The 72,089-nt window shown below is 27.4% G+C and overlaps 3 protein-coding genes and 1 long non-coding RNA gene across 10 annotated transcripts in view; 1 reads left to right on the forward strand and 3 right to left on the reverse strand.

Moving 5' to 3' along the window:
• Positions 1 to 18,474: 18,474 nt before the first annotated feature.
• On the reverse strand, positions 18,475 to 21,884 carry LOC135925252 (ATP-dependent lipid A-core flippase-like). The gene is made up of 3 exons (XM_065460482.1): positions 21,729 to 21,884; positions 21,165 to 21,312; positions 18,475 to 18,564 (listed from the first exon to the last, which is right to left on the reverse strand). Exons 1-3 carry the CDS (start codon positions 21,875 to 21,877, stop codon positions 18,487 to 18,489), a joined length of 375 nt encoding a protein of 124 aa, XP_065316554.1. The 5' UTR covers positions 21,878 to 21,884; the 3' UTR covers positions 18,475 to 18,486.
• An 892-nt stretch (positions 21,885 to 22,776) lies between these two features.
• On the reverse strand, positions 22,777 to 52,016 carry LOC135923088 (mitochondrial potassium channel ATP-binding subunit-like). Its single transcript, XM_065457657.1, has 10 exons — positions 52,010 to 52,016; positions 51,671 to 51,741; positions 51,062 to 51,217; positions 50,738 to 50,883; positions 44,976 to 45,192; positions 43,827 to 44,054; positions 35,475 to 35,670; positions 24,910 to 25,086; positions 23,787 to 23,920; positions 22,777 to 23,088 (listed from the first exon to the last, which is right to left on the reverse strand). Exons 1-10 carry the CDS (start codon positions 52,014 to 52,016, stop codon positions 22,777 to 22,779), a joined length of 1,644 nt encoding a protein of 547 aa, XP_065313729.1.
• A 30-nt stretch (positions 52,017 to 52,046) lies between these two features.
• LOC135925530 (uncharacterized) lies at positions 52,047 to 52,526 on the forward strand. The gene is made up of 4 exons (XR_010571663.1): positions 52,047 to 52,169; positions 52,268 to 52,360; positions 52,404 to 52,452; positions 52,493 to 52,526. It is a non-coding gene; the product is annotated as an uncharacterized LOC135925530 (long non-coding RNA).
• Positions 52,527 to 69,308: 16,782 nt separating this feature from the next.
• The window catches only part of LOC135923677 (uncharacterized), a 4,001-nt gene continuing 1,220 nt past the window's right edge, over positions 69,309 to 72,089 (reverse strand). For 4 of the 7 annotated variants that reach the window (XM_065458562.1, XM_065458558.1, XM_065458560.1 and 1 more), the window contains 7 exons: positions 72,002 to 72,061; positions 71,900 to 71,962; positions 71,785 to 71,850; positions 71,682 to 71,741; positions 71,524 to 71,631; positions 69,580 to 69,684; positions 69,309 to 69,481 (listed from right to left, as the gene is read on the reverse strand). In XM_065458562.1, coding sequence (XP_065314634.1) covers positions 69,333 to 69,481; positions 69,580 to 69,684; positions 71,524 to 71,631; positions 71,682 to 71,741; positions 71,785 to 71,850; positions 71,900 to 71,962; positions 72,002 to 72,061 — 611 coding nt within the window. In that variant the 3' untranslated portion in view covers positions 69,309 to 69,332. The remainder of the gene's footprint in view (positions 69,482 to 69,579; positions 69,685 to 71,523; positions 71,632 to 71,681; positions 71,742 to 71,784; positions 71,851 to 71,899; positions 71,963 to 72,001; positions 72,062 to 72,089) is intronic. The other 3 variants (XM_065458561.1, XM_065458559.1, XM_065458563.1) reach the window with 3 other exon arrangements.

Below are 72,089 nucleotides of genomic sequence, written 5' to 3' on the forward strand. Positions count from 1 at the left end.
TAAAATAATGGAGGGGGGGGGGAGTTAATTAAACGAAAGTTATTCAGAAGCGGTGTAATCGAGTGAGATATTATATTTAATTAACCATTAATTTTTAAATTTAGGAGATGATCATAAATGATTCGTTACATTTGCTAGTTACATATGCTAGTTACATTTGCTCGTTACATTTGCAAAAAAAGAGGAAGATATTTAAATAAGTTAGTAAATTTGAATTTAGGGAATTCTAAAATTAAAAAAAAATACAATTGCTCATAGTTAATAAATTATATACATATATATGTATGTGTGTTAGTGTCATTGTGTTTTTTTTTTCACGGTAAATGTGTTATTTTTTCGACTAGAGAGCCTTTTTTTTAAAATTTAACAATAACTGATTTTACCGGTAATACATTAAAGAAAGAAAGAAAAAAACATGTTTGGAGTACTTATCTTATGAATTATCAGGCTAATTCAACATTATAGCCAGGAAAATATATGGCCTAGGCTTCGAGATTTGGCCAATAGATGTTCAATCCTACGTGACTTCTATGAGCAGAATCTTTAGGGCTACCATAATATTTTTTCTGGATAAAATACTGAAGTTAGCCGTTTTTTAAAAAAAATAGGCTTCAAATTGAACCGTTTTTAACAACACCATGAACAATAGACATTTTGCTATTAACCCTTTGAGTCATTTATTGTTTATGTATACAAAAATTTATGGAGAATCTAATATAAATTATTTATATTAAGTTCAAAAGGTTCACGAAAAAAATTATTTGTAATTCATAAGAGTAAGGTATTGGTGACGTCACACAATTTCCGGTAAAATCAGATTTCTAAATTTTAAAAAATAACACATTTCCAGAAAAAAACACGTTGAATGAATCTCTTCTATCCGGATGAAACCCTGACAGATCTTATATGGGCTCTTATTTTTGATTCCACTAGGAAAATCCGTGCCTATAGTATATCTTGGAAAAGAAAACCGGGCTCCCCAAAAAAAATTAGAAAGAGCGATATTGTCCTAAGCATCGAGATTTCGCTAATAGATGTCCCAAAAACCTTTGTTCTTTCTACAAAACAAAAATCTTCAGGCTCGCGTAGTAATACTATTCTGCAGAGTTGTTAAAAGATACTCTTTAAATGGATCTAGATACAATATACATCGTCTAAAATAGTATCTAGATACAGATATTTTAATAAAAAAATAGATCTAGATACAGATACCACATTTTTATATCAGTATCTAGATCCTTTAACAACTCTGCTATTCTGGATGAAATATTCGAGTTAGTCAGTTTTTTAAACAATTTAACAACAACTAGAGGCGAAAATAACATAATCCTATTAAATTAAATATCTTCAACACAATTTAATCACCATAACTTAAAAATATGTTATGTATATTTTATTATTAATATTATACACATAACCTTTTTTTTCTAAATTATACTAAATATATATATTAATTTATAATTAAAAAAATTTGAAATAAATTTATAGTTCCATCTTTAACAGCTTTAATCTGTCAAAGTAAATAAGAATTTCATTAAAATAATTAAGCCTTATTTTTTAGAGTATTTTTTTTTTAAAAACTTTTTCACAATATCTTATTATTTTTTTTTAGATAATGTTTATATATTTATCAGCTTAAATATTTAATTTTTTACAAAAGCACGCATGCGTATTAAATTATTTTTTCTTTTTCCAGTTAATAGAGTAGGTTTTTGAATCATGTGAACAATCACCCCATGCTGACATCTTGACATACCACGTGCTAAATAAATCGCACAGAAATGAGTCCTTAAAGGATTTAGAAACTGATTTCGAATCCTTGAAAAAAATTTCTAAAGTAGGGATATCTAGTATCGGGAATTTAAAAATTTCTAAGAAGTGAGCTGATTTGGAGTTTAGTTCCTGTTCCAAACCTTAATTCAGTTTCTAAGAGGTTTTTAATCCTAACTACATATATAACTAGGGACCCGAACCGTTATTTATAACGGTTCAGTATGTAAAAAATAATAATGGTTACGTTTTGGTAACGGTTCTAAAGAAAATTTTTATAAAGGTTAGGTTAGGTTCAGCTAATTATAAAGGTTTGTAAAGGTTCATTACGGTTAGAAATTTTTTTTTTATTGACGCAACACTATCGTCTAATTTATTTTTATTATAAGCATCTACGAATTATATATATAAAACAAATATATATGATGTTAAAATAACTCTTTACAGAGACTTATGTTGCGGGAACCGCCAGTACTATAAGAGTAAGTTTATATAATTCTGGATATTCAAATTATTTCCATTTCTAAAATATAAAAACTGAACAGGTTTAAACCGGTTTAACTTTTTTTAAATAAAAAATTTTTTTCTTCAAAAAAATAATTATATTGGTTCGGTTACGGTTATAACGGATTATAATGGTCCAAGGAACGCGTTCATCCTTTGAGTCGCGATAATGTTAGGAATTTTGATTATCAGAAATGAGAGGAATTTTCTCACAAAATAGAACTCTATTTTTGCAGTGTAATTTATTAGAATATAAAGTTGTCGAAATAGAGAGAGTGGTGACAGGTATAGCTATATTCCGCCACGATGGATAGGATAAGCGTAAAAGTATAAAAGAAAAAATTGTATCCGATTTCGAATTAAGGTGTCTGACATCTAGGCCTCTTTAGCCGGAAGCCTTCTATAGCTCGAATTAATTTGTTGATCTTAAATTCCGAATTAACAATATTTTTGGGAGATTTTTTTATCATTTAAATTATTCAGAACAGCTGTTTAAAAAAAAATAGGGCGAGTCAGGGAAACTACTATACTAGAAAAGATATAACAATCTGCTGAGAGGTGTTAGGATCTAAACATCTTGGGAGTAAATTTACAGTAAGCCGTAATCAGTTGTTAGGCTCTGAGTAAAGATTATTGTCCGCTAAACTAATATCAAATCTAATATTCTTCACTTTGTAAACTGTTCGCGATACATTGTAAACTTCCCTAATTGCGATCAAAAAAATACCCATGTAACAGATTTACTATTAAACCCAGGAGATAATGAGACAACTTCTATCATGCCATTTCCCTCTTTCAGATAAGGATTCGCTAAAAAAAAACGCTTCTAATTTACCTCCCCTTACCCTTCATTCTCCAAAGAATAGTTTATCTTTTTATACGAGAAATATTTCAGAAAGGCTAATCTTTCCAACGATTCCTCATTAATAAATTCCTCAAAGCTGCTTTGATTTTGATTGAATTTATTATTTATTAACCAAAAATAAGCGTCAAGTCGTGTAAATTTAATTTTATCATTTTACATTTTCATGATAGATGATGGGTACATAGGTTCAGGTTTAACCCCCCCCTCCCCCCCCCCCTCACCGCTAACTCTATCTCCACAATGGGTTATAACTTATTAATCCGTCAATAACTTTCATCTTTCGAATATTAATATTAACTCCTAAATAATGGTTACTTATCAATATATCTTCGGAAACTCATCCCCCCACCACCTTTCCTATATATTTTAGAGGTGATGTCTCGAAATCATAATCATCATTATGACAATGGAATGAATAAATAATATGAGGGTTTAATAATGGGATAATTTTTTATTTTTAGATTTATTTAATTTATAGATTATAGCAAATTTTGGGTCTCATTTGTGTTTACTCAATTTGTGCGTCATGTCGCTTGGTGGAAATTTTATTTTACAAGCATATAAGTTTTATATAATAAATGAAACACGAAAAGCTAATTTTTAGGAAAAAATTAAGCCAAAGTAACTAATAAATTTTGTATTAAATGGACACAAAATTAATACTTAATTTAATATTTAATTTAATATCTAATTTTTTTTTTTTTTGAAAATATATATATATATATATATAAAGTAAATAGTATTTATGACCTTAAAGTAAAAATTAGTGGAAAAAATATAGAGGTATAATCATCATCAAATTAATGGGGGAATGATTTATTATACCCACTTATGAAAGCCATTATATATATTTTTTACGTGTGTGACTATTTTTATTTTTGTTTTGACATAAAAAATCTAAAAAAACACTAACCATTGTAAAATTATCATTTATTTATGAAGAAGTCATTTTTAATTTTGATTTCGTAATTGTGAACATAAAGGCTTTCATCGACCATTTTAAGGGAGGTGGAAGGGAGGAGTGGGCATATATTTTGGATAAATATCGTTATTTGGGTATAAATTTAGTGCGCTGATGTAAGTTAAACTGTTTAACCAAAAATAATGCGTGTGTTTCAAATCATTCTATCTTTACTCCCATAAAACGGTTTCGTCATATTTGTTGTCCCCGGAAAATTACTACTCAATTACTAAATTTTTAGATATTATGGTCGGTCTATAAAAATAAATTTTTATTATAAGGGGGTTTATTCATCGACCTACATGAAATCTCTGAGTAACATGTCGTAACTCAGCCAAGAGGACCTTTCCAAAGGCTCTTCATAGATCTTTAAGTGAAGATTTACAGAATTTTTGATGTTTACTTCATAATCCCTTGGAATTCTTAAGCGCAATAAAAAATGAAGAATTACCAAATAATTTTTCTAATAAAAGATGGTCACGAGATCACGATTCAATAGAATTTCTAAATTTATATCCACTTTGGAAAGGCATTTTCTTTTCTTCTATAAGAATAGCTAACAAGAAGATTTGAACAAGATCAGAGGGATGGATCTCTGGTTAGAGTTGGCATAAAATTTTTTATAAGCCTTTTAGAAATCTTCATTTACAATTATGGTTCCATTTCGGGAACCTAACTATGAAGAATAGGTGACCCTGATATGTTATTTTCCACTCATAGAGCTCGAAATAAAAAAAATCTTGAAAAAAAACAAATGCTAAAAACTAGAATTTTTGATGAATTATTAGCCAAACTTAAGAAATATTTTCTGTATAAAAAATTTTTTTTATGCATAAATTTTGGTTGAATCATCAAAGATTTATGCCAAATTTCTGGCGAAGAAAAAAACAAATTCCTATGCTTAACTGAAGATTTTAATCTATTTGATTAAACTCTGGAATAAGATGGAAAAACAATCTACAAAGATCAGAAAATTATAAAATTTTTCAAATATTTATAATTTTTTATTATTGAAGAATTTTTTTTTGCTGTATAAAAAATATCACAAAAAAAAAGATATTTAAGATTCGTTAGTGTGGAATTTTAGATAAAACTTGAAGCATTCTGGCGAAAATCTTTTATTTAAGTATAAATCGAAAAATATTACTATTCCTGTTTCTAAATTATATATGCCCTGACACGCAAGTAGTGTTGTTAAAAGGCCCGTTTTGAGCCGATTTTTTTAAAAAAACGACTAACCCAATATTTTAGCCAGAAAAATACTGCACTAAATTTCAAGATTAACATATGTCTAGATCTTTATTTTCCTTCTTATAAGCAAAATCTTCAGTTTTTTCTGGATGTAGTATCGAGTCAGCCGTTTTTAAAATCGGCTCAAAACTAGCCGTTAAACAACAATACATGCAAGATTCATATTTTTCAAAGTTAAACTTTATATAAAAAAGTAAACTATTATTATTATTATTATTATATAAGTTTATCATTAATTATCAAAAGAGTCTCGTAAGAATATTTAGATATAATGAATCGGCTGGGTTTCAATATATACATTAGTGATCTGCATCGGGCCTAATTTACCCGGCCCGAACTAACCCGGTCCGAACTGACCCGGTTCGAACTGGCCCGGTCCGAACCCGCGATTTATTTAAATATAAGGAATTAATTTCTTATAATTACTCAAAATAAACGATACATGTTATTTGGCGTCTAACTTTCTATAAATAAAATCAACATATTTTTTGATTTTACATAAAAAAAATTAAACATAAAATTGATAGCCGACCCGGCCGGATTTTCTTAAAAAATTATAATCCCGGTCCGGCCGGCCGGGTTCAGGCCGGGACCTACTTTTGCAGATCTTCTAATTTATTTTAAATCATGGCTCATAATTTTTCTCATTTCTTATATTATTATTTCATAAAAATAAATTTTTAATTTTCAAAATAATTGATAAATTAAAAAGAATTATAAAAACATTTATATAAATTTTATCGTTTGATATCAACTTAGCGCCATCTATTAATTAATTATATATTTAAAAAATGAATTTATACATTTTTTTAAAATATTATTATTTATCTAATCGATTTTTGAATTTAATTTATATTAAAATTTTAATTTGCTATAACAAAAATAATTTTTTGAATTTGGAAAATTCAAAAAAATTTCTAATAATTTTGACTCTTACAAAAGATTTCAACGATAAATATTTTTTTCTAAAATATTAATTTTAATCTTTTAAAGCAATACTTTAAAGAATCCTTTTGGCGATGAGCATTCTTTTCATTTGATGAAAATTGCAATGGGGAAGAAAAATAATTAACAATACTGTAAGGGTCACCATGAGAGGTTTTTAACCTCTTCAAATGAAATCTCCTTAGAAATTCCAATCTTTTTCAGCATCTCTCAGAGATCCTCGACACTATACTATTTTTTAAAAAAAAAATTTTTCTAATCATTTTTTTTCTTCTAGTTTCATTCTTTTTTTTCTTCTTAGTTCATTCTATTAATAATTTTTTTTTCTTCTTTTAAACACTATACGCAATACATTTTTCAAAAATGTATTTCAAATTTTTTTTAAGTAACTCTATTACAAATTACAAATACATTCTTATCTTTACCATTTTTAAAAAAAAAGTATTTGTATCTAATTATTTTTCGTTTCCAGTCAGAAGTTTGGATAAGAAAGACGATTTGCGAATCCTAATTTGGCGTAAATAAAAGTAAAATGGCTTTAGTTAGGAATGACTTAAATGATGCATTTTAATTTTCTGTCCTTATAATAACGACAATAAAATATTAGCAATCAAGAGATAAGGGGAGTGATTGAATAATATATATAACATAAGTATATGCACACTGATAGAGGAAGCTACGCTAAAAAAAAATACTTTCAAATGTAACGACAGAAGTAACTACCGATTTTTCGAGTTAATTTTATAACTCTAAATACTTATATATAACGTTTCCTTTACATCATCCTCTCGTAGAAAACGTGTGTGCTTAGTCGAGGAAGATCCTTGGCGGGGCGCGTATTTTAATTCTTAAGTCCAAATTTATAAATACTATTATTATTGTGATATCTTCTTTTTTTTTCCTCGTGGAAGTTAATATTAAATTTGTATTATATTATTTTTCAAGGCCCATAATTTTTATTTTTATTTAGACCTTGTATTTTCATTTAAATTACCCTTTAATTAAAATTTGCAACTCGGGGGAAATTATTTTGTATTGTAACTAGCTACTTTTGAAATGTAACGGCATTCAACCGTAGCTAATTACCCTTTTAAAGATAGACTCGTAACTTCTGAGTGCTTACTTTTCAATGGTAATGAACACTAATGTGCAAATTCTATTAGGGCTATTTACATCAAATCTTTTGTTGTTCCTTGGAAGCACAGTTTCTGATGTTTTTTGTGTCCTTTTAAATTTTTTTACAGTGTAATGGATCATATCCACTGAAATCTAGTATGTAAGGAAGCGAGACGCCATCACATCCTAAGCCTAACGAGAAGAAAATCGTTAGTCAGAAAGAATGATCAGATTTTGCGTAGAAATTACTGAAAACCCGTCATACGATTTATTGATTATAATCTAATTGTGCCATTCTTCAAGGGAATCGCTCTAAATAACAAACTGAACCATTCCAAGGGAGTGTGGGTCTGCTAAGGTCCGGTTGACAATAGCTGTCCCAGGTTTTTTGAAGAATATTTTATAAGGCAACACAAACGTCTAGGTATATAAATCCTCACAAACTTATTCTCGACTCCATTTCTGCACGAAAGTTGTGCTTGGGAGGCCAGGATTAATCCCAAAATGTTAGCACCGCTGATTTCAGTTCAAACTACCTAACCTATTCCCCATCTCAGTTATGGTTTTTCTACTATAAATATAAGCTATCTTTGATAAAAATATATGTATATATACTACATACAACACACATAGATTTATCGAAATTTTTTTATACAAAGATTATACTTTGAGATTAATTAAAAGAAAATGTTAATTTAATTATAATAAAAGTTATATTATTATAAGGTAAATATGGCAGGACAAATATAACAACTATTTTTAGAATAGTGTTTAATATATATTACAATATATTGGTATAATTTTACGATTTTCGTAAGTTATCTAATATAAAAAAATGTAATTAATTTTAAAAATTTAGGTGTGTAAGTAAAGGGTTACAAAATTTTTATCAAATTACCATATTAATTATTGTACAATTTTGATATAAATTTAATTACATTTAAAATAATATCATTGTATATACTTATATTTAGATACAAGCTTCAGGTAAATTTTGTTTCAAAAGTAGTTATATTATAACTGTAACCAGACCAGATGCATTCATAGCTGTCAGTTTCTAGGGTTTTTTAAACGGAATAATTTGATTGATGTATAATTATTCTTTTTAACCCTCCCCCTCCTTGTATTCGCCATTTTTTAAAATTTAAAATTCCTCTCATAACGAAACGCGACCCAAAGATATTTTATCTTAATTTTTATTTTCGCAAAAACGATATCCACCCTTTCCGCATTTTATCACTAACACTTATTTATGATCAGATGTTTTTTGTGTTGTTAAGGAAAAATCCAAATTTTATAAATATTTTATTTTAATAAAATCGATTTGATTTAAAAAAAATTGTCTAGTTAATAATTTCTTTTTCCTGTTCGCGATATTTACACGTCTCTGATTGGTCAGTTTAACTATTTTTTTTTTTTGTAAAAATATTTTTTTCGGGGAACTGAGAGTCATAAATTAACGACACATTACTCTTTTTTTTTTATATTTTAAGTCTCATAAATTATTTACAAAAAAAATAAGCTTTTAATTCGCTCTTTCTATTCTAGTGCGTCTTTCTAAACGCGATTCGCGTAGCGGGTAATGTGTTACGGGTGGTCCCGAGTTCAAGGTTTGGGACCGTTATAATAGTGTTGTCAAACGGCTCGGTTTGAACCGATTTTTTTAAAACGGTCAACTCGATATCTTGACCAGAAAAATATTGGCTAAGTCTCGAGATTTCGATAACATATATCCAGACTTTAGTTCCTTCTACGGGCAAAATCTTCAGGGATATTTTTCTGGAATGAAATATTGAGTCAACCGTTTTTAAAGATCGGCTCGAGAACGAGCCTTTTAACCAACACTTAAGTTAGTTATAATCTTAATAATATTATTTTTTACTTAACGAAATTTTAAAATTCGCGTTCCAGAGAGAGGGTTAAACCGTATGGTGGGGGGGGGTTTCTGGGAATATGGGTAGGATCATGTAATCCGAGAGGAGTAAAATGTTTTAGGGTGAAGTGAGGAGTATCACAAATAATAAATCGAATCTCTAACCGGAAACTGGCATAATACGTTTTAAATAAATAACTCATCTAGAATGCTAATATTTTACTGAGCAATATATATATTAGCTCCGGCAATGTGTTATTTTTTTATCCGATTTTACAGGAAATGTATTTTCCAATCATGTTTTAAGAATACCTAGGCTAGTGTTGTTAAACGAAAACTCAATATTTTAGCCAGATAAATATTGCACTAAGACTCAAGATTTCGACAATATATGTCTGGATCTTTGTTCCTTCTATGAGCAAAATCTTCAGGCAGGTCTGGGTAATATTTGTCTGGACGAAGTAGTAAGATAGTCGTTTTTAAAAATCGGCTCAAAACGAGCCGTTTAACAACACTAATACCCTTACCCTATGAACTTTAATATAATTTTATATTAAATTTTTCCCCATATATATATATATATATTTTTTAAAATATAAATTTATAAATGACTCAAAAGTTATCGGTGAAATTTATCTACAATTCGTAAGATCCGGTGAAATCAATTTTAAATTTGAAAAAAAGACGTGTTGCCGGAAATAAATATATTTGGCGCCCTAACAAGGAATCGTAGCTTTCCGGGACAATTCGTAACTCGATCTCGAATTTTTATATCCACTATAAACAAATCGGTTAGAACACATTTATCTCCCAAATTTTAGAGTGGTATTTATCGTTTAAAGCTAAATAGTCCTCGTAGTCTTGTTTTATCCTAGATTTCTGCCCATTTTATATTAGAGTCCAAAAAAAATTCCACTTTTTTTCCCATTCCTGTGGTGCCAGTTTTGATGCTTCTAGTCTTAACTCATCGCTACAATCCTCTTTCACTAAAAAATCCTTCCATTATTTTTATCGATCTCATTTCCTGACAATCACTTACGCTTCTACCTTTTCTTTCCCCTCTATTTTCCTCTCTGATCATCTTCTCCATTTCTGAACTAGAGGTCGGCTTAAACCGGCCCGTAGATTTGACCGACCGACCGACCTTTGAAATAATATTTCTTACGAGTAGTTCGATCGGGCCCATAAAATGTTTTACTTCTGCTACGTCTCAATCTCCAATCTTGATAACTTTAATTCGTTTTTCCACTTAATTCTTTCTATACCTACCATCCTTTTCATATTTTTCTAACGAATTTCGCCACCCTAACATCATCCCCATTTAAGGCGCTCCCACCTATTTCTTCCCGCGATATTTTTGCGAACACCTCAATAAAATGACCTGTATAACTTTTAATTTCACTTCGAACCACCGCCCAATATTATCGGTTATGACTGGCCCAGTCATCGTAGATTTGGTAAAATAATGACTTTTTTTTTATAAAATTAAATTAAATTTTGAAGGATGTATGATAGTATTTATAAGGGACTATGTAACGTTTTTAAGCTAAATAGTATTATCACAGGGCCACAATATAAAAATTATTCAAAAATTTTAAACCTATGACGATATTAACAATGTAAGCAAATCAATGACATCGATACTATCCTAGACTAAAGATTCGTTTGTTAAAGGTGGTGTACATAAGTTTAAGTCAGCTGTGAAACAATATCATTGGTTGTCAGTAGACGCCAAAATGCCTTTCAAATTTCGTCAAAATGCTTTTAAAATGGTTAACTTCAATATATTTGTGTTATTTTTTTTTCAACTTTAAATAATATTTTTAGCGCCATTTTTTAAAATTTTAAAAGTTTGATTTTTGCTGGATATGTTCCCTTCCATGGCTGGAATTACCTACTCTACAAAATATGAGACAAATTTCGCTAAGAATATTTGGAAAATTAATATAATTTAAATTAGTATTTTTTCATAAATTTTTTTTAAAAATATTAAAATTAAAAATTACACAAAGATTACGAGTAAAATTATCTACAATTCATAAGATAGGTTATTCTAAACATTCTGGAAATGCATTTCCGGTAAAATTCAAAATTTTAAATATTTAAAAAAAGGCGCTCAAAAAAACGATTTCCCGGAAAAAAAACACATTGTCGCTAACATGTATACCCTTTTGATGATTTATCGGATAGAAGGAAATCATTCTCATTATGTTCCATTCCATTCCATTCCATTCCATTCCATCGCATTCCATTAGATTTTGATTTCTTTTCATTTATTCATTCTCTTCTTCTCTGCTTTTTTTTTTAAAATGTTGTTTAAAGAATGTCAAATTTTTTTTTTATGTTTTAAATATACTTTCATTTTCTCTCCTTTTTTAAAAAAATGATGAATTATTTATATAAGGAAAGCATATTTTTCTTTTCTTTTTGCCAATTATTAACTTTTTTCATTTAATTTAATTTTTTTAAAAAAGAAGAGATGAGGAACTTAATAAATCGTGACAATTGACAAAATTTATTAATAATCATAATTAGAGGTATTTTAATGAAATTAAAATTTAAAAAAATAGAAAGAAAGAAAAGAAAGAAAGAATGAAAGAAAGAAAGAAAGAAAGAAAGAAAGAAAGAAAGAAAGAAAGAAAGAAAGAAAGAAAGAAAGAAAAGAAATTAAGAAAATATTTTGGAAAAATTGGGATAAAAAGTATATTTTTTTAGTTATAAAAAATTTTGTGAAAAATTCACTCATTAATATAAATAAAACTTTTCCTAATTTTGGCCTAGGCGAAGTAAAATTATTTAATTCACTGATATATTTAGCTATGGTGTTTTTATTATTATATGGTTTCCTAGATATTAGAACTAACACATAAAAAAAACGAACTGAAGCCTAGTTTATGTAAATATATTTAATCATCTCTCAAACAAGAGATTATATTGAACATCTATAACCAATAGACATCATTTTATAGTCATCATTCTACCGTAAGTTATAAATCAAGATAAAGTATTTTTTTTTATATACTATATATTTGTAAAATTGAGTTATTTTCTATGATCTTTAACAAATTTTTATTTATTTTAAGCGATTTATTAAGACGTGATTTGCCCCTAACCAATAATTTTTTTTTAGTGTTTGGATATTAGAAATTCGGGGGTTTTAAGGCAGATTTTTTTCTGAAAGAGATATCGAACAAACCGATGATATAAGGAGACCTATATCTTTATTTTATCCGCGGATAATCTATTCGCCGATTAAAATTTCTATCGAGTGGATATCGTAAAGCTAGTAAATGAAAAAATTTTTTTAAAGTTATATTTAGTGGAGTTAAAAGGTTTTTTTTTAAAACCAATTTTTGACATATCTAAAAAAGGTTCGTCTATATTTGTTTTGCTTGGTTGTCATTTAATGTACATATATTATATATCATGACATTCTCCATGCCCCCCCCCCCCAATTTCACTTTTTTAATGGAAATTTAATTAAAAAACAACCTCTATAATTGTTAATTAATCATTATTTATTTGTATATCCACTTGTATTCCATCAAATTAAAGGTATTATTTGGTTATTTTTGTTAACATAAAATAATAATAATAATAATAATAATACCTAGATTGATGGCGCGTTCATAATAATGCATTTGAAAGGAGTTCGTTGAATGCAAATCAGCTGGACTTGCCATTTTCTGATAACCTGTATAGTAATGCTTCTCATGTTTAAAAATACTATTAAAATCAAATCAACAAATATATATTATACACTAATTTTATCAGAGTTGTTGAAAGATACTTTTTAAATGGATCTAGATACAGATACATAGTCTAAAATCAATATCTAGATACAGATATTTTAATCAAAAATCTATCTAGATACAGATACCACATTTTTATAACTGGATACTTGTATCTAGATCTTTTAACAACTCTTATGATTCAGAATGATGATATTTGAAAAAATGTTAATTTTAAAAAAGAACGGGTTACAAAATGGCGTCCCCAGCTGTTTTTCGTTGATGTACACTTCTAATGAATGCATCGTCAGTCTAGGGAATTATTATATGTCAATGATCCACCCACAATATTTTGGGTGTCCCCCATAATCTTTCAAGGTCGATTCCTAATCTAGTCAAAGGATTAGGTATCAGAAGAAGCAGAAAAAAAAATGATCTCAGTAAATCTAATCAAGATCTAGGCCAGGCTTCGGATCCTGGGGCATTGTTAGAATTGGGGAGAGTCCCCTAAGAAAAAGATACATTTTTCTTATATAAGATTGGTAAAAATATTTTGGTAGATTACTAATTTTTTTTTACTAATTTTAGACAGAATTTTCTTTGTTTTAACATTTTTGATAAAAATGCTAAAAAAATGTTCCGTGTAGTTGTATACTCCGCAGCGAAATTCGCTGTAAACTATAAATTCGGGGTTTTAGTTGATGAAAGCTGACGAAAGCCAAATGTCTCGGTCTATGCCTCTAACCTTTAAGGGTTCGGCAACCATAATCATATGTTTACCAAAAAATAAATAAAATTTTAAACAAAACAAATAAGGTTGGACGCCATGTATCGTTTTGTTCGTATCATAAATCGCGTCCAAATAAGAATTTCGCGGTAAATCAGCTGATAGTCGCATCAAATACTTCTACGAAAAAAAAAACCAACAAAGTCGGATGCTATGTGCCCCGTTTCGCAATATAGTAAAAAAATCACGTGCCCAAAATATGAATTCAGGATATAGTCATCTTCTTAAATATTTTAGGGGGATGCGTAAGCGATAAATTTTAAATATGGGGGTGCCCACAAAAAATTATGCTCAATTAACAAAAGGCTAACATTTATATTAACAAACCTTCTAGAAGAACGTTTAAATAGTACTTCGTTTTAGGAAGAGATTCTGAGCACCCCCCCCCCCCCCCCCTTTGCCAGAGCCCTATCCCTCTCCCTTACACTACCAATCTAATAATGTGGAAACCAACTGTGGGGTGACCAAAATAGCAACCACTTCCACCATTCCTGAGATCGATGACGAGATTAACTTTTACCCTACCTCCACATTAGAGGGGTCATGTCTTACCCCCTTACTACCCTGACAATGGCACCACAATTTGCCCATCTAAATTAAATAAATAATAATATTTTTTTTTTTGGTTTATAAGGGAAGAGGGAAGGAAAAAAAGTATAAATTAAGAATTAAATTTGTCATAAAAAATTTCTTTTTTGTTTCGGATATTAACCCCCGCATTAACAGTTAACGCGTATTACGCGGCGATGCATAAAAAATTTCGCGGGTGAATTGTAAGAAACATTACTTCGCCGTTAATTCGCGCTAACTGTGAATGCGGGGTAAAAGCGGGGGATCTATAGCTAGCTCAGTTCTCTTAATTCTGAATGGTGCATTCTATCAAAAATAAAAAGGTGTCTAAAAACATTCTTTTTTTTTATATGTCGTCTGCGGATTCGGAATCTCTTGATCATAAATCCTTTACCCAAGGAGCGAATCAAAAAATTTTAAGATCCGACTTAACCGGAAATGTATTCTAGCATGTGTTAGAGTAATTTGCCCGATAAATTTCAGCCATTTTTGTCATGAACTTTAGTAGAACTACTTCTAATTTATATTAATTTTTAGTATAGATTAAAAAATTGAAGGTTGCGCATTTATAATGTAACTTTTAAAGTTCTTAGGACTACATTCTATTCGGACATCCATCTAGAATGCTAGAAAGAAAGATTTACAAATGCAAGTTTTAGTGTATTTTTTTCTTCTTCTTTTCTAAAATGTGATCACCTTTTCAAAAATAAATTAATTCTTAATTAATTCCGTGGAAGAAAATGACAACTTAAAAAAACTAGGTGTTTTTAATTAATATTTACGAACTTCAATGATTAATTAATGGTTGGACATTAATTTATTTATTAGATAGAGTTTTTTTTAAAAAACTATTTTTTTGTTTTTTATAATTAAATTCTGTAGTTGGTGAACAAAATTATCACGGAGGAAAAATGAATAATAAATTACAAAAAAATAAAAATTAGAATGTTGTTTTACTTTTTTTGAGGGCATAGAATATTTAATCCTTTAGCTCGGAATAGAAGGTGGGGGGGGGGGGGGTAAGGTTATGACGGTGACCCCTTAGCTCCTGGGTGACCATAAAGTATGAAATAATTAAAATGCAAAAATGGATTCTTAATAGTTCTAAAAGATTAATTTTAATCCACCAAAAAAAAATTTTGAGCAAATTTTTGAAGATTATAAAAATAGATCCTTTTTTATGAATAAAAATCAGAAATAAAAAAATAAAATTTTAGGTTGGATTTTATGAAAAACCTAACAAAATCTTCAATCAGTTTAAAATCTCTGAAGAAGATTTTTAACCCTAAGATACTGTGAGGTTACTCCCTTGAGGTTATGATGAAGCAATAGATTCGCTACCTAACTGCTACAAGACCGTAGGGTAAGGAGACATTTTGCCTCCACATAACTTGGAAGGGGGGGGGGAGGCAGGAAGTAAAAATTTCAGGTTATATCTCTCCTGTAGATGTGGGGACTGACGGGAGATTACGAAAGATATTTGCTAGTGCGTTCTGTCTCCAACAAGAATCTAAATAAAGTTGTTTTCTTCTGAAATATCAGGTCGTAGGGGGGGGGGGTAAATCTTAAACGAAACTATAATTAAAAAGGGAGTGTTTTATTGTCATCCCTAGAAATTAGGAAATAATTGACAAATTTTAATTCTGAGAGCAATGTTTAATCTTTTACGAATTCGGTGAATCGAATTAACTTTTGTGAATTACTCTGTATAGAATATTTAGTAAGGTAAAAATGACACATTGTTAGTATTTTTTATTATTTAAAAAAACCGATTCATATATTTATCGGATTAACGCCCATCTTCCTATCCAAAATGGAAGTAAAACCTCCTATGATTCCACCGGGGGAAAAGTTCCAATTAAAATTTGAATAGATACAGGGAGAGGGGGGGGGCTTTAATATAAGGATAACACTTAAAGAATTTCTTTTAACAGGAGAACTTAGACCCAAAAATGGGTTCGGTCACCCTTAAAATTTGGAAAAAAGGAATCTTCATTCCTTCGATTTAACGCGGTTTGGAAGTTCCGGTTCCCGGCCTCTGCCATCCTCCATTTTGTCTTCCATATTTGAAGTAATAAAATAATGATCCCAAAGGTGAATAATTAATCCCAAATTTGCGCATATATACATACGTACAAGATTGGTTTCTAATAATATGTAATTTTAAGATAATGATTCTTTTTTTTAAAAAAAAACGAAAAAGAATTGATCCGCGAAAAAAATAAATTAGGGAAAAGTCCCCGACCACAAAATTTTTACATATTATTTTATTTATTTTATAGGCCAGATGATTTAAGTAGTAGTGAACCAATCACGATAGCCCAGGCAGATCATCTACGATGATGAAGTTTTCACTTTGATAATTGAAGAAGGAGCATAACATCTTAATCCACCTATGGGTCCTTAGACAGGGTTCGTGGTTCAAGTCATCAGCGCCGTTATTACGCCACCGCGGAACAGATGTATTAAAAGAAAAGCATAATTCTTTCTAAATGATGAATATTGTACCTTCTTTAATTCAATCGAATATCGAAGGAAAATGAAGGTTAGGTCAATCTATATATATATCGTATGGGGATACGAAATCTATCAATTTTAAAACATTTACTAAGGGCATATTTTTAAAATCTGATTTTACAGGAATTGTATTTCGGCATGTATAGAGTACCCAAAACTGTAAATTTCAAACAATTTAGCAAAGAATTTTAGAATGACTCCTAATTAATATAAATTAAAAAAATACCAAAGTGTCTATGGCTGAAATATATAGGGTAAATACTCTAAACATGCTAGAATACATTTCCAGTTAAATCGGATTATATGTTAAGTCGCTCTCGGTAAATGATTTAAAATTGAGAGATTCAGAATCCCCAGAAGACATATATACACATATATATATACAATGCAGTATTAAGCCCGATAAATACTTCTATAGAAGATTTTCTTGGAATTTGTAGGCTTACAACCTTAGCGTAACAAAAATGTTAACGTATATATACTTTTATTGTTTATCTATAACTCACTTAAACTCTTTTAATAAATTCCGGATAGATAGCTAAAAAGGATAACAGGAAATTTTTTCCCCCTTTTTCAAGAAGTTTACTCTCTTATTTTTTTTTCTCCTTAGTTTTAAAATCTTGAATTATAAAAAACCAAACTTGGCGACTTTAAAAGGTGAGACCTTAGTTTAAAACATTCTCTGAAAGCGTTTAAATATATATCAAATTAACTCAATTTCTACCTTCACGTATTTTATTTGCTATATATATGTTAGTGTGTTATTTTTTCAACTTTAAAACAATTTTTTAGCGCATTTTTTTAAATTTAAAAAATCTGATTTTACCGGAAATATATTCTATCATGTTTGGAACACCTACCCTAAGAAATTCAGATAATTTTATTACGAGCTTAGAACCTAATATAATTTATATTATTTCTTCCATAGATTTTTCATATAAATTATAAATAACTCAAAATTCAAGGTAAAATTATCTACAATTCATAAGATGGGTATTCTAAACATGCTGGAATTTATTTCCGGTAAAATTAGATTTTTAAATTCAAAAAAACGCGCTAAAAAATTGTTTTAAAGTTGAAAAAATAACACATTGCCGCTAACACATATATATATATATATAGAAATAAATACTGTTTTGGTAAAAAAGTTAATTAAGATAATTATATTATAATTTTATATTATAATATATTCCTCCTTACATTAAATAACTAGAACATAATTTTTTCGAATTTAAAATTAAAATGAGGGAATCTATCAAAAAAATTATAAATTCTTATAAATATTTTTCCAATTTTCTTCTTCTTTTTACAAACATTTATTGGCCTTTTTTTTATAAGCCAAAAACGATTACTTTTTTAAAATTTATGAATAATTTTTATTTTTTTATTTTATAATTATTGAAGTTAATTATAACAAATATATAATGAAATTAAATACTATATTTCTCTTATAAAAACAACATAATTTAATGTGAAATTATTTTTTTACTCTTTAAAAAAATATGTAATTTATAAAATTAAATATGTAATTTATAAAATTAAATATGTAATTTTATTTTGTAATTTATTATTTCATTATTCTTCTTTTGTCATTTTTCAAATGATGACGTTAGAATTTTTGACGAACTCCCAATATGTTCCCTTTTTCTGACACAATTCTTGGTGAGTCCCTTGCTAAAAATAAATTTTTATTTTAAAAATAAAATTATAAAATTTATTTTCGTCCTTTCAATTTTTTTTCTTTCGCGATTTTTTTTCCTTTTCAGTGCCTGTAATTTCACCCCAATCGTCAATCATTTTTTTTTCTAACTAAACCATTAGATTAATGTATCTTTTTTCTTTCTTAAAAAGACCTAGATTAAGGTAAATGACTATCTATATTAAGCCATTATTCCTTAACCACCCGGTCTCTACGGTCATAACCCTAATCGTCATTAGAATCATGTATCTTTCTTAAGAAGACCTAAATAAAGGTAAGTGGCTAGCTATTAAGCCATTGTTCTTTAACCAACCGGTTTCTACGGTCATAACCCCTTACTCGGTCCAAGAGGTCGATTTCGTATGTCTATGCTGGTAAATCGAACAGAATAAAATAACGATGAGCTCAACATACATTACTTATCAAAAACATATTATATGCTTTAAAAAAGATTATAAAATCATTACAACTCATAATACCATTTGAAGAAAAAAATTACTATTAAAGACGACAGCTGAGAAAATGTTGCAGTAAATAACATTTACATCCTCTAGGTAAATAAAACAAACGTGGGGGGGGGAGAATGTCTTAAAAGATGTTATACATCGATGATGATCATCCTTTTAAAAAAGATTTTCAATGAATTATTAAAATGAGAAATAAAATTTTTATCTATTTGATCTAGATTTACTAAAAACTAATAATTAATAATAATAAAAAAAATGAAGAAATTAGAAAAATTTTCCCTATACTACCACGTGTAAAAACAAAAAAAATTATTTTTACGACTTTTTTTTTAGCTAACAACAATTTCTTTCCTTAGAATATTTTATAGATTTATCAATTATTAATGAATTATCATCATCAACAGTGTATTATATTTTATATATAATATTTCCGAATGCCTTAATATAATATTATATAATAAAAAAAAGAGTAAAACTTACAATGTATGTGTGTAATACGATATTTATTATCTAATAAATGGAGTTAGTTACATATGATTTAGAGGTTTCGTTAAATTAAAAATACTTTTTTTAAAAAAAAAATATTAATGGAAAATTAAATAATGATTAAAAAAAATTGGTTTTTTTTTATTTTGTAATTAATAATTAATTGGACACATAAAAGAAACTTCAGACAAAATAAATTTACTTTTATAATAAAAAATATTTTTACGGGAAAATTAAATTTTTTCTTTAGAATGAATGGCACAAATCCTAAAGGAACAGATTGCGAGAGCCCAACTTCCAAAGATTGGTATAGGAAGGAGAAGACGCTTCCCAAACGTGCGCTTATAAGGCGGGAACTTCACGTCCACCGCGTTCTAACTATTTCGTAGCTAGCGATTTTTTGTGATAAAAAATGTATTTTTTGTTTTTTATATATCAAGATTCAAAGAGATGCGGCCTGAATAATGAGACACTTACTGATAGATTCGTAATTTTCGAATCGAATAATTTGGTATTCGTTTTATAAGAATCGAATTATTCGTAACATCAAATAGAATCCAAACTTTCTATTTGGCAATTAATTATCGTACCCCGGGATCCAAACCAGCAGTTAAATCTTTTATCCCCTGAAAACTTACCCGGACATCTAAAGAGGTTGGCGAACCGGGTTCAACCTTTTGATACTTAGATCGTTTTAATTTTTTTTAAAATTATCAATAAATTTGATTGGTAAGTATCAAAAATCACTCTTTTCTAATAGAGTTTAGATATAATTGAACCAGAAGACAATCTCTAGAAAAACATTTCAATTTATACGGCGTCGATTGTATCAGTTTGCGCATTTAAAGTTCGCGAACCTAACTTCAACCCGCTATTTTTATCTCTGAACTCGAATCGATATTTGTTACTGTTAGGATCTCTGCTCATTCTTCTCTTTTAACAAACCTATTTGTGCTTATAATAAAAAAAAATAGACACGCAAGCGCACGAGATCTAGAAGGATCTCTCTTATTTCATTGGTCCTCGATTGCGCAAACTTGCAATTAATAACATATATCAATACAATAACAACGAATATATATTCCAAAAAGTTGATAAAAAAAATTTAAAAAAAATGGCGATCCCTATTCCCCTTTGTTGCCACCTTGTACTTATTTGTTTATGAAATTTCAAAAATAAATTTCACCGATCTGTTAAAAAATTAATTCTGCAAAAAATGACATAATGTATCTTTTTCTTAACCAATGGCTATTATAAATATTGCTCAACGAGTTCCTTTTTAAAAGTAACTAGATACCGTTACTCGTTAAATCTTTTGAAATGTAAGTTATCGGAAACTCGCACTTAAATACGCGAAACCGCGCGATAAATTTTTTTTTCCCCTTTTCTCCCCAAGCTATTTTTTTTAAAAAAAAATATCCGGTGTTTCTGCTTATGGGGGTTACATAGGGATAAAACGCGTCCCAAGGATATCATGTCTGAGAATGGGATAAGGGCGCATACGCAGTATAATTGCGGGGATTGCCGAATGCCGAACCCATAAATAGTGCCCTTATTAGACCATTTTTTTTTAAAATGGGAGTTGAGTATAAATGAATGAGAAGTAAATTTAAAAAAAAAACCTCAATAATTTGGCCTTTTGACATGACGACTATGAGATCGGCGTGGGTAATGGTGTTGAGTCTATGGGCGATGGTTATGACGGTATGACCGGGTAAAAATTTGCGTAGAGCGTCTTTGATTTTGCGTTCGGAATCCGCATCCATCGAACTTGGCGACCCGTGGTTTATTAATTTTGATATTAGTAACCGAATACTGAAGCGGAAACCTTCACGGGCCCTGGCTCAAGACCGGCAGGAAATTTTTTTTAGGCTAAGACGGAGCCCATGTTTAATGTTAGAAAAAATCGTCCGGCCCAAGCCCGCAATAAGTTTCAAAAAAGTATTTTTCCGCCAAGCCCCATATCCGAAAAATTTAATTTCAATTGTATTTTAAATGAAAATGAAACAATATTTAAAATGTGTTCAGACAACCCATGTTGTTTAACGATACTGAAATTGAATAAAAATTGCAATATTTTTTTTTAGCAAACTAATTTTAAATAAAAAATATTATAGCCCAAAAAACCCTGCAGGTCCCATGAAGGTCTCTGCCACTGAAGATATATTTCTTTTATATTTCGTTACCTAGTAGCTTCGTCCAATACAATTATGGGAGGTTTTTTGAGAATCGTCCTGGCGATATTGATCCGCTGTTTTTGGCCACCCGACAAATTTTTACCTCTTTCGCTAAGTCGATCTTTCTCGAGGATCGAATGGGAATTGTCGAAGATCATATCTCTTTTGAAAGATTATAAAAAAAATAAATAATGATAGATTTAATCTAGTTCAGATTCCTGTTTCCGGCGAGTAACACGAATTCTGCAAAGGAGAAATTGATCGAGAGCTAGCCAAAAATATTTTGGGGATTTTAATTGTTCCGCGATTTTGGGGAACTACGTCATGGATGAGAATATCATTTTATAGGTGTTTCCAAGTAAGGCTAGTTTTCTCAGTGGAATTAGTTTACTAAAACAGCTGTCCCACTTTTAGAATAACTAAGAGTACCCCTAACCATAAAAGGTGGGAGATATACCCTAATATTAGTAGAAGGGTTTAACTCTGTTAGATGGTAACCGAACCTGGTCTCGTTTGTTCTAGATTATATATTTCTAACTTAGTTATGACCTATATGAGGTTTATTTTGGTTCCTAGATATTTAAAGTCTGTCACTATTTCTAAGCCGGTAAACATTAAAGGAGAAACTTAATAGTAGATGTCGATGCATTAGAGTAAATTCATTTTGGGAAGTTTGGTATCATTATTAACGCCATCTATTCTAAGGAGGTAGTAAGCTTGACTTAGACCAGATGATCAATTTTCCAGAACTACAAATAAAATTCACTTTACCCCGGAACAAAAATAACAAAATAATGGGGGAAAAAAAATCAAATAATAAACAAATAACAAAATTATATAAACTAAATAAAATGAACAAATAATGATAATATGTTGATAATCGACAATCAACCAATGCTTAAGTAATACAAAAGATCTCCCTATTATTGAGACCAAGGACACGTGAGATTGGCATACAAACATTTCCCTTACAGAACATATGATATCGACATACAGCTGATAACTAGTGCGATTTCTCAAGTGTCAATGAATGAACGAGTAGTTTTTTTTAAAAAACTTATAATAAAAAAAACTTTTCCAAACTCGGACCAGCAGCAAAATCGAAAGCGGGATACTTAGACTCCGTTACGATCTTTTCCAGGACACCCACCATTTTAGCACGTTCCCTAAAAGCAATTTCCGCTTCCCGCTTACCTACATCGTACGGTTGAAATAGTTCAGATTCGGCATCGCGAACCAGGGAGGCTGGTTCCTGCAAGAATTCGTCGATTTTAGTGATCCCAACAGCTTCCTTTAACTCCTCTAGGGTGGCCTCCGGTTTTCCGTATTTAACGTTGTCCATTATAGACCCCGAGAATAGTATTGGGTCCTTATTATTATGAATAAAAAAGTATATAGTTCACTACAACCATTAGGGTTAATCAAACTAATTACAGAAAGTTATGCATTTTTTTTAAATGCCAGAACGGTGGCACAAGACAGAAGAAAGGGGGGCGGTCTACGAATCAATTTCATTGATATCCCAGGATCGCGTTCTCTTATCAACTCCCATATTCAATTATATATATATATATTATTGTATATTTTTGAAATGAGATGGGCCTTCTTGTCATTGGCTGACCGGGAGAGGGATATCTAAAGAACTCCGAAAAAGAATTTAAGTTGGGTTTAAGGGAATTTTAGACGGTTCTTTAAATAAATGTCAGTGGAATCTAGATAAAATTAAAAGATTTTAATTGGCTATTGAAAATGTTGCTTTTTTAAAATTATCCGTAATATGAAGGTATAGGTTCAAATCCAGGGTCTATATATATATATTTGCATAAATTAGATCAAAAGAGGTCCAACTAACCCCCCCCCCCCACCCAAACTCCCCGCAATTTATAGAAGTGGTTTTAAATATCAAGTAATTTAATGGATTTTTCCATCGGCACAATATATTCAACTTGAGTGGGAATAAACTTTCAGTTTTTATTATTATTTATTTGTTGTTGTTGGTCTTATAAAAAAAATAAATAATAATCAATAATGAATTTTGTAAGAAAGAAGAAGGAAAAAAAAACTCACTTGATCAATGATCCCAATCACGAATTTCCTGAGCCATTTGGAGTCCAAATGTCTAATGTCATAACCGTCAATCAATATTCTGCCCTCATAATTTTCGTAAAATTTCTGAAGCAAGGAAACGAGCGTTGTCTTGCCTTTTACAGCAATATTTAACGTATAAGAAAATTTAACCGCGATCCGGTATTACATTAAAGTTAGGATATAGAACAAAACAGATGAGAAAATACATATAGAAATTGACACTGTAATTCTACCTACCGAGAAGGGTTTAACTCTGTTGGCGGCTTCTCTACTTCAAAAATTTGAATCATTCAATTGGCGGGAATATTTTTGAAAAATTTAATTTTTGGCGTAATTTTATTTCAACCATTAGGTGTGTAAGACCTGTCCCTATAAAACTTCGTACAATTAATCAATTTTTTAAATTTAAACTTAAAAAAAAATTCTGGAAACCCCAAATTTTACCCTAAAAAATTGTCTAGGACTCCCGGCAGATTACTAAACACGTGATGAAATACGATTCCGGTAAAAATATAGAAAAAAAAGGGTCCTACAAATCTTCCTCTCCTTCTTTTCCGTTAAATGACCTTCCAAGTTCACCCAAGGTTGGCCAGTTTTCCCTCCGAATAATCATTAGGAAATTTTGTATAGCAAGGTTTTCACAATCGGATGCCCCCTTTAGGTGATTTTTAAGCCCCGTCGAAGAGAGACCGCGAATTCTATTTTAGACCCAGACAACGGGAAACCTTTCAGACCGATTTAATCGAAGATTTCTGTATATCCTTACACGACATAATCTCGTAACATATTTGGAAAGAGCAGCTTTTTTATGATTGGAAAAAGGGTCAAGATCATTGCATTTATCTTGCAGCTTTAAATTATCATATAAACGTGGCTAAGAGGAATTTTTATTTAAAAAAAATACTCCTTTGAATTCACTCAAGATCGTAGAATTATTGAGGAATGCGGGTGGAAAGGGAAGATGGCTGCCAAGGTAAAAGTTGGAAAAGTCGCGATTAAACGAATCGAGATAACGAGTTAAAAAGTGTCGTTATTGCTTATTTTCAAAAAAGATAGATAAATTACAACGTCAAATATTATGTATATATATATACGGTCTAACCGGATCCGTTATGGCCGCATATAGCGACAACTTGGCAGGGTCTGATGGTCAAGCTAAAACGATCGAGCACTTTTTTACCGGGGTTAGATGGGTAGGCGAAGGTGACCTCCTCGAATCTGATCTCCCCTTTGAACCTATCGACAGGTATTATTCTGCCATCGTGATATTCCTTTTCCGCTTCGAAGGAAATAATTATTTTAAAATATAAATATATTTAATCTTTCTTTCTTTCTTTCTTTCTTTCTTTCTTTCTTTCTTTCTTTCTTTCTTTCTTATCTTTCTTTCTTTCTTTCTTTCTTCCTCTCCTAAGATGGGAACGCGAATAAAGGTGTCCCGGGAATTAGGTTAAAAATATTTGAGTGTCAACCGGATCAATTCATTTTGACCGGTTCGATTACCTTTGATCTAGTTTATAATACATCCTAGAAATGAAGCCTTTAGAAAAGGCTTACTTCAGTGATGAGTGACACATCCCCAACATCATTTTGATGCACTTTCCTTCTTGTCGACCTTGGTTATTGGGGGTTGGAGACAAAACACCACACGAATATAATAATAAAGTCAATATACCTCCCTGTACAAGTTATTACAATAACAAAGGTAAATAAGGAGAAGAGCGCATCGAAGTTCACTATAACAGCTGTTGCCACTCTTAGAAGAACTAAGAGTTCCCCTAACAATAAAGGGTGGGAGATATATCCTAAATACTGTAGCGATAGGACGCCCAGAAAAATATTTCCCTTTGTTTCTAAAAGTGGTAATTATTGAAATGTTTGAATATAATAATTTGTCAAAGTTATAAAGTATACGCCATTTTTTATTTTTTTAACCAGGACCACCCAGGGAAGGGCAAATGATTCTAACAGGGTGTAACATATTACAACTCCAAATCGCTAAAAAACGGGTTAAAATTACCGATTACAGACATTATATAAGTTACAAAATATTCGTTCAGATATTTACAAGGTTGTAATGATAACGAATTTCGATGTAGTTTACAGTTACAAAAATAAATAAATAAATTATTCGATTAATAGCGGTAACAATCGGGTGGTAATCGCTAAAAAACGGGACCGATGACGTTTAATAGTAGTTTAAACAAATTTAAGTTTGCGGATAAGGTATAGGTCTGGGAAGGGTAGAAATCCATACCCTCACCATTTTTCAAGAATTAAAACACCGATTCGCCTTCCAGAGTTAGAATGAAGTTAAGAGTCAGGAGTAGTGTTGTCAAAAATCCAGATCAAGATTTTATAATAAGCCTGTAGATGTTGCTAACACGAGACTTACATAAATCCTACTTGGACTAAAAAAAATTTTTTAATCTGGTCTTTTAAGCGGTTCACTAGAACAGGAAGTATCGATTACCGGAAATACAGAAATTCGCTTCCCTTTCCACCAAATCTATCGATCGAAATTTTTTCTAGTCACTTTCCGCAAAAAATAAAAAAAAACGATATATCTCTAATGTTAAATTTTAAGAAATTTTTTTTAAAATACATCAACGGGATTCGAACCTATGACTTAACGTTCCAAAGGCAAACATTCTTCCACCTAGCCCCTTTTTCTAAATTAAATTCTGTACAATACAATCCTTTCTTATATATGAAACTATTATTTTGTTATTTTTAACATTCATATTACCTTATTGGTTTAAATATTATACTTTGTTCCAAACAATAATTTAATTAATTTAAAAAAAATTGACCTTTTGTAAGATTTACTAGCCTCAATATTTTTAAATCACCTTGATAATTTTAGTTTAAGTCTATATATTCAATCCAAGTAATATTTATTTATTAATAAAAAATAATTTTTTATAATTAAGATTCTAATGAATGAATTTGTTATATTAAAAAGAATACTAACCTCAACTCTAATCGAGATTTAAAATAGCAAATTTATTAATAAAATATATTAATTTTTCTTTTAGGTAATATTTTAACCCATATATTTATACAATATTACTAGTCCAAATTTTATATAAAAAAGCCCAAATTTTATATATAAAAATCGTTATCATGGAAAATAAAATAGTAATAACAAAAAAAATAATATGTATTTAAAAGATTACTACTATAGCACCTCAATATTTTTTTTAGCAAACTCAGATAATTTCAGCATAAAACTTATATGTTTAAATTTATTTATTTTTTTGTTATAAATAAATATATAATTAATTATAAAAAAAATTAAGCTAATTATCTTATTGATTTAAATATATTATCTTTGTTTATTGTTGCATGTGCGCTATTATTTTATCACTTATATTTAAAATGTCAGTTATATTTAAATAATTTATATTTAAAAGTTTAGTTATATATCTGATGGCAACAGAAAATATTTATAAATACATATATAAATACATATATATTTTTATTTTAATCACTTGTGTTTTTCGCATATATAATAACATATATTGTTTTTCTTTTGTAAATTAAATTAAAACGTATAAATTCTCGTTCATTAGTCTATATTACATCCTTTGCGAACATTCTACTTTAAATTAGTCTTAATTGAACTTTTCCACCATTGCTCAATAATATATTCAAAAATTATTCTAAATCAAAATTATTCTTAATTGAACTTTTCTCCCAGTTCAATATAGTGGAGGATAGGGACACCAGCTTTTTGGAAGCTGGTGCGGAGACTGAATTCAACCTATGTGCGCCTGGTATGGGTCTGAAGTTGAAAAGACGTGTTAAAGAGACTGGTTACTTCCTTTGCGTGTTAGGTATGGGTCTGAAGATGAAGAGACGGTTGTTAAAAGAATGATTCAATTTAATCGATATAAAAAAAAATTTTTTACATTCTCATAATTGCAAAAGATTTTGTAAGCACCTTTTTGTTTCACAATTAAAACTTCCGTTAATTTTTTTTTTTTTATCAATGTAAATTTAATTTTATTGTTTAATAACAAGGAATTAGTATAATAATTAAATTAAAACCAGTATTGGTTATTATTATTATATTATTCCAATTTATATAGTGTAAGTTATACCTTTCTTATAGAATCTAAGTCAAGGGTATAACTATAAAAAAAAAACTATATGCAATATCTAGGTTGGCCATCCCTATTAACCATATATAGTTTAATTTATATAAATATATAAAAAAAAAACTATTATGGATAACTACTAGCACAATTATAGTGTAAATTTATTGTTTAGCTAGTTTGACCCCTCCCCAATCCCCTCCGAATTTATTTGAATTGTTTGTATACTAATCATTGTTATTTAACTATTTCTTCCAAATATCTTCTTCTAAATTTTTGATTATATATATATTTTTTTTTAGCACCATCTCCAAATTTTTTCATTTATATTAATTTTATTCCAAATATATTTATTGTTTATTGGCCACCTATAGTGTGACATTGTACCTATCGATAGTGTAATCTATACCTTTTGTAAGGGTAATTACATAAAAAACTATCATGTACAACTATGGTGCCATTTCCCTTTTATTCTTATATTTTCATGATTGTTTTTTTTGATTAAATAATTATCTTCATTATATTAATTTTATTCCAAATATACTTATTATTTATTGGCCACCTATAGTGTGAATTGTACCTATCGATAGTGTAATCTATACCTTTTGTAAGGGTAATTACATAAAAAACTATAATGTACAACTATGGTGCCATTTCCCCTTTATACATATATTTTCTTCTTAAAGGTAAGTCTAAATTACCTCCCGCATGTCAAGCGAGCGTTTATTCACTAATTTCAATATTCATTTTTATATATATTTTTTTTTTGGAGGGAGTGCATGTTGCATGTGCGCTATTATTTTATTACTTATATTTAAAATGTCAGTTATATTTAAATAATTTATATTTAAAAGTTTAGTTATATATCTGAAGGCTGTGTTTTTCGCATATATATTAACATATATTGTTTTTCTTTTGTAAATTAAATTAAAACGTATAATTTCTCGTTCATTAGTCTATATTACATCCTTTGCGAACATTCTACTTTAAATTAGTCTTAATTGAACTTTTCCACCATTGCTCAATAATATATTCAAAAATTATTCTAAATCAAAATTATTCTTAATCGAACTTTTCTCCCAGTTCAATATTTATAAACAAATATTTAATAAATTAATAACCACATTTATATCAAAAATATTTATCACGGAAAATAGAAATAACAAAAAAGAAAAATAAATTTTAAAAATGATTATGTGAATTCCATTAATAAAAAAAAATCAAAATAAATTAATAGTTCAATTATCCGTTATTAAGATATTCGATATAATTTATTTGTGCGATAATATGTCGATTATAAAATATAAAATTCTACGAAATTTATTTCGCCAGATGGCGCAAAATAATTTTTAGATTAATTTATCTTTTAGTAATAGTTTCATAGGCAAATCGTAAATGAATGTCCAAAAATATCAATAGAATCAAAAAATAAATTAGTAGTCCTTATAAAGATTTTTAGAAGCGGATTTAAGTTGACATTATTAGAACAGGAAACCCAGCCAAGGAATTTAACTCGGGCACTAATTCGATAGCTATTGTGTAATAACATTACGTTTTAAATAAAGTAGAATACTACTAAAACATTGTTAAGTGTCCTGGGAAAACTTTGGAGGGCCTTACAGTAGAAATAAAGTCCTTTGCTTTATAAAGGCATACACAATGTTAAAACGATTATCTTTGAAAATCAATTCGTGTGTAATAATCCTTCGGACAATCGCAAAAATTTTCCCAGGACTACCAAACGATCATAAAGGTTACAACAGAGTGATAGTTCGGACAACCTCTATAATAATGATCAACCACCTAAAACCCCTCAAAAGAGGGGAGATAGCCCCAGAGGTCCTGTTAATATTCCAATTACGCGATAGCATATTAATATTACATATATATTATGCAGATAGTGGAAGTTCGCCACTAAAAAAAATAGCAAAAAATTGTCGACAAGTAGAGATTAGATATTGAAGATAATTTTGGTTACAGATCGTATCGACACAAAGTAATATCCCTGGAAAATGATAGATAATATGGAATTTCCTTCGCCTAAATTCACAAAATATTTCAATTTCGATAAAAAAAAAATTAATAAAATTTTGCTGTAAGATGTACCAGAAGGTTTTATCATCAAATGTGACTAGTTAGCTTCAACTTGAAATTTTTTTTAAAGATATTATATATATCAAACAAATTTTGCAGCTCAATCCTTAATTTCTAAAATAAAATTAGAGCATCTTTATAATAATTTTTGGAGCTAGATGAGTTTACGTGAAAGTTGATTTTCTAGCCCCAGTCTAAATATGGTTATAAATGTTTAATAATATTGGAGGATGTTGTTGTACTTTTGTATTATTATGATATATATTTGTACATATATATTATAACAATCAAAAAGAATATATTTTATTTATTAGTTATTTTATCGAGAATTGATAATTCAAACACTTGGTATTTCTTTTTGTTTATTTTTTTACTTTTGACTTTTGATAAATATATTATACGAGAAAAATTGAATTATTCTTTTTTATCGAAATGAAAAGAAAAACTTTTATGAGATGGAAATAATTTTAATTTGATGTTAATTTGATATTTGATTCAGTTGGGGATTTTATAAAATGGAGATGAATATTATTGATTTTTTTTTGAAAGAAAAATTGCAAAAACGAAAATTATATATGGGGAATATTTTGATATATAGAATTTAAAAAAATAAAGAATATATAAATTAAAAGTAGTATTGTCAAATATAAAAATGGTACAGACTGACCAGGAATTCGTGAACACTTATTAGGGAAAAATAAGAAAATTTAAAAAATAGTGAATATTTTGTGAAGAGAATTTTAGATATAATAGAGGAAGAAAAATTTCTAGGACCGGGTTCCTCAAAATAATAGTGGATTCCGGTTATATAAAAGTAAGAAATTATTTTTATTTGTATTACACATAACGCAATTTAAAAAGATTTTTTTTTTAAAATTTAATTTTAAGGATTTTAAAAATTTTAATTTGTGATATAAATTTATGAAATCATGGTTTATGCTTTTATTACTGTGCATAGGAAGCCTGATATTAATAATATTTCGATTTTTAAGAATAATTTTAATAAAATTTTTGATAAGAAATTTAATGAATTGGATATGACCAATAATGCGGTTATAGCTTACATGTTTTTTATATTGTTTATATTATTAATTGGTTTCAGACAATTAATTAATAAAATTCAGAGAAGATCAGTGAATAATAAAATAATTAAATTAGGTGATCTGAATAGTAATAAATCTTTAGATATTTCTGAGGATATCAGAAATAGTTTACATTTAATTTTGTTAGAATTAAAAAATTTAAATGGTAAAAAAAATGTTGAAGACAAATATGAGAAATATTTAGATACTGGTGAAGTATTTAATGTTCCTCAAAATATTGACATATCGGAGGATATCGATAAAAAATTAAATTCAAATATTTAGATACGGAGAAAGTATTTAATTTTTATAAAAATATTGACATATCGGAGGATATCAATAAAAAATTAAATTCAATTGTGTTTGAATTTAAAGGGAAAATTTCTGAGGTTTTGATTGAGAAACCTATAGAAATTTTGAAAAACCATAATAAAAATAATAACAATAATACTTTGAGACAAAGTGCAGAGGAATCTCTAATTTTACGTGAAATTAGAGAAATGAAAGAAAATATGAAAAATTTGTCCAGAGATGTTTCCAACTTAAAAATTAATAATAATAATAATATAATTGAATGTTGTGAACTTTGTGGAAGAAAAGGACTATTGGTAAAAATTGCTATTCAAGAGACAGAAAAAATAATGAGAATGTGACGGCAAAACCAAGTGGAAAAAATGACATAGTGTGTCATAGATGTTGTTTTGTAGGACATATAAAAAGAAATTGCATGGTAAAAGAAGCCAATTTCAAAAGTGGATTTCCGCAAAGAACATCGGTAGTGATAAATCCAGTGGTTCGAAGTATACAAAATCCTCAGATTATAAATGTGGATGAAATTAAAACTTATAATACAGACCATGATAGAATGTGTTTCAAATGTGAAGAAATGGAACACATTGCTATACATTGTATTCAAAATGTGAGTGGGTCCCAGTGACTATATGATTTGAAAGAGTCATATAAAAATAGAAAAATCATATTTAGAGAATAATTTGATATATTTAGTTTTATTAAAAATTTTGTGGATATATATAATAAAATTGATAATTATGGGTATGATGATTATACATTGAAATTTAACTTGAATAAAAAGAGTTTTAATGTAGGAAATTTTTATTGTCATTTTGATGAAATAAAACATTTTAAATTAACCAATAATCTGAATAAAAAGGATTATTGTAATCAAACAAGTGAGAAATATCCAGGAGAGATTTTTAATAAAAACATAAATGAGATTCAGAGACCTTTAAATTCTGAGATGAATTTAGGTATGAATATTAATTGTATTGAAAAAGAGGTGAAAATAAATACCATTCAACCGATTAAATTGCCTAAAAATGTAATAACTGAGGGAACAAAGGAACAGAGTTCATGTCCTCATATTAATTTAAAATTTGGTGGACAAATGGTTGAAATGTTATTTAATACCGGGGCAAGTATTTCAATAATGTCTAGTGAAATTTTTATAAATATTGGCCAAATGGTATTGTTGAGAGACAAAATATATGTATACAACAATTTGATGTATCTGAAATCAAAGTTTTGGGACTCAGTGGGATGTTATTTTCCATGATGTTCCTATATTTTTGAATTTATGGATAATGAATAAAAATGTGAAACCATATAAAATTGAGTAAAGCATAATTAAAAGTGATAATATATTGTAATAAAAGTTTTAATATAAATAACAGGGAAGAAAAATATTATTAATTTTAAGCAATAGAGAAGAATATTTTAATTTAAGAATTAAATTGTTATCAATAAAATAAAAACTTGACTTTAATAAATTCATGTGAATAATACCATGTGGTATAAATGTATTTTTTTTAAATTTAAAGAGACATTGTTGTGAAACAATGTAAAATTAAAATTTTTTTTAATATCATGTGATAAAGAAAAAAATTCTTAAATAAAAGTCGGTGGACAATAAAAGATTTTAAACTTTGTATTTTTTTTTTGTAACATAAAAAATATGATTGTGGTGGCATTATATATATATTGTAATTTTGTATTTTTGCTATATGACATGTCTTAATATTTTTTTGTGGTTCATTATATGTATTATAAAATAAACAAAATATATTAATTGTTATAATCCGCATGTCGAAAGAAGATGATGTTCAACGATAAGATTTGATAAATGACGAGGAAATAATTAAGCCTGGCGTGGGCTGGTTATGAAGGGTGGGCGTGTTGTAGTTTTGTATTAGTATTATGATATATATTTGTACATATATATTATAACAATCAAAAAGAATATATTTTATTTATTAGTTATTTTATCGAGAATTGATAATTCAAACACTTGGTATTTCTTTTTGTTTATTTGTTTATTTTTTTACTTTTGATAAATATATTATGCGAGAAAAATTGAATTATTCTTGTTTTATCGAAATGAAAAGAAAAACATTTATGAGATGGAAATTATTTTAATTTGATGTTAATTTGATATTTGATTCAGTTGGGGATTTTATAAAATGGAGATAAATATTATTGATTTTTTTTTGAAAGATAAATTGCAAAAACGAAAATTATATATGGGGAATATTTTGATATATAGAATTTAAAAAAATAAAGAATATAAGTTAAAAGTAGTATTGTCAAATGTAAAAGATGTGTACTATATTTTGTTAAGAAAAATTCTATGATATATATCTCGCTAGATGGCGCATTTGGTTTTTTAAAATGAATATCTAAGGATATCAATGGAATCAAAAAAAATAGCAGTCTTTCTAAGGATTTTAGAAGAGGACAAAGTTGACATCATTAGAACTCAGGAAACCCAGTGCTGTCAGAGGAAATATTATAACCACCTATCTTTCGATAGCTGGTGGGATCGCATTTCTCATAAATAAACGAGCAGAAAAAATTGATCGCCATTCATATGCATATCCAAAAGATGTGAATTGTTTTACTCTTACTATAATAGCAAAAAGAAGAGATAGTTTGATTTTCCATTAAAACAACTGATAAATATCATTAAACTCTCTACCCAAATAGATATAATATTAATAATGATAGGAGACCCAACCACCAAAATTGGGAAGGCAGAATTCGTTAGCAGGAATATCATTGCCTATATACTAATTTACAACAACCTAAATAGTGATGAGATCAGGAAAATTCGGAACTTTTGTTGAAATAAAAACACTTTAAAATCGAAAATACGTTCTTTAACCAATTACGAAATTAACGCATATACCTTCTAGAGAGCCCGCGAGAAACCTCAAAAATCGACTTCTTTATCTCCAACATCCATAGGTGGTTCAATGACGTCAAAGCAATAGCAAATATTAAATGTTATCACAAAATGCTTATAGCAAAAATAGGGGTGATGAAACATCATCCCAAAATTCTACTGGCCAAATGACAAATCAACCGGCAGTTCAATTTACATGCAGAGATCTTAGTACAAATGCCCGAGGTTAAAGACAATTAGATAAAGCACTAATAGGAAAATAGTTCATAAAACATGACGGAACTTGGAACTGTAGAGGAATGCTGGAAACATTTAAGGGGGATTTATCAGAATCGTAGAATAACGTGCCAAACCAAAACAGCTTTTCAGGGAACGTATGGATGTCAAGGGAGACGTTACAAAAGATAAATCAACTTAGAGCTAATGTTGGTTTTTAATAATGATTTCTGGGAAAACTATACAAAGATAATTAATTATGTAGTGATAGACGTACCTACATAAATAAGAAAGCGCACGACATTGATAAAAACATGAAGAGAAAATTAAATCGATGATGCATACAAAAATAACTCCAGATTAAAGGCAGATATACTTCAACAACCACAAAAAATTCTCAAAGTAATAGGCAAATCTAAAAGGAGAAAAGTGTTTTTTACACTCTTAATCCTCCTGAGAGATCTCAACAATATCTATAACCCCCGTCCCCCTTTAAAGTTAATTAAATTTATGAAAATTATAGGGTGTAGGCTGTTATCTTTGTCCTGCCTCCCTTGCACTCAGCCTACGGACATACGCATAATAGTCTTTGGTTTATTATGCGTATACGCATGCGCGAATGGTCCCCACAAACGTGTTGAGGGCTCCTTACATTATAAAGTTAACCCATATTTAAAATAGTCCGATTAAATGGAAATGAGTAGTAAAATCTTCAACATCTAAAGGGTGCCGAGTTTATTCGCGTATTATTTTTTTACCTAAAATTAATTAGTATTTATAATTTTTTTTATCGTCCTTTATCGCTAAAATGGCAACAAAAAATTGACACATGTATCTCTGTCAAACCCCGTTTCGATTATAACGACTCCCCACATTTTAGAGTTTTAAAAAATTTATGGTTCATCGAAAAAACATCGTTAAAAAATACGTTTCTTAGCAAAAAAAATAATAAAACAAAGAATTGAAAGAAAATTGATACTTTCTAAAGCACGGATATCGCTATAATGATGGGTAAGGTGTTCGAATACCCTGCCTTTAGACGAAACGAGTTTAGAGTATTTGTCGGTAAGGGTAGAAAGTTGGGCCAAGCATTTTTGGATGGATTGAACGCCCATGAGAAAGGCCATAAGTACCCCGGCCGATAAAGAACTGGAGCTGTTTGGTGATGGATTTAGCTACGTGTTGTTTATATTTTAACAGAAGAAACGGGTAAAATGAAATATATCAAAGATTTTAGAAATTTTCTTTTCCTACTATCCCGTTCTCTCTTTCTTTCAATGTGTATTATTTTCAAAAAAAATCAGGGAAAATAGGGATTAAGGGTGTGTGCAATGGTTCGACTTATTATATACTTATTTCTGTTTATCCTATGAACCCGTTAATGGTTAACGGTGCATATAAGCACCACCTCCTATATACCTTATTTTAACATAGTAGTTTTTATTTTAAAAAATAATAAATAAGATTTTTATATAGTTCAGACATTGTACTTCAAAACTGGAAAAGAAAAATATGAAAAAAATATTTTTTATGTCCCTAAGAAACCCCCAAATTTTGCGAATTTATGAGGTCTAAAATGCAAAATTTTCTAAGTGATCTCACGAGCATATTATAAAATTATTTCGATGAAAACTAGTGTGTATATATTCTTTATAGATATATCAATATTTATCAATCATTTTTGAATTTTTAAATAATTAATATTTTAATAGGTAACCACATAAAGTTGACTGGTGCATATATGCACCGTTAACCATCTAGCAGTATATATTATTTAAAAAAATTCAAACAAATGAAATTTAACATAAGGAATTATAATTTTTTATATTATACTTAAAACCACTACCCGTCACTAAGGGTGGGTAGGGGGTGGGGTGGGTGGCTCTAGCCCCCTAAGAATTTTTTTAAAAAAATTTTATACCCAAAAAAGACCTTTTGAAAATAATTTAAAAAAATTTTTTTCCCCTGAGATTAAATCGAATAATATATTGTTCCTATTATAATTTTTTATCCCGATCAAATTATATGAAATTATTAGGTTCATAAATATTCAAAAGTTTAAAATTATTTTTAGCCTCTTCCTTTCTGAAGATTTTATTTTATTTATATAAAATATTATGCACCTGTTTTGTCAATTCAATCAAAATTATCAAAATAATAGATGACTAATAAAAAAATCAAGATTCTACGAAAATAATTTGTCTAGATATTTAATTTTTAATAAATTTTTTTAATGAAACGTTTTCTAACAATTGAACAAGCGCTTGCTCAACTTTTTGAAGAGGAACCAATTAAAGAAAGAGATATGGTTATAATTCCGCCAAACCCCTCTGCAGTTAGTGATGAAGAAGATTTCGATGAAAATGACTTAACAAATGTCGGAGTTTTGCCTTCAGATACAGCTGGTAAAAATTGGAGATTCATAATTCAGTTGATGACGACCTTCCAGAACCATATTCTACAAGAAGCTATTCTCGAATTTCTCACAATTTAAAATGGAGAAAAACGGATGCAATATATTCTTCAAGCCTTTTCAATGGAGAAAAGGAAGATGTAATAAAACTTGAAAATGATTTACATGGTAAAAGTCCATCAGATATATTTTCTTTAATTTTCGACGAAGACTTATATTCCCTAATTGTAGAACAAAGTAATATTTATGCTAAACAAATGAATAGACCTAACATATGCATAACCATCCAAGATATTCAGAGATTTATTGGAATTCTATTATTTACTGGATATCATTCTCTCCCACAAGAAAGAATGTACTGGTCTAATGACAGCGATATTTCTATTCCAATAATCCGGGATACAATGACCCAATTACAATTTCGAAATTTGAAATATAATATCCATTTGGCAGACAATACTAAAATAGATATACATGATAGATTTTATAAAGTTAGGCCTTACATTAATATATTGAATAATAAATTTCAGCAATTCGGAATTTTTAAACATCATATCATTTATCAATAGATGAACAGATGATACCATATCGAGGAAGACATTCTTGCAAAATGTTCATAAAAGGAAAACCAATTAGATTCGGATACAAGTCTTGGATATTGGCCTCTTCCGACGGTTACGTCATCTCATTTGATATATATCAAGGAAAAAGCGAAAATAAATATGAATATGGATTAGGTGGAAATGTATTCATAAAATTATTAAAGGCATTGCAAAAACCAAATTATCATAAAATATATTTTGATAATTTCTTTACATCATTTAAACTCTTGTCATACTTAAAACAAATGGGATATTTTGCAACTGGAACTGTGAGGGACAATAGAATAGAGCATTGCCCAGTTGTATCTATAAAGGTTGTAGCAAAAAAAGAAAGAGGATATTATGATTATAGGTTTGAAAAATTAAACGAAATATTTGTAGTTCGTTGGAATGATAATTCGGTGGTGACCGTTGCATCGACATGCCACTATCTCTTTGCTTTCTAATGTTTCAAGGTATTCTAAGAAAATATCTTCTAAAATAAAAATTCCTTAGCCAAATATGGTAACTGCTCTTATAACAAACACATGTGTGGAGTTGATCTATGTGATAATCTAATATCTACATATAGAATAAAAATAAGAGGAAAAAAATGGTGGTGGCCAATATTCACCAATTTTATTGATGTAGCTTTGGTAAATTCATGGAAAATCTGGAAATTCGTGAATCGAGATGACAAGAAGAGTTTGCTTGCATTTAGACGAGAAGTTACTAACTACCTCCTTCGAACGCCAGTAAAAATTGAAAAAAATTTAAGTACAGGTCACGCCAGCCAGTTTGCATTACAGTGTGAAAACCCTATTGATTCATCTGGACATTATTTATCCAAAATTATAGATGGAAAAAGACGAAGATGCAGATATTGCCATACGCACTCAGGATATATGTGCCAAACATGTCAAATCGCACTCCATATTAAATGTTTCAAGGATTTTCATAATATATAAACATTTTCTCGTTTTTATTATAAATTACAAAAAAAGAATAAAGATATTTGTTGTTTTTTTGATCTTATAGTATTTTATATAATTTTTATCTATTTTAACCTCTTAATGGTTAACGGTGCATATAATGCACCAGGCTAGATTTTCTATTTAGGATTATTTTTTTGGCTGATTTTTTTAGAATATCATATTTGAGCATTAATCAATATAATTTGAAAAATTGAGCATTTTTATCCACTAGAAAAATCTTGACCATTAATGGGTTAAGCGGCTTTCGAAGTAGACACCAAATAATGGTTTGTTTTAACTTTTGAAGTGTTTGATGGCATTGTTTGTTCTTGTTTGTCTTTTTTTCTTCTTCTCTTACTTTTAAGGGCTATTTTAGTAATGAGTCCAACCTGGATTCACTCTAAGAACTTCAAAACATTAAACACATAGAGGCCGTGCTGACCAATAAATCTATAATCGATCCGATACTCATAAGAAACCGATATTTCGATTAATTTTTTATTTGCCCTCTAACTTTGAAAGGACAACATATTCGCAAAAAAACTATGAGCGCTAAACACGAGGAACATTTTTAAAATTTTTCGCTCCGCCTCCACAAAAATAGGGGCAATGGTCATGGCCGATCTCCGACTCTTTAAATAAGGAAAGTTTTTAAAAAATGCTTTTTTTTGAAAAAAATAGTATCTTTTTTTAGATACTTTTTAGATATTTTTATTTACAATTATACGCAGTGTTCATTCATACCAATACCCTAAGGCATTTTCGGAAATGAGGCCCTTAATTTCGTTAAAAACCATAGGAAAAAAAATGAGACAGATGTTAGGGGACCCCAAAGAAGGATTCTACCTTCATTAGCAGAATTCTCTCGAAATCTGAAGGTTCAATTTTTCTAAGCATTCACTCTTCACTAAGGTGACATGTACCTATATTTAACCCATTAATGGTCAAGATTTTTCTAGTGGATAAAAATGCTCAATTTTTTCAAATTATATTGATTAATGCTCAAATATGATATTCTAAAAAAATCAGCCAAAAAAAATAATCCTAAATAGAAAATCTAGCCTGGTGCATATATGCACCGTTAACCATTAAGAGGTTAAAAAAGATAAAAATTATATAAAATACTATAAGATCAAAAAAACAACAAATATCTTTATTCTTTTTTTGTAATTTATAATAAAAACGAGAAAATGTTTATATATTATGAAAATCCTTGAAACATTTAATATGGAGTGCGATTTGACATGTTTGGCACATATATCTTGAGTGCGTATGGCAATATCTGCATCTTCGTCTTTTTCCATCTATAATTTTGGATAAATAATGTCCAGATGAATCAATAGGGTTTTCACACTGTAATGCAAACTGGCTGGCGTGACCTGTACTTGAATTTTTTTCAATTTTTACTGGCGTTCGAAGGAGGTAGTTAGTAACTTCTCGTCTAAATGCAAGCAAACTCTTCTTGTCATCTCGATTCACGAATTTCCAGATTTTCCATGAATTTACCAAAGCTACATCAATAAAATTGGTGAATATTGGCCACCACCATTTTTTTCCTCTTATTTTTATTCTATATGTAGATATTAGATTATCACATAGATCAACTCCACCCATGTGTTTGTTATAAGCAGTTACCATATTTGGCTGAGGAATTTTTATTTTAGAAGATATTTTCTTAGAATACCTTGAAACATTAGAAAGCAAAGAGATAGTGTGGCATGTCGATGCAACGGTCACCACCGAAATTATCATTCCAACGAACTACAAATATTTCGTTTAATTTTTCAAACCTATAATCATAATATCCTCTTTCTTTTTTTGCTACAACCTTTATAGATTCAACTGGGCAATGCTCTATTCTATTGTCCCTCACAGTTCCAGTTGCAAAATATCCCATTTGTTTTAAGTATGACAAGAGTTTAAATGATGTAAAGAAATTATCAAAATATATTTTATGATAATTTGGTTTTTGCAATGCCTTTAATAATTTTATGATTACATTTCCACCTAATCCATATTCATATTTATTTTCGCTTTTTCCTTGATATATATCAAATGAGAATACGTAACCGTCGGAAGAGGCCAATATCCAAGACTTGTATCCGAATCTAATTGGTTTTCCTTTTATGAACATTTTGCAAGAATGTCTTCCTCGATATGGTATCATCTGTTCATCTATTGATAAAAGATGTTTAAAAATTCCGAATTGCTGAAATTTATTATTCAATATATTAATGTAAGGCCTAACTTTATAAAATCTATCATGTATATCTATTTTAGTAGTATTGTCTGCCAAATGGATATTTTCATATTTGTAATTTAAAAAGAATATTCATCTTTTATAAATTGAATAAAAGAATCTAATAATTATTGAAATTTTATTTAATTTAACATATATATTTTATTGGAATAAGAGTATCGCCTCTGATAGCGATACTCTGAGTTAAAATTTTGTTAACTTTCTCTTTATATTTTTTTTATTATTATAAAATTAAATTATCCAAAGTTTTTATATCATGAAAGTGATCTTTACAATTTCGTTAATGCAATAAATATCATCATTTACATAAAAATTAATACATCTGTTAAAATAAATCACTTTATCAAATAAAATATACATTAAAAAAGTGTACATTACAACACGCCACCCATTACTAAACCCAAGTGTTAGGGGTGATTGATAATATATGACCAATAATATACGAAATATAAATACACATCTGACGTTTTTCATTTGCTCCAAACTATATATTTAAACATTCCGCTTATTTTGGTGTCTATAAAATTTTCGCCTAAAATAAATTATCTTGATCGACTTTTTTAAATAAGAATTAAGAAATGCGGCTTTATGTCCATAGGATGACGCCGTTTGATTCGTCTCACGAATAAGAATAAAGAAATGCTGTTGTAATGTACACTTTTTTAATGTATATTTTATTTGATAAAGTGATTTATTTTAACAGATGTATTAATTTTTATGTAAATGATGATATTTATTGCATTAACGAAATTGTAAAGATCACTTTTTCATGATATAAAAACTTTGGATAATTTAATTTTATAATAATAAAAAAAATATAAAGAGAAAGTTAACAAAATTTTAACTCAGAGTATCGCTATCAGAGGCGATACTCTTATTCCAATAAAATATATATGTTAAATTAAATAAAATTTCAATAATTATTAGATTCTTTTATTCAATTTATAAAAGATGAATATTCTTTTTAAATTACAAATATGAAAGATATTATATTTCAAATTTCGAAATTGTAATTGGGTCATTGTATCCCGGATTATTGGAATAGAAATATCGCTGTCATTAGACCAGTACATTCTTTCTTGTGGGAGAGAATGAATTATCCAGTAAATAATAGAATTCCAATAAATCTCTGAATATCTTGGATGGTTATGCATATGTTAGGTCTATTCATTTGTTTAGCATAAATATTACTTTGTTCTACAATTAGGGAATATAAGTCTTCGTCGAAAATTAAACAAAATATATCTGATGGACTTTTACCATGTAAATCATTTTCAAGTTTTATTACATCTTCCTTTTCTCCATTGAAAAGGCTTGAAGAATATATTGCATCCGTTTTTCTCCATTTTAAATTGTGAGAAATTCGAGAATAGCTTCTTGTAGAATATGGTTCTGGAAGGTCGTCATCAACTGAATTATGAATCTCCAATTCTCCAGCTGTATCTGAAGGCAAAACTCCGACATTTGTTAAGTCATTTTCATCGAAATCTTCTTCATCACTAACTGCAGAGGGGTTTGGCGGAATTATAACCATATCTCTTTCTTCAATTGGTTCCTCTTCAAAAAGTTGAGCAAGCGCTTGTTCAATTGTTAGAAAACGTTTCATTAAAAAAATTTATTAAAAATTAAATATTCTAGACAAATTATTTTCGTAGAATCTTGATTTTTTTATTAGTCATCTATTATTTTGATAATTTTGATTGAATTGACAAAACAGGTGCATAATATTTTATATAAATAAAATCTTCAGAAAGGAAGAGGCTAAAAATAATTTTAAACTTTTGAATATTTATGAACCTAATAATTTCATATAATTTGATCGGGATAAAAAATTATAATAGGAACAATATATTATTCGATTTAATCTCAGGGGAAAAAATTTTTTTAAATTATTTTTAAAAGGTCTTTTTTGGGTATAAAATTTTTTTAAAAATTCTTAAGGGGCTCGAGCCACCCACCCCTCCCCTTCCCACCCTTAGTGACGGTAGTGGTTTTAAGTATAATATAAAAAATTATAATTCATTATGTTAAATTTCATTTGTTTGAATTTTTTTAAATAATATATACTGCTAGATGGTTAACGGTGCATATATGCACCAGTCAACTTTATGTGGTTACCTACTAAAATATTAATTATTTAAAAATTCAAAAATGATTGATAAATATTTGATATATCTATAAAGAATATATACACACTAGTTTTCATCGAAATAATTTTATAATATGCTCGTGAGATCACTTAGAAAATTTTGCATTTTAGACCCCATAAATTCGCAAAGTTTGAGGGTTTCTTAGGGGCATAAAAAAATATTTTTTTCATATTTTTCTTTTCCAGTTTTGAAGTACAATGTCTGAACTATATAAAAATCTTTTTTATTATTTTTTAAAAAAAAACTACTATGTTAAAATAAGGTATATAGGAGGTGGTGCATATATGCACCGTTAACCAGTAACGGGTTAATATTTTTTATTTTTAAGTTCCTTTTTAATGTTTTTCATTTCATTTTAATTTTTAATATAAATCTTTAATATATTCTTATTTGTTGTTTATTTTTTAAAAAAATATTTTTTTTAATTTGATATTGTTCGTATTATTTGTAATTAATCTTTTTTTTTAAATCGAAACCGCCATTTTTTTTTTTAAATAAAAAACAATTTAAAAAAAACGTTTTTTTAAAAATCGTTTAAATGTTAATTTAATATTTATTGTTTAAATATAAATAAAGAATATTAATTTGAATAAATAAAAAAAAAAATTATACAAATAATATTATTTCCGTTAATCTATTTTTTTAATATTATTATAAAGAAATTAGGTAATAAAAAATAATTTATATTAAACGTCAAAAAACTACGAAAATATCAAATCGGATCAGTTTTTTTATAATTATCGGTCAAACCCGGTTTTTAAATTCTCGACCCGGGTTTTAAAATTATCGGTAAAACCCGGTTTTTAAATTCTCGACCCGGGTTTTAAAATTATCGGTAAAACCCAGGTTTAAAAAAGCGAGGAAATTATCGGGCCCGATCCGATATTTAATGTTCGGCACAGCCCCTAATTCGATAATAGTAACGTGTATACGTAATTTAAAATAAAATGCACCAATAGCAAAGTCCCGCCATAACTGACCGTGAGCAAAACGAGCCCGTTTAGCGTTAGATTAGAGAGACCCTGGAAGAGAGATATACCTAATCCCAGTTGATTGCAAGAATCGGCATACTCGCGCGCCAAAACCTCAAAGTTTTCCGCTTCCCGTCGCTCGCCCACGAATGATTTAACCGTTCTAACGTTAGCCAACACCTCGTTAGATGTAGCCGCCAGGATGGATAGCTATACATAGTCAAAACATAAAATTTTTATAAATTACTTGATGTCTATAGTAGTTATAGAATTATTGATTATTAAAATTAAATTTATATTCAATATTCGAATTGATCAATAATTTAATTAAACTATTAAATTTATTTTTATAAGATACTTAAATGGTTCTAAAAATGTTTTGAAAAAATATTCTTCAAAAATTTTCTTCCCTAAAAAAAATTTTCAAAGATTTTTGCTCAAAAATAATTTGTGAAGATTTTTTCGACTCATATGAGAGCGGCTAAAAAAAAATCGTACTAATCACCATTTTTTGAGAGTAACAAAGTAGCGCGTTGCTTTTAAATCAGATGACTGTTCCTTTGGGTAACAGGTTAAACAGTTTATGATTGCTTAACTAGTTTTGTATTTCGCGAAAATTTAAAAAATGAAATGACAGCTGCCAGCGATTTATATCTCGGCAGAAGGGAATAATCTATCTGACTTCAAATGCACATTAAGTCAAGAGCCCGAGAAAAGCCAGGATTGGTTTTTTTCAACAAATGCAAAAGGTTGACGTGATAAATTTCCCGGAGGAATGTAGGAAAATACCAAATATTAAAAAAAGTTGAGACTTCTGCCAGTTTTTTTAAAGAGAGGGGGGGGGGTGGTGGGTGGGATTTAGCGCTATATTGTTATAGAAGATAAATAGCTATCTCTATTGTTTTTATAATAAAATACTAAATTCAAAAAATTATGCTATAATTACAAACCAGGGTTTTCTTAAAAGGAAATATCTTCAAATACAACTTCTGGCTTATTTTGTTTGATCTAAAGAGATTAAAAATCTTTGAAATCTTTTTTATGTCGAGGAGTTTGTGAAGTCGTGGAAAAACAAAATATTACCATTGATAAGCAATCTACGAATATATTATTTATCGTATCTATAAATACCTTATCCCGGCAGGTCTTGGACAATTTTCTGAGCCCCTGAGCGAGGAAGGCTCCAACGAGAACTAACGAAGGCGTTATAATCATGACGCCCAGGGTCATATCGGGCGATATCCTGTAAAGGGCGTACAGCGTGCCCAATCCCGTGACTCCAGCCTTGAGCGTTATGGAGAGGCATTGCTTGAGAGCCGACTTCAGGTCTTGAAGGTCTGTTGTGAGTCTAATAAAAAAATTGTAAAAGATTGACGTTACAAGCTCTAAATTTTTTTTCTATAATTCTCAATAGTTAACAGCGGCCTAAATAATTTTCTTTTTAATGCCCAGTAACACAATCAACCAGACTTATCAAAAGACCAAATGTATCTAAATGTGGGTGACCATTTAAAAATAGATGCAACACTCAAAAAAGTATCTAGATACACCCTAAAGGCATCTAGATAAAAGAACCTGGGGGCTCACAGAAACGGAACAAATATAGGAACCATACCCTTTTTTAAAATTTATAGAGGAAACAAAAACTGGAACCCATTTTAGAATTTACGGGAACAGTTTCGAGCAGATAATTACCGGAAGTAGAATATAGAACGGTAACCGCGTCGTCAATCAAAAATTACCAGCAAAATATTTGCATTGGCAGATTATTGTGATGAGAGCGATATAAATAAATCAAAAATAAACGAAGTAAAAATCCCTAATTTGCATTGTTCTTAATCGCGGACAAATTCTAAATGCCATTTAAAATTATGTCAAAAAAATATTTCGAAATTGTTAGACCCGAGCTCAGGTCTAAATTTGTTAAATTGTTATAAATTTTATATAGAATTGGCAAAAAGATTGATGGCTATTTTATTTAAGAGACATCAGAATATGCCAATCAAATATTTGTTTTGGATCGAATCGGCAAAAAAAATATTGTCAGAGACTGTCCAATCATATCAAACCTATTTTGTGGTATCGGTCCCATCCATTTGTCTTTGTTTTGTCATTATACCATTTCGCGACCATATTTCGATTTTTTTTTCATATATTCTACATTTTACTAGAAAATTGTAAAATAAAATTATCCATACAACATTAGCAAGTATTTGTCTGAACCTTAAAGGCAAAGGTAATTGGTTTTAATTCAAACAAATTACATAATTAACATTTACATATATATATATATTTTTCTAGAAAATTGTAAAATAAAGTTATCCACACAATATTAGCAATATTTATCTGAAACCTTTAAAGGCAAAGGTAAATAAAATATATTATATTTGTACATCTCCAACCTGCTCTGGAAAAGGTTATACATTAAATTAGTGTTGTTAAATACCTAACTTTGACCATCTATTGAGGTTTTATCAAGCTTAGCCTAAAAAAATGAAATCAAGCTTATGAGTCTCAACTTGAAGATTTTTGATTCAATACATGGCTACACTGTTTTATAAGTTGGGTAGTTTAACAACACTACATTAAATAACGTATTCACTACGACAGAAGAATGCATCGGTAAATTATTTAATAAGCAAGATGTTATTTACCATTTTTTTTAGATATTTGCAAAACATTTGAATGCATGAAGAGAAATATGAAATATTATCCATAGTTAATCAAAGTTTTGGTAATATATTTTTCTTTAAGTATTATTAGCAAGGAATCAAGAGACCTACGTGCCTTCTGTGATCAGTCCCGCACAACGCACGGAGAGTGACGTGGGGAATGTTTACCAATGCATTCAGCTGTCATAGTAAATACGTTATTCAATGTATAACCTTTCCCAGGGCAGGTTGGAGATGTACAAATATAATATATTTTATTTTTTAATAATCTTTAGACTTTCTGTATGAAAATGGTATCATTATTTGTTTGAGATTATCACAATTACATTATTGAATTAAAAATTTTATGTAAATATTAATTATGTAAAATATTTTAATTAAAACCAATTACCTTTGCCTTTAAGGTTTCAGACAAGTACTTGCTAATACTAAGTTGAGAATATTGCTAATATTGTATGTATGTAATTTTTTTAATTAAAACCAATTACCTTTGCCTTGACAAATACTTGCTAATAAGTTGAGAAAGCTGTGCCAATATTAAATATCGAATCGGCACCGATATTTAGAGCTTTCTAAAAATATCGGATCGGGCCGATACCTGAAAAAACCGATCCGATCTTTTTTGTTATTTTATTTTATGTATATCTATTTTTACATTTATTATAATGTTTTCTAAATAATTTTTTTTTAATCAATGCTAATGCACAACACACTTTAAATTTTTTTTATATAAAAATAGAAAGGAACACCCAAAGATTTATTTATTAAAATCTTTTTAAATAATAAAGCCAATTGTATTATTTATACTATAAATGAAAGAATTTTTTTTCTAAATATGATATCTGAATTATGGAAATATTTTACAAAAAGTAATTTTGCAAAATACGTTATCTTCGAAATTCTAATTTCACGGGGAGGAATAATCAAAAATTAATTTAATACTACCAATATCCGAAAAAAAATTCGATTTTTTGCATAAAAAATATTGATTTCTTAATTACATTTGATTTCAAATGGGGGGGGGGGGGGTAGTGAAAAATCAATATAAATATCGGATCGGTTTTTTGAGTCAATATCGTAATATGATAGATGAAAAATATGTGGATCGGCAGAGCCCTATTTTAGAATATTGTCTTTATTTTACAATTTTCTAGAAAAATGTGAAAAATTTTTCGAAATATTGTCGCGAAATGGTATAATGACAAAACAAAGACAAATGGATGGGACCGATACCCAAGAAACCGCTTAATAATACAGATGAGTTTGATCGATAAAAAAAATAAGATTTATTTTTATTGCAATAAATATTTTAATTTTAAATAAATTTTAATATTTGATATCTTAATATATTTAATCAGTTAGATAAATAAATTTATTATATTAAGTATATAACTTCATAAAATTATAAATATTTGATGATTATGACTCTTCCTTAAAATGTTTTTCTGATTGATAAATTATTTTCAAGTTTTATTAATACTCCAAGATGATTATACATAAAAAATATACTAACCATGTTAAAGGCAATTCCTAGATATACGAACTGTATAATTTTCATTTTAATATGAGCAGAGTTCTACTTCCATATGTTCTAAATACAGATACATGGCTTATAAATGTATTCATATACTACAATTTTCTTAATTTTAAGATACATTTATATATATATATATATAATCATGAAGGTGCGCATAATGCCAAAATAGAATTCTTAATTTTTGTGTTAAACTTAAAACACAAACTGTGAAATTAAAACCAAACACTGTTTATTCAGCTTGCTATTTTATAGGTTATTTCCTGGTGTATATATATACCCTTTTAAACACTCTTTTTTAGATTTTTTTTTATTCCTGAAAGAGAAGAGGGAAAGAAAGAATTTTTTTAAAATGAAAACTTTATTGAAAATGTTCAAACAAGATATTTTTCTATGCAATTCCTAAAATTCCAAATCACTTTGTAAAAAAGTCTTTTATATAAGTAAATCTTTTGCCATTTTTATGCATAAAAAAACTTTCATAATATAATTACAATTTTTGTTTTAAAACTTATGGGCGAAAAAAAAATTTGAAGGAATTTTATTGAAACTCTGATTTCAATTGGTATTGCTGTAAAGTAGTGTAATGTTAAACTTGATGAATAACATCTTTATATTAGGATAACCTTTAGATAAAACCATGACACTCATTTTTAGGATAATTATTCAAAGTTTGATAGGTGTCATAATAATATATCATTTAATTTTTTTTTCCATAAAATTAAGTATATTCTGCAAACTTTGGAAGTTTGATTATTACTAGGTTGATATACTTTTCTAATTTAAATTTCGGAATTTGAAACCATATCCAATCTGCAGGGTTGGGCAAATTTTCAGAAAATTGTATTCGGATACAGATACTTTGTATTTAAGATACAGGATACTTTGGAAAAATTTCAATAAGATATAAGATACAAGATACTTGTATCTTTTTTTAAAAAAAGTATCTAAGATACAAGATACTTTTTTTAAAAAACTTTAAATAGTCAAAATCAAAATGTATAAAGCTTTATTTTTTTTATCTATAATATAAATTTATAAAAAATTTGAAAATAAATTGTAGAAAATAACAAATTTATTATATAAGATAATGCGATATTTTTTTAAATAATTGTATAATTATTATATTAATATATCAGCATCATAAATCGGCATTGTTTTTTAATATTATTAATTTTTCAAATAATTTATCGTTCAATGTTTGACGATTTGGTTTGTTAACTATATTAGCAAAGCTATAAATAATCGTTCAACGGGGGCAGAGGAGGGTAATATTGTGTTATATTTAATAAATATTTCTTTTAATTAATTTTATAAAGAAAATTATATTTTAAGCATATATGTAAAAATTAAAAAAAAATAAAGGTGGATTAAATATTGCTAAGTACTATTTATCATATAAAAATGATGCCCCAAAAATTTGGATTATATTTTGGCCTAGTATTCAAATTAACAACTCTTTTTTATCAACATTAGTTTTCTTATTCTTTTGATAGATTTTTTGTATATCATTTTAATTTCAATATCAATCAATAATATAAAAATTTATTTTAAAATACTTCTAAATTTAGCAACAGTTATATATGGAATATGAAATGATAATGAATATGATTATAAATGTGATTTATTATATAATTATATATTATACTTTTTAGATGCTTGAGAAAATTTTATGACGAGTCTGCAGAACCACTTATAGATTTGTGGCATTCTTTAGATTCTGTAGTAATTTTATTATGATCATGTTGAAGTACTTGAAAAAATTTCCCATTTAAAATACTTAATTTAAATTTATAGTTATATTTTTTGGTTGGAGAATCATTTGAAGACAAAGATAAACATATTATTCTATTTTCTTTAATAGACGGATATAAAACGATTCAAATAAAATATGGTAGTTATAATTGTTAGCAAATTGCTATATGACGACCAATGTTGTATATCATACATTACCTTAAAATACCTAATTTCTGATTAAATTTTTCATTTAAATTTTAAAACAATATCATTTTAAATTTTAATACTATTTAAATTAACTAATATAATTTTTTTTAAAGTATCTGTATCTTTTTGAATACAAAGTTGGTTAAGATACAAATACTTTTAAATAATATGTATCTTAGATACTGGATACAACTGGTAGGAAAAAAAATAAATTTGGACAGATATTTATTTAAAAAAAACATATAATTAAATGATATCAAAATATACCAATAAAAATATGAAACAGATACATTTTTATATCTAGATACAGTATATATATATATATATAAAGTCTGATTTATTTTACTTTGCAATTTACCTATGAAAATTCAATATAAATAAAATTATTTTGATAATTATTTTAAAATTTATTTAACTCATTCTTTTGGTTTGTTTATATTAAGTTTTCATTTTAATTCCTTATATATAAATATTTTCCACCAGATGGCACATTTAAATCAAAATTAAAATTGCTAAATCATGAGCAAAATGACAAATACAAGTTTGTCTTTTTTTATAAATAAATATTTCTTTACAATAATAAAATATCTTTATATCAGCCCTTAAGTATGGTAAAACAAAATTAATGCATCACTAATATGAGTTTCCTTATGCAATCTTAAAAAAATCGCCACATTTATATTTTTTAAATTAGTCATTTAAATTTATAAAAATGAGTCATCTAACACATTTTATAAAAATACCTTGTAACTAAATCCCCAGTTTTGTTTTGATCATGAAATTGTAGGTCCTTCTCCAGTAAGGATGAGAAAAGATCTATTCTAATGTGGGATGAAAGGTTTTCTCCAAATTTGGTCAAAGAAAAGATATGACTAAATGTTAAGTAGGCCTATATAAGCATATTATTGAAAATTTGGTCATATATCAATAAAAGAATAGTTAATATACATTTACTAATAAATAAATAAATAAATATGTTCTAAGAATAGATAGCTAACTAAATTTATTATGATTATAAAAAAATTAAACTATATTTCATAATATATATTTATTAATTTAGTATCTACTTGTAACCCATATAGATATAGAAGATGCTTTATTGGCACTGTGATAACATTTAAGTATTCCTTCAAAGATAGAGAATTTGATGAATTTATTATATTAATTAACTGACCAAAATAGGTTGGCAGAATAATATTTATGATTGCCACTAATATACCACTCTAAATATGAAAATTTTAATAATATAAGGTTTTATATACCAATATAGTTAATGCCAACCAAATTAAATCCTTTTTAAGGTAATGTAATAAAAAGTATCTATGCTCGGTTTCAAAATTTGTGATAGAATTTTTTGAGAATTCACAGATATTTTGACAATCAGCTAAACAAAATAACCTCGTACTTAATTTAGGCAATAATAGAATTGGAGATATATAGATTGTATATTTTACTACATTTAATTTTTTATTATTATGTGTACTTTTAATGAAATAACGCACCGAAAATTTTAAAATATTTCGGCAATGTGTTACAAAGAACATGTTTTATATTATCGAAATTTTTTGACGTCAATCAAAATCATTTCTTAAATTTATAAAGTATTTAGATCTATCCTAATTTTGCTGGATAATCATTCTTTTTGTATCAAAAATCTTTACGAATTCGTATATCACCCAATAATTCCTTGTATTAAACTCTACAGCTTTATATATTCCTCTATATATGCATAGATGATTTGTGGAGCCTTAAAATAATGATATATTATCTTTAATTTAATGAAAAGATTAAGGTTTAAGTTTAATACTTATGATACGAATAATTTAAAATATTTACATAAATTGGAGCATTTACAACCAATTTTGAATATTTATGACTAATTTAAAATATTTGCTAATACAAATGATTTTTTATTTTTTAAAATAAATTATGATAGTCTTACCTACCCAAAGAAGTTATAATAAAGTATTCAACTTAAATATTACATGTAATAAATATATTAAATTATTTATAACCTGACATTATTTACACACGTCATAGGTTGTTAATCATCAGGATTTATGCAAAGATAAATTCATTTTTTTTTTAAAACGAAATTTAAATTTAAAATGGATCAAGTCAAACGTTTAAAAAAAGGAAGACGGTCAACTTTTGGAGAGAAAAATAATTCAGAAGGTATTATTTTTAATTAAAATTTATGTTAAAATTCGCAAACCTTTTTTAAAATTATTTTTAGATATACTCTAAATCTTTTTTTTATATATAATTAAAAGATTTGCTTGTGCTGGCCCATCGAGCATTTCATACTTCAACAGATCAAATTGAAAGCATTTATAATATTAATATTCCTTTGGAAATTAAAAAAAGTATCTATTATAATATAAATATGTGAATAATTTTTTTTTATAGTCACCTTAACTGATATTTTACATGCAAATGAAACAGATCCAGTTGAAAAGTATTGTATATTGTTTAATAAAGCCATGTATTTATTTTAGAAAAGCAGAAAAAAAATATGCAGAATATAAAGGATATATAAACATAATTGAAAGTTATATAAAAAAATTAAAAACTGAGAGTAATGAATTAAATGATCTCTATAGAAATGCATTAGAAAATTTTAAAAAGTAATTACATTTTTTTGTCATTTACATTAGCTCTTTATTTATATAAGTCTATGTCTAAAATCTTTTAATACCTTATAAAAAAAGATGAAATAACCCTTTTAAAGAAAAAATAAAAAATACAACCAAATATTTGCCTGTAAAATTACCAAAACCTCATCATTATGGTTCTTTAGAGTTTTAAAACTTTTAAATTGTAATTTAAAAAAAAAGACCTTGGACACAACCTAAAATTCTTTTGCATTGATATTAATTTTTTACATATTATAAAGTTATTTGATTAACATATGTTTTTTTATTTAGAAAACAAATCAAAGAATTAAATATAGATTTGGCTCCTTACAATGAATTAATAGATGATGTTGAAAAATGCCAAGATAAACTTAATGATTTCAAGAGAACAACAAGTATTAAGGTAAATTATAAGTTTGATAGCAATATATATAAATTTATATACCTAGTTTATCAAATCAGAAACCATAAAGGCAAATACAATAATTAATAAAAGAGATAAACCGATTCAATTGGAATTATCATTGAAAAAATCAAATTATTGCTTTAAGCCATATATTAATTTATTATGTGAAGAATAATCAAAATAGATCAAATAAATTATTTATATATATATATTAAATACAAATATTTATTAAACATAATTATAAGAAGATAACAATTAGTTTATTATATATATATTGAATATAAATATTTATTGAACACAATTAGTCTGTTTACTTTCCCTTATTAGATTTTTTAAAATTTATATTTATTTAAAATTATTAATCATCGTTTTTATTATAAAATATATTATAACAATATTAGAAAAATACATTAAATATTTAGGAAATATTATTACCCTCACTGTAAAATTAATTGCAATCTACATAGGCAAATCAGAACTTGAATTCATGAATCAGGTCATAGAGATGTCTGGGTAAGGGTTAATTAAAAGTTTTGTTTTAATTTTATTCATATACAATTTTTCATTAATTAAAATTATGTAAATTAAATCTGTTGGAAAATCAAAATTGAATTTACTGGGCATATTTTCACGTTTCTTTTTACCCTTTAAAATAATTTCCAAAATACAGCCAAAATTGTTCAATTATAATTAGGGATTCACCAATATATTTTTTTTATAGGATCAGGCCAATTATTCCTTTTTTTGAAATATAGGTTATTGGCCAATATTATTAAAACTTCTGATTTAAATAATAATAGTAACAAGATGACTTAATTTAAAAATTTTGCAGCATTGATATTTAAATTTTTTTAAGAATTATATTTATTAAAGTTTAAAAATTTTTATATTATAAAAATGAACTGATAAACAATCATAAATTTTCTAAAAATAAAATAATGAATAACGTAATTTATTTAAAAAATAAATAATTTTAAAAAATGGTAACAATTTACATTGATCATGAAATAGATGATGGGATATTCTCCTGACATAAAAACTTTAGGATCAAAAAAAAGATTACAAAATTTTACTATATAAATCAAAGACCCGTAGGTCCAGCCCTAAGCCCAGTTGGATACATGGGCCGGACCTTATTTTTTAGAAAAAAATAACCCTGGCTGGGCCGTATATTTAAAATCTCCATTATTGGCTATAAAAATTAAATATGAATATAATATATTTTTTAAAAAAAAAATCAGGACTGGGCCTGAAAAAGTATCACCCAAAAAAAATTTTTGTTAAAAAAATATTCCGGACCATGAAAATGGTGCCTCAGCAGGTCACCGATATAAATAAATGCTTTATAATCTACATATATTTTTAGATTGATGAATATAACTGAATAAAATAAGCCTAAAAAAATAATGCCCCAATTAAAATTTGATAGCAATATGGACCTTTGTTTTTATCAGATGATGTATTAATATTATATTTAACTTTATATTCAATTATGTATTTCCTTAAATTTTTTTAATAGAGTTGTTGTATTTATGTTATATGAAGTTAGATAATTGTTCAAAGAATTCCATTATAAATAATTTCGAATAATTCGAATTGAATAATAAAAATTTAACTATTCGACGAATACTCTTATATTCGATATGTTATCCGTCCGTATTCGTTCGAATATCGGATAACAATTAATTCGTTTTAGGCCTACTTGCTAATAAATTTACGATTTTGTAATTATAAAATCATTTTATTTTATTTTGAAATTTAAAAAAAAGTACGCATAAAATATAGTTTTCAAAAATAATTAAAATTTTTAAATTATCGACAATAGAGACTGGTTATTGAAGAAAATTTTGGTGCAGAAACTTATTGACAAAGTAATTTCCCTGTAAAATGAATATAGTAGGGAATTTCCCTTTGTAAATATTAGCAAAATATTTTAATCTCTATAAAAAAAAATAACACAGGGTATTAATTTCATTGTAAGCGATGCCAGAAAGTTTTATCATCAAACAAGACTATTTAACTTGAGAAAACATTTAAAAAATAATATATCCAAATTTAACATCTATGTGTATCCTTAATCTTTAAGATAATATTTGAATCAAATCAGATTGTTCTAGATTAATTTACGTGGAAAGTTGATTTTCTGGTCCGGTCTAAACATGACATGTTTCAACAGGCCATAGTAAGAATTATATTATAAATTTTAAAAAAAATTTACACCAAATAATTAATAATAAACATCTCATTTTACCATTAGACTCATCTATTTAATGATAATATTTTATAAATTATTAATTTGATGTTAAACATAGCTGCTATTGTTCACCCTAGTTTCAAGTTGAATTGGCCATGAATTAATTTGATTCAATCTAAAGGGCAACTTGATACTAATGTTAACGTTAAATAAATCTATACCAAGCCAGGATACTCCTAACCAAATCAAAAACGCCACATTGCCTATATACTAATTTACAACAACCTAAATAGTGATGAGATCAGGAAAATTCGGAACTTTTGTTGAAATAAAAACACTTTAAAATCGAAAATACGTTCTTTAACCAATTACGAAATTAACGCATATACCTTCTAGAGAGCCCGCGAGAAACCTCAAAAATCGACTTCTTTATCTACAACATCCATAGGAAGTTCAAATGACGTCAAAGCAATAGCAAATATTAAATCTGATCACAAAATGTTTATAGCAAAAATAGGGGTGATGAAAAATCATCACAAAATTCTATTGGCCAAATGACAAATCAATCGGCAGTTCAATTTACATGCAGAGATCTTAGTACAAATGCCGGAGGTTAAAGACAATTAGATAAAGCACTAATAGGAAAATAGTTCATAAAACATGACGGAACTTGGAACTGTAGAGGAATGCTGAAAACATTTAAGGGGGATTTATCAGAATCGTAGAATAACGTGCCAAACCAAAACAGCTTTTCAGGGAATGTACGGATGTCAAGGGAGAAGTTACAAAAGATAAATCAACTTAGAGCTAATGTTGGTTTTTAATAATGATTTCTGGGAAAACTATACAAAGATAATTAATTATGTAGTGATAGACGTACCTACATAAATAAGAAAGCGCTCGACATTGATAAAAACATGAAGAGAAAATTAAATCGATGATGCATACAAAAATAACTCAAGATTAAAGGCAGATATACTTCAACAACCACAAAAAATTCTCAAAGTAATAGGCAAATCTAAAAGAAGAAAAGTGTTTTTTACACTCTTAATCCTCCTGAGAGATCTCAACAATATCTATAACCCCCGTCCCCCTTTAAAGTTAATTAAATTTATGAAAATTATAGGGTGTAGGCTGTTATCTTTGTCCTGCCTCCCTTGCACTCAGCCTATGGACATACGCATAATAGTCTTTGGTTTATTATGCGTATACGCATGCGCGAATGGTCCCCACAAACGTGTTGAGGGCTCCTTACATTATAAAGTTAACCCATATTTAAAATTGTCCGATTAAATGGAAATGAGTAGTCGAATCTTCAACATCTGAGGGGGGCCGAGTTTAATCGCGTATTATTTTTACCTAAAATTAATTTGTATTTATAATTTTTTTTATGTCCTTTATGGCTAAAATGGCAACAAAAAATTGACACATGTATCTCTGTCAAACCCCGTTTCGATTATAACGACTCCCCACATTTTATTTTTTTTGGAAATTAATAATTTCTTGTTAAAATAAGTTCTAACAGTTGTATCAACAAGTATACAGACTTCTTCAGAGGAAAACCAACACAAAATTGAGATAATTTATCTCCATATGACCCTTATAATCACAATGGCTAACAAATAATGTTCCTTACTATTTATTTGTCCCATGAAAAAAACAATCTTTTTTTTACGATGACTCTTTTGGCCTAATAGTTTGAACATAGTGTATAAAATCATTATTTATTATTATTCAATTTATATTAATCTCTAGAGTATATTTTTAATTTTATTATTTTAATTCTATCTCTCATTCAATATAAGAACTTGTTTTTCCCATACATTCTGGTGGATCAATAACACGGGAATTTTTTCTTTCAACATATTTGGTTCACAATTTTTGAATACATTTAAAAAAAAATTAAGCTTAGGAAATTAGAAATCAAAGTATGTTTAATATAATTTACATATAAATTTTTTTTTTTAGAAAACAAACAAAAATTAAATTACATAGAATATTTGGGATATCAATATTTACTACATAAATCTGGTAAAAGTGGTACCGAATGCCTAGGTAAAATTTTTTATATATTATCTTTTATTTGTAGTGAGATCCATTTTCCTATGATATAAATAATTTATAAAAAATTAAATTTTTAGATATATTCAATAATAAAGAAATATACATTAATAGTTGAATTATCTTTTATCTCATAATAAATCGTTTAAATCTTTTAATATAATTATATTTAAAGATATTAAAAATTAAATTATTTAATTCCAATAATATTAAATCCGCAAGTTGGCGTGTATTATTATAAAATACTATTATAAAAAAATATAATCATTTAAAAATGTTATATATCAGAATTTACTCCTAAAACATTAAAGATTCATTTTAATAAGCTGAATTATCATAATACGCATGGTGGAGGGCTATGCATAATATTTAAAACAAAATCATGTTGGTAAAGTATATTGTTAATATTACTATATAAAATATTATTTTGTGTCAAATGATATTCAATAATACCAAGTTACTATTTAAAATTAAATATTATTTATCTTGATTTATCTAAATATTAAAGTAAATGATTAATTTATATTTATATAATTAGAATCATATTTATATAAATATTTCACATGATGCCATTCATTCATTTACCTTTTTTTACCTCAATAGCATTAAATTTTTTTCTAGTCGTCATATATCTTAATATATTCATTCAGAAATGGATAATCACGTAAGAAAATATTTATATTACATGGGTGGGTCCTTAAGCATCTAGATACAGATGTGAAAAAATTAATCATAGATACAGATACTAGTATTTTTTTTAAAATATCAAAATAAAATTAGAATAGTTTATTAAATATAGTTTTTACTATTTATTTGTGAAGAACATAACATATTCATTTAGTAAGAATGAATATTTACAATAATTAATAAAATATTTAATGATGAGTTAATATATCAGGCATTTTAATATCAGTAATATTCTTATAGATAGGGAAGGGAGACTAGTATTTTTAATGGGAGTTGAAATATTAATTTGTAAAATAGTATTTAAAATAGATTTAATATTTTATAAGATTAAAAGTTTGATGGAAGCCAATAAATAAGTTTTTAAATATTTTATCACATAATACTTTATTACTGAATTTTATATTTTTCTAACATGTATTTATATCAATTCACAATCAATTAACCTAAAAATGTTAATGCTAAAAATGGTTAATTTAATAATAATAACAAAATAATGTATGAATGTATATAAAAAACAAATTTAATGATTCTAAATATTGTCCATCTCTAACAAAGATAATCAAAATTTTCAAATAATTTAGTATTAGACCTTTGCCATTTTGCCATACATAGCATTTTAACAAGACTAAATAACCTTTCAATTGAAGCTGATGAAGATATTACAGTATTATATTTATAAAAAAATTTCCTTAATGGAAAGATAATAATTAAGCATTTATAATGTATTTCAACTTTCTCATAATATAATTTATAACCTCCAGTTTAATGTTAATGTTATTATTGAACTCAGCAACACCCTATTCATGGTCATTTAAACAATCAAATTATATTACTATAATGATTAACTTCACAAAACAAAATTTATAGAAAAAGAAATACATAGACGCTTAACTTACCAACAATTCTCATTAGATATTAGCTTACGTTAAAACCCCAAGTTATTATATCTCAGAATAGCAAATCAAAGTCTTTAGAAATCAACTGAAAATTCGAAGAAATACACCTAACCCTCCCCCCTCTACATTCTTTACTAAAAACCAATATATCATTTTACAAATAAAATTTAACGTCATTTAAAATATCCGGAATTCCTTATCTAAATTATACTTTTCCCCTAAAAATGGTAAATCTATATACATTTTTATGCTAGGTGAAAATAATCTACAAACATTATATGTTCGATAAAATTTTTCTGTGATATCTTATTCATTTATTGTAATAATGGCAATAAAAACAAATTGGCTATTTAGGAAAAATATCAATAGAAAGTATGCAAAAATTATTTAAAAAAATTAATTTATCTTATTTTAACCATTAAAATGTAATCATATGTTGTTTATAAAAACCTATATTTGTTCTTGCATTTTTTCGAATGATAGATAATATATTGAATTTAGCTTATTTTTTAAGTAATAATACAATATTAGAATATAATAAAACAAAAAATAATTTTAAATTTTTTTATAAAATAATAATACGCCATCTTGCGGATTTAATATTATTGAAATTTAAAATTTAATTATTAATGTTATGAGATAAAAGATAATTCAACTATTAATGTATATTTCTTTATTATTGAATATATCTAAAAATTTAATTTTTTATAAGTTATTTATATCATAGGAAAATGGATCTCACTACAAATAAAAGATAATATATAAAAAATTTTATTTTAAGCATTCGCAGTCTACCTTAGCATTCGCAGTTTAGTCAAACCCAATTATTACACTGGATTATTATATAATATATAGCTCTGGAACCACGAACAATAAATGGTCAGGTGTGGCCTTCCTTATCAAAAATAAGCTCAAAAAATACATTATAAAATTTGTCCCTATAACCGAAAGAATTGCTGTACTATACCTGAACACCGCCTACAAACCCACCATCCTCCTCAATGTTTACGTCCCCCCTAAACTCACAGAAAGAATGTTATTCCTAGAACATCTAGATAATGTGATAAGCTCCTTACCAAAAAGATACAATATCATAGCTATGGGAGACTTCAATACTAAGATAGGCCACGACATAACATACAAAGTAAGCAATACTATAGGCCACACAACAGTATATAACAGCAACGATAAAGATGGGAAAAAACTACTCCAAATATGTTTTGATAACAACCTAAAAATTGAAAACACGTTCTTCAAACATAAACCTCCTCACCTCATAACCTTCTCAAGAGGCGGCCACTCCTCCCAAATTGATTTCTTCCTATCCAATATCCATAGCTGGTTTGCAGATGTAAAGGCTATCCTAAACATAAATATATCAGATCACAAACTGATCAAAGCGCATATAATAATACGTAGTGATGAATGGAGAAACAATAATACCAGGCGCATCCATAGCACAATACGTACAACGCCAGAACAACCTACCAAATGGCACTTCACTAATATTAACAAAACAACCTATAATGAAACAATATGCTCAGGCCTAGCTAGGATTATTCAGCTCTTCCCTACCAAACCATTAGAAGAATGTTGGTCAGACTTCAAAAGTGCGATTTTCCATGCATATAATAATCTCAACCACAGCCAAATACCAAAAAGAGAATGGCTCTCAGCAAATACAAAAAACTTAATCCTATCGATAAAAAATGATAGAAGCCGCAATTTAGAACTATGGAAACGCATTCAGAGATTACTACGTAGCGATCGTAGGATTTTCCTAGCAAAGAAAGCTGAAGAAATAGAAATAGATATGAGGAACAACAAAACTCACGCCTACAAAAAGCTCAAACACTTCTGCAAACCAGCATGCTTTAAGAAATTACCAATACTTACTTTACAAGGAGGTAACAAATATACAGACCCTCAGGAGCAAATGGCCATCTGGACAGACTTCTATATGTCAGCCTTTGAGTCCAGGATCCCTTCCAAGATAGTAAGCCCCCAACGGACAATCTTGCCATTATCCCACTCTGATTTCTCCCTCACAGAAATTAACAGAGCCATAAACAAACTAAAAAACAATAGAGCCCCTGGCTCTGATGGGATCAGAAATGAACACATGAAAGCCGCTCCAGAGAGCATTTCCAAATATCTATTAGCCATATTCACCAAAGATGATTGGAATAAATTCACAATCTGCAACTTCCCCAAGAAACTTCATCCTTCATCTTTCGCAGACTACAGGGCCATTGCTCTCACCTCCACAGTCTCAAAGGTGTTCATGGTGCTCCTGAAGAACAGAATTCTTGATTCTACCAAAAACCTCCTTTCAAGTAATATTTGCGCATACAGACCAAATAAGAACATCAATGAACCCATCCTAGCTCTTAAAATCTATCTACAGAAGTGTTTTAGATATAAACTTCCTTTTATATTTACTTTCATAGACTACAGCAAAGCCTTCGACAACGTGAAACACAATGCCCTCTGGGAGACTCTAGAAGATTGCAATATCGATCCAAACATAATTAAAATTTTGAAGTACCATTACAATAACTCTTGGGCCAAATTACAGCTAGGCCAAACTTTCTCACCTTACTTCAAGATTAAAAGAGGGGTAAAACAAGGCTGTGTACTATCACCTATTTTGTTCAATATAATCATAAACAAAATTATAAAGGAAACCACGAGCACCATGAACCTAGTTGATATATCATCAAACAATAATAATATCAATCACCTAAGAATCATCTCATACGCAGATGATCTAGTTTTAATCACCAAATCAAGAGATGAGACAATAGACTTACTTACAAGTCTATGCTTTCATAGCAGCAAAGTAGGTTTAACCATCAACTTTAATAAAACTTTTATTATGCCATCCCCAGAGGCGTCTATAAATAACTTAACATTTGAGGGAAATGAAATTAAAATAGTTAACAATTTTAAATATCTTGGCGTACTTATCGATAATAAAGGAAATATCAGCGGTGAAATCGAAGCCCGACTAAAAAACGCCAAAATAACCTTTATGAAATATTACAAACTATGGACAGCAAGAGAGATCTCAGTCAAAACAAGGCTCCGAATTTTTAACGCCACAGTCATTCCAGTCCTCCTCTACGGCAGCGACACTTGGGAAATAAATAAATCTCAGACAAAGAAAATACAAGTTTTCGTAAACCGCTGTCTGCGCCAGCTCAACGGTATTTTCTATCCAAGAATAATTTCGAATGCCAGCCTATGGCGAATCTCAAAAAATGTCCCGATCGAGACTACTCTCAAAAAAAGGCACATTCAACTCTTTGGTCACACCATCAGAAACTTCAGACAAAACATAGTCCATGAAGCTATAATCTGGCTCGAGTCTCATGAAGGTAAAACATACGGTAAATACAAGTCATATTGGCTATACAGAACGATAAAAGAAATCATAAGCCTAAATCTGACGATGGAACAATTCATACGTCTAAACAATAATAAAAGCTCAATAAAAAAGCTTCTAAAAATCAAATCGGGCTACCTGCTCCCTCCAAATCTCTTAGCCCCCCCAGCAACATAAGCACCACTTTCCTCCCGCCATGGTAAACATACATTTATCTATTTGTTTATAAAACTCTTCATGTACCTAACCTTGATATAATTATCCAAAATATACTTAACTCACTAATCTAATATTCTTAAATAGTAAGGCAGATTTATTTAAAAAATATATCATATTTATATTAAATAAACAAATTCAATATAGACCATAAACTTAAAATTTACCAATACCCCTCCCTATAATTTACATTTTACTTAATCGGGTACGGGCTTTTCTCTCTCTTCTTATTTCCCGTAGGCGTTTAAGCAAGTGGTTTCGCCTCTTGCGCGCACAGGTAACTGCAGCCTGCCCAAGAACTGTGGATGGGCTCATCTCATAGGTTACCCCCAAATTTCTTAACCCAATTAGATGGGATGAGATAGTCCAAGCGTAGCTCTGCTGTTTCATATAGCTATAAAGGGTAATTGCGCTTATTATGACGTATGACGTATTATATAATATAGATATATTTTTCGTTATTTTATTGTAAATACAAATAGAAAAATAAATATTTTTTGATCTTTTATTATGTAAATAAAATATACATTAAATAAAGATTTCACAGTCATTTTCGAAACTTTAATATAAGAAAGGTAAATTTGATAGAAAATAAAATAAACAATGAAGAAATAAGTTAAAAATGATCATATGAAAAAAGTGTTTATAAAAAGTTTCATATTATATTTTATTTATTTTGTTATTTTTTTATAATTTTTATTTTTTTAATTATTTTAAATAATAATTTTTCTCCAAGATAAAAAAAAAATAACTTAAAATATTTTTATTCTTATAATTATCGTCTAGCTGGCACCAAAGGGGAGGGGAATAATTTTTTTTTTTGGATATAAAATTCATTGTTTTTTAAATAATTTTTTTTTGTACCAAGACATGGGAGGGGGGGGGAGGGTATTTTAATTTTAATTTAAGAAAAAATATTAATTTTTAGAATATTGTGATATAATAAAAAGATTAATTTTAAGAATAGTATTGTAATTGTAAAATTTTAAATCAAGATTTAAATCAGAGGAAGGTACCATTTGCAAGGTCCTGCCGGGTTTTTTTTAAAAAAAATCGGATTTGGGCTGGGTGGGGCCGAATATATTTTAAGAAAATTCGGGCCGGGTAGGGTGGGCCTTAGAAATTTTTTTTATATAAATTTATCAATTTTTATGATTAATTTTTTATGTAAAATATAAATATTTTATTTATAGAAGCGCTAGATTACCACATAATAAATATCGTTTAATTAGAGAAATTATATAAATCAATTTTCTGTATTTAAATTAATTCGAGCCGGGCCGGTAAATATTTTTTAAAAAAATTTCGTTCGGTCCGGGGTAAACTTTTTTAAAAATATTTCTGGCCGGGCCTGAAAAATTAGGCCCGATGCAGATCACTTATTCAAAGCTGTTATTTGAATATTTTGTTATACAATGTTATAACCTTCTTATAGCAATTATATTGAAGTCAATATAATTGCAAAATATTAGAAGTTAAATTACATAATTATAAAATAGTATAGGGGGACTAGGGTTAGGTAAACCCCGAGGCTTGGAAAACCATTTAATCTAATTTTAAAGTTAAATAAACCAGAAGGTTAAAATTTTATCCTAATATAGTTTTCATTAATAAATGATTGCTAAAATTTTTATTTAGTAATAAAATTTTGTAAAATTTTTAAAAGATTTTTACATAACAGAATTTTAATTTTTATTAAAATATATAATAATTTATATATTTTAAATTTTATTGAAAAGTTTATAAACTCTTCTATAAATTGAATAAGTTTTATGAGTATTTATGAAATCTAGATATTATTTCAATCATGATTTGTCAATTTAGAGCTAGCGAGGTTAGCGAAACCATACACGTCAATTATGGCAGTTAATAATAACGGGCGTGGACTAAAGTTAGCTCGTTTCAGCAAAAAAGTTGAAAAATAAATATTATGACTTGTCATTTTTCTATGGTACATCTTCACTGAAATTTTATTTTAACATCTTTACAATATATATTTTTACCTATTTACTTATAAAAAATTAAAAAAAGTTAAAAAATAACGATTATGACAATTGTCACTTTTCTATGGTACATCTTCACTGAAATTTTATATTAACATCTTTACAATATATATATTTACCTATTTACTTTAAAAAAATTCAAAAAAGTTAAAAAATAACGATTATGACAATTGTCACTTTTCTATGGTACATCTTCACTGAAATTTTATTTTAACATTTTTACAATATATATTATTACCTATATGCTGACTAAATAGATCAACTTTCGACTAAATTAGTCGTTTTAGTCGACTAAATTAGTTGTTTTAGTCGACTATATTAGTCGTTTTAGTCGTTTTAGTCGACTAAATTAGTCGTTTTAGTCGACTAAATTAGTCGTTTTAGTCGACTATATTAGTCGTTTTAGTCGACTATATTAGTCGTTTTAGTCGACTATATTAGTCGCTTTAGTCGACCAAATTAGTCGACTAATAGACTAATTTAGTCGCTAAAGTTTTTAGTCGATTTTCATGACTACGACTATTAGTCGTAGTTATGGAAATCGACTAATTAACAACACTACCCCTCATCATCATTTACTTAGCTTAACACAAACATATATCTCGAAATCTTTATTCTTCATTTATAAATACAATTGTGTTTAAATTACCAAAAATTACATTAACATAATTAATGAAATATATGTAGATGATCAATCGTTCTGCCATTTCTTGAAGCGCTAAAATGATCCTATCTTGCAAAAATTTAGAGCTAAACTTCAATGAATTATTAAGTGCTAAAGATGCCTTAGTAACAAAAAAGAGACACTGTACAAGATATCCCCTAAATATTAAATGCTGGATGATCCCCTAATTATTAAATGCTGGATGTCTTTTTGGATGGGCATAAAATTATAATTTAAAATTAGAAACTGGAGATTTAATTAACAATATTATTTCAAAAATTATTAGAATGTCATTTTATTCTTATTCAATTTTATTTAAAAAAAATTTATCAACTTTAAGTAATGGACTCTAAAAATAAAAAGGCACAAAATCTCTTGATTTTAAATCCTTTACTGAGAACGATTTAAATGATTTTGAAATTCAATTTAACCGGAAATGTATTCTAGCACGTGATTAGCACGTGTATTTACCCCATAAATTTCAGCCAATGACATTTTAGTATTTTTTTTAATTTATATGAAAATCTTTTAATTCTATATCTAGCTATTTTTTTTTAACCAGAAATACATTCCAGCATGTATGAAATATCCACATTTGGCGAATTTCAAATAAATCTTGCCAAGGACTTTAGAATTAGCTTTTTAGTTTTTTAATATTGGAATTTTTTTTATAAGGATTTTGCATATAAATTTCATAAAATACCCCAAAAAAATAGTTATGGGCAAGAAATTATCTGGTATATATATGCTAGTATGCAACTCTATAAATTTTTTATGATTCTCGGCAAATGATGTGCAATTTGATAGATATTTCCAAACCCCGCGAATTCCATATTAGTGTTGTATAAACGGCTCATTTTGAGCCGATTTTTAAAAACGGCTGATTCAATATTTCATCCAGAAAAATATTACTCAAGTCCGAATATTATGTTCATAGAAGGAACAAAGGTCTGATCATTTATTATCGAAATCTCGAGGCAAAGGGCAATATTTTTCTGGCTAAAATATTGAATTAGCCGTTTTTAACACGAATCCAAATACAATAATACATAATATGAAATTTTAAAACTCGAAAATTAAGAAAGAAAAAACTCGAATTTAATTATTTATATTATTTTCAATTTTAAATGAAAGAATTTTTATAATATTTATATTTAATATAAGAAAAATATCGCGAGAATAGTAGTCCAATGAGAAGGAGGATCTTGTGGAATCTGAGATTTTTCTTTCTAGAAAACGAATTCCCTTCTAATCCAAAATAAATCTTTTATTTAGTAGGATTTTAATAATTGTCATCTCGTTATCTTAATGTAATATCCTTATCTACAAATTTTAATATAAATTTTAAAGTAACGGAGTTGTTGGAAAATATATCTAGACAAAGTATAATAATCATTTTTTTTTAAAAATATTTTAAAATGATAAAAACTATTTTATCATCATTATAAATTATATTTTAATCAGAAAAAAAAACCCAATTTCATTTTTGAAACTTGAACATAAAGCAATCCTTATACTATATACAAGTTCAGATTTATGTGTAGCAAGTGATGGTTGATATACGCATTCACAATAAATGTGATTAGCTCATTCAAATCATCTTAGTTGAGAATTTAACACGATTTATCTGATTCAAAATTTTGAAAATCAAATAGAAAAAATATAAATTATTGGCAAAAAAAAATCTACAGTGATGAACTGTTTTGGAGTGTTGTCGAAATGATAAAAATGTCAGATCTATAAGGTGTGACTAACGTTACAGTCTCAAGTTAAGAAATTTGCCAAGTATTTGTTTATTTTTTTAAAAAAAATAAGGAAAGTTGACCCCTAAGTGAACAAATCTTTTGACTAGCTTTCGATTAATTAATTAATATTTATATTGACACATTTAAAAACATTTCTGAAAATATATCTTATTACAATGAAAATGAATTTAAACGAACCTTGAAATTTAATATTTATATAGACCATTATTACGATTTAAGCGTGATAATTAACTGTATTATAATTTCTTCCCTTAAAATCTGTAATGATCCCGTCTAGTTTTACTTATCCCTTATATAATAATAGAATTAAAATAATTGTAACTATGCAATATAAAATTTATAATATATCCGAAAATTTAAAAATGATAATTTATTTAAAAAAAATTAATATAATAATCTAATATAATTTTATATAATTCAAAATATTAATAATTAATAATTGGGATATGGAATCTCGTGGGATTCGGTGGAATCTTTTTTTTAAATTAAAAAAAATATTTAAATATTTTAGCTTTATATAAAAATTTTAATATTTAGAGAATTTCTTAAGAATTTAATAAAATCTTTCTTTTCTTTCTTTCTTATTACTTTAAGTGATCTTTCTTTTCTTTCTTTCATTACTTTCCTAAAATTTTTTATTTTAATATTTGGAGAATTTCTTATGAATTTAATAATCATCTGTCTGTATACATTTTAATACAATATTTCAATTTAATGAATAAAATTGACTCGTTTATTACTATATTTCGATATTTTTATTTTGTATAAATTTCAATAATATATTTCAATTTATTTCGACAAAGGTTAAAAAAATCACTTAAACTTTAAAGATGGGGTATATTTTACCCCTAATAAATACAAAATTTAAGATTTTATGCTAATTTTCCTAAAATTGCTTAGATTTTAAGACTATATTTCAATTTAATGAATAAAATTGAATTGACCCATTAATACTATATTTATTTAAAATAACATAAAAAAAACATTAAAAAAAAATAATATACCCGACTTAAGCAATAACTCATATTTTAATTTTTCTTTCTTTCTTATTACTTTCCTAAAATTTTTGAAAAAAATATTCACAAAAACAACAAAAAAAAATTGAAAAAACGAAAAAAAACAACTTTTTTTTAAATCTAGCTATTTTTTTATATAATAAAATTAAACTTAAACTCTGACTTAAGCAATAACCCATATTTTAATTTTTCTTTCTTTCTTATTACTTTCCTAAAATTTTTGAAAAAAAATATTCACAAAAACAACAAAAAAAAATTGGAAAAACGAAAAAAAACAACTTTTTTTTAAATCTAGCTATTTTTTTATATAATAAAATTAAACTTAAACTCTGACTTAAGCAATAACCCATATTTTAATTTTTCTTTCTTTCTTATTACTTTCCTAAAATTTTTGAAAAAAAATATTCACAAAAACAACAAAAAAAAATTGGAAAAACGAAAAAAAAACAACTTTTTTTTAAATCTAGCTATTTTTTTATATAATAAAATTAAACTTAAACTCTGACTTAAGCAATAACTCATATTTTAATTTTTCTTTCTTTCTTATTACTTTCCTAAAATTTTTGAAAAAAATATTCACAAAAACAACAAAAAAAAATTGAAAAAACGAAAAAAAACAACTTTTTTTTAAATCTAGCTATTTTTTTATATAATAAAATTAAACTTAAACTCTGACTTAAGCAATAACCCATATTTTAATTTTTCTTTCTTTCTTATTACTTTCCTAAAATTTTTGAAAAAAAATATTCACAAAAACAACAAAAAAAAATTGGAAAAACGAAAAAAAAACAACTTTTTTTTAAATCTAGCTATTTTTTTTTATATAATAAAAATAAACTTAAACTCTATTCATTTTTCCCTTTAACCACCTTTTATCTTTAATAATTTATTTTATCATATAAATGTAATTTCATCAAAACTCATTTTTTTTAAAAAAAATCCCCGAGCACAGATTCGTGGTTCAGACCCATATATTTTAAGTAATTTCTTATTGAACTTATTATAGATATAATATTGAATAGGCAACAAGCCAAGCGATACCTCGCGATGGAGATGCTATTATTGGGGGGGGGGGGGGTCAGGACTAATTTTATGTATCAAATACGCCTAATTCTACTATAAATATATTTTTATTTATTAAGAAATTTTTTTAATTTAATCTTAATTTTCTTTCTCCTGTTTTTATAAGTCAAACCCTTATTCGAAATATATTTTTTTCTATTAAATTTGTTTTTATTTCTAAAATAAAATAATATACTTTTTTTGTCAATTTTTGCCGTCTAGTTTTTATTTTCATTATTTGTTATATAATAAACTAATTAATATAAATTTTCAAAAAGGATAAAAATCATAAATATTTTCGCATGAATATATATTTAAAAAAAAATCGGAATTAAAAAATAAATTATTTATTACAACAATTATTTAATGATACATGACATTTAGTTGAACATTTAAGATTGTTCTTGTAACATTCGCATCTTTTGTTCATGCAACCCATTTTGCAATTACATAACGACGTTTTCCCATAGTTTGTAACACTCCGGGAGGCTCCTATATATTGTTAGCAGTTTAAATAAATAATTAATATATTTTATATAGATGAATTAATTTGAGGAGTATGTTACTATAATAAAAAAAGCTTAAATTACCTATGATTGATATACCTTTGTCGGGAACTTCAAAATCATTTAATTTTATCGTTTTATACAGACTAGAGGCAATAAACGGTGTTGAAATTCTTCCAGCACACGTACCTACCCATATTTTATTTTTTTCAATTTTTAATATTTTCCCTACTAAATTTTTAGGACAGATATTAGTTCTATCTGTCCTATGGATAGGTAATAATACGTGATAACCTAAGATTAGGTTATTTTCTCCAATTATTTGAGAGTAAATTATGTTTTGACGCCCTCGATCATTTAAATATGAAATAAAAGAAGGGGCCCTTTTTAAAATATTAGAAATACTATTCCCAATATTATTGGTAGCACAACTATTTTTCCATATAATTTTGTTGCCAACATTTTTTGAATAAGGACTACTAGTAATATTATGGACAATTTGAAAACACGAATCTTTGTTTGAAACCTTTGCTATTTTAGTAGCAATGTATTCAGCGTTCACATAATTTTGCTCATCGGCAAACAATAAAAAAAGTGACGGCTTATCTGTGAAATAAATAAAAAAAATTATTTAATATCCCCTCTTTCCCTAATCGTTAAATAAAAATATAATTTTCCTTGGTTCCACGTCATTACAGAGAAACCATTACATAGAATGTATTTTACAGAGTAACCTTTATAGAGAAAACAAAAATAGAGAATTTATTTATAGAGAATGTATTTTACAGAGAAACTTTTACAGAGAAATCAATTATAGAGAACGTCGTTAGAGAATTTTTTTATAGAGAATGATTTTACAGAGAATGTTTTTACAGAGAAGGATTTTATAGAGAATTTTTTATAAAAAATTTTATTTAAAGAATATGATTAATAAAAAATTGTTAATCTATTAATGTGTGAATTGTGGCCAGTCAATACAGGGCCAGACAATACTCATCTGTCTATTATTATTCATCGCCTTTATATATCTATTAAATAAAACTTAAGCTCTAATTTTTTGTGTGAATAATGCTAAATGCCTATGGATAATATATATGTCGTATGGGGTTTCGGTATTCGTGGGGATTCGGAATCTCTCAATTTTAAATCATTTACTAAGGGCGATTTTTGGATTTTAAACATCTGATTTCACAGGAATTAGAAATCGGTCCAATAGATAAAATGTTAAAGGGTGGTGGCTAGTCTTCAAACATGGTCATTTATGGCACATTTCCCCTAATGGTAGAACAAAATTTTGACATGATTTGTGAGGAATTCGCGAAATTTATTTTTAAAGATAAGAATAGTTTTGTTAAAAGTTACTTTGGCAATGTAACTGTAACTAGTTAAGTTAGCTTCTAATAATTGAAAAACTTTGTATAAAGATAAACAATTTTCTGTGCCGATTGTAATAATTTTCTTACAATAAAAAATACCCAATTATTCTCTTATATAAGGTAATTATAATATTTAATATTATAATAAAAACTGTAATTTTTTTTCCCCTATGTATGCAGAGCCTAAATAATGATTTCACAAATTTACACAAAAATGTTATATATTATATAGATTTACTTTTTATAAAATAATCATATTCTTTAAATAAAATTTTTTATAAAAAATTCTCTATATAATCATTCTCTGTAAAAACATTCTCTGTGAAATCATTCTCTATAAAATTATTCTCTATAAAAAAATTCTCTATAAACGACATTCTCTATAATTGTTTTCTCTGTAAAAGTTTCTCTATAATTGTTATCTCAAGGGATTCGAACCAAACCCGAACCATATAGTTTTAGGTATCTAATCATATATTATTTTTTATATTATCTATAAAAAACCAGGAGCTATAGCCAATTTTGTAAAAATCGGTTCGACTAACCCCAGTCCTACTTTGGATTTTTGTGAATAAATTAAAAGGAAATGTATTAGAATACAATATTTTTAACATCTAATAATTATATGATAAATGTCATTTTTATATCTTACCTATTATTTTATCTTCTTCAACTTGAGGCAAAGGAGCATGAAAAGGCTCAATAATGGTTAAATCTAAATCCGACTCTTCTGATTCACAAGTAAATAAACATTTGCTATCTAAAATTTGGACAAATAATTAATGGAAATGTTGTTATTTTATATCTTACCCATGACGTTATACTCTTTGATTGGACGAGTTGCACTAACATGTTCAATATATGCTAAATCTAAACAATATTATTTAAGAAATATAAACTTTGGTAAATTTACCGCTGCTATTACTATTTGAATCTTCTTCTTTAATATATGTATTTAGATTTTTATATTGTCTAACATCTAACATTTCATGTAGAATAAATTTAATGAAATTATAATTATAGCTTACCTAATTCTGTAGGCTCGGTAAGGAGCAGAGAATTGCCAGGAATGTGATCAATAATGGTTAAATCTAATTAATTTTATTAACAAATATTTGAGTAATTTTTACCATTGCTATCGATCGAGTCCTCCACATCAATCGTATGAGTATATTTCTCTTTTATAGCATCTAAAATTTAGACAAATAATTAGTGGAA

Source organism: Gordionus sp. m RMFG-2023, chromosome 2 (assembly GCF_954871325.1).
Source record: "Gordionus sp. m RMFG-2023 chromosome 2, tfGorSpeb1-WG-v2, whole genome shotgun sequence".
NCBI lineage: Eukaryota > Metazoa > Nematomorpha > Gordioida > Chordodea > Parachordodidae > Gordionus > Gordionus sp. m RMFG-2023.

Excerpts from the sequence above, each read along its gene's own strand:
- LOC135925252 (XM_065460482.1), bottom strand. The coding sequence starts at position 21,877 with ATGATCTTCGACAATTCCCATTCGATCCTCGAGAAAGATCGACTTAGC. Across the intron at positions 21,313-21,728 it reads GTATTGGACGAAGCTACTAG|TTCGATGGATGCGGATTCCG; the intron begins GTAACGAAATAT and ends CGGGTCGCCAAG. Across the intron at positions 18,565-21,164 it reads CAAAAGGCCAAATTATTGAG|CAAGGGACTCACCAAGAATT; the intron begins GTTTTTTTTTTA and ends ATTTATTTTTAG.
- LOC135923088 (XM_065457657.1), bottom strand. Across the intron at positions 51,218-51,670 it reads TTAATACAAGGAATTATTGG|AGTGGTATATTAGTGGCAAT; the intron begins GTGATATACGAA and ends TTTCATATTTAG. Across the intron at positions 23,921-24,909 it reads ATGCGGCCATAACGGATCCG|GCAAGACAACGCTCGTTTCC; the intron begins GTTAGACCGTAT and ends TTGCTGTAAAAG.